At 52.6% G+C, this 65,300-nt stretch overlaps 8 protein-coding genes and 1 long non-coding RNA gene across 20 annotated transcripts in view; 4 read left to right on the top strand and 5 right to left on the bottom strand.

Annotated features, from left to right (window-relative positions):
* LOC126500421 (uncharacterized) overlaps window positions 1–4,528 on the top strand; it is a 24,081-nt gene extending 19,553 nt beyond the window's left edge. For 6 of the 8 annotated variants that reach the window (XR_007591339.1, XR_007591340.1, XR_007591341.1 and 3 more), the window contains one exon: window positions 1–1,752. This exon is cut by the window's left edge. This is a non-coding gene — a long non-coding RNA (uncharacterized lncRNA). Of the gene's footprint in view, window positions 1,753–2,994 lie in introns of those variants that run through there. The other 2 variants (XR_007591344.1, XR_007591343.1) reach the window with 2 other exon arrangements.
* Window positions 4,529–12,017: 7,489 nt separating this feature from the next.
* Slc25a10 (solute carrier family 25 member 10) lies at window positions 12,018–19,661 on the bottom strand. The gene is made up of 11 exons (XM_050140313.1): window positions 19,452–19,661; window positions 16,662–16,781; window positions 16,170–16,284; window positions 16,008–16,056; window positions 15,772–15,813; window positions 14,668–14,711; window positions 14,415–14,485; window positions 14,075–14,167; window positions 13,737–13,814; window positions 13,221–13,277; window positions 12,018–13,126 (listed from the first exon to the last, which is right to left on the bottom strand). The coding sequence occupies exons 1-11, from the start codon at window positions 19,539–19,541 to the stop codon at window positions 13,025–13,027; spliced, it is 861 nt and encodes a 286-aa protein (XP_049996270.1). The 5' UTR covers window positions 19,542–19,661; the 3' UTR covers window positions 12,018–13,024.
* Window positions 19,662–22,460: 2,799 nt separating this feature from the next.
* Mrpl12 (mitochondrial ribosomal protein L12) lies at window positions 22,461–27,503 on the bottom strand. The gene is made up of 6 exons (XM_050140443.1): window positions 27,272–27,503; window positions 26,497–26,869; window positions 25,814–26,000; window positions 25,495–25,584; window positions 22,957–23,094; window positions 22,461–22,831 (listed from the first exon to the last, which is right to left on the bottom strand). The coding sequence occupies exons 1-6, from the start codon at window positions 27,501–27,503 to the stop codon at window positions 22,715–22,717; spliced, it is 1,137 nt and encodes a 378-aa protein (XP_049996400.1). The 3' UTR covers window positions 22,461–22,714.
* Hgs (hepatocyte growth factor-regulated tyrosine kinase substrate) lies at window positions 27,351–41,784 on the bottom strand. 3 transcript variants are annotated; one of them, XM_050140307.1, is made up of 22 exons: window positions 41,653–41,784; window positions 40,323–40,407; window positions 39,562–39,637; window positions 38,913–39,005; window positions 37,161–37,284; window positions 36,178–36,230; window positions 35,391–35,459; window positions 34,635–34,759; window positions 32,533–32,611; window positions 32,355–32,453; window positions 32,169–32,264; window positions 31,514–31,552; window positions 31,080–31,223; window positions 30,927–30,986; window positions 30,332–30,542; window positions 29,945–30,117; window positions 29,731–29,871; window positions 29,478–29,652; window positions 28,553–28,686; window positions 28,354–28,473; window positions 28,150–28,236; window positions 27,351–27,899 (listed from the first exon to the last, which is right to left on the bottom strand). In XM_050140307.1, the coding sequence occupies exons 1-22, from the start codon at window positions 41,687–41,689 to the stop codon at window positions 27,789–27,791; spliced, it is 2,331 nt and encodes a 776-aa protein (XP_049996264.1). In that variant the 5' UTR covers window positions 41,690–41,784; the 3' UTR covers window positions 27,351–27,788. The 3 variants fall into 3 exon arrangements, with proteins under 3 accessions (XP_049996264.1, XP_049996265.1, XP_049996266.1); XM_050140308.1 differs by having other exon boundaries at window positions 30,332–30,539; XM_050140309.1 differs by lacking the exon at window positions 30,927–30,986.
* Window positions 41,785–41,924: 140 nt separating this feature from the next.
* Arl16 (ADP ribosylation factor like GTPase 16) lies at window positions 41,925–45,288 on the top strand. The gene is made up of 5 exons (XM_050140356.1): window positions 41,925–42,043; window positions 42,154–42,211; window positions 42,673–42,786; window positions 43,332–43,447; window positions 43,580–45,288. The coding sequence occupies exons 1-5, from the start codon at window positions 41,982–41,984 to the stop codon at window positions 43,740–43,742; spliced, it is 513 nt and encodes a 170-aa protein (XP_049996313.1). The 5' UTR covers window positions 41,925–41,981; the 3' UTR covers window positions 43,743–45,288.
* A 142-nt stretch (window positions 45,289–45,430) lies between these two features.
* Window positions 45,431–50,326, bottom strand: Ccdc137 (coiled-coil domain containing 137). The gene is made up of 6 exons (XM_050140351.1): window positions 50,138–50,326; window positions 49,705–49,838; window positions 48,968–49,193; window positions 47,662–47,744; window positions 47,367–47,446; window positions 45,431–47,138 (listed from the first exon to the last, which is right to left on the bottom strand). Exons 1-6 carry the CDS (start codon window positions 50,266–50,268, stop codon window positions 46,923–46,925), a joined length of 870 nt encoding a protein of 289 aa, XP_049996308.1. The 5' UTR covers window positions 50,269–50,326; the 3' UTR covers window positions 45,431–46,922.
* A 13-nt stretch (window positions 50,327–50,339) lies between these two features.
* On the top strand, window positions 50,340–51,569 carry Oxld1 (oxidoreductase like domain containing 1). Of its 3 annotated transcripts, none has more exons than XM_050140352.1 (2): window positions 50,340–50,562; window positions 50,995–51,568. In XM_050140352.1, the coding sequence occupies exons 1-2, from the start codon at window positions 50,392–50,394 to the stop codon at window positions 51,394–51,396; spliced, it is 573 nt and encodes a 190-aa protein (XP_049996309.1). In that variant the 5' UTR covers window positions 50,340–50,391; the 3' UTR covers window positions 51,397–51,568. The 3 variants fall into 3 exon arrangements, with proteins under 3 accessions (XP_049996309.1, XP_049996311.1, XP_049996310.1); XM_050140354.1 differs by having other exon boundaries at window positions 50,342–50,454; window positions 50,995–51,569; XM_050140353.1 differs by having other exon boundaries at window positions 50,342–50,532.
* A 3,764-nt stretch (window positions 51,570–55,333) lies between these two features.
* On the top strand, window positions 55,334–57,674 carry Pde6g (phosphodiesterase 6G). Its single transcript, XM_050140482.1, has 3 exons — window positions 55,334–55,607; window positions 56,799–56,839; window positions 57,270–57,674. Exons 1-3 carry the CDS (start codon window positions 55,462–55,464, stop codon window positions 57,344–57,346), a joined length of 264 nt encoding a protein of 87 aa, XP_049996439.1. The 5' UTR covers window positions 55,334–55,461; the 3' UTR covers window positions 57,347–57,674.
* Window positions 57,675–58,332: 658 nt separating this feature from the next.
* Tspan10 (tetraspanin 10) lies at window positions 58,333–63,596 on the bottom strand. Its single transcript, XM_050140456.1, has 3 exons — window positions 63,509–63,596; window positions 60,781–61,412; window positions 58,333–59,428 (listed from the first exon to the last, which is right to left on the bottom strand). Exons 1-3 carry the CDS (start codon window positions 63,542–63,544, stop codon window positions 59,086–59,088), a joined length of 1,011 nt encoding a protein of 336 aa, XP_049996413.1. The 5' UTR covers window positions 63,545–63,596; the 3' UTR covers window positions 58,333–59,085.
* Window positions 63,597–65,300: the final 1,704 nt, after the last annotated feature.

Here is a 65,300-nt window from a genome sequence, read left to right as displayed (position 1 = left end):
TTTGAAAAGCTGTCCTGCCTTTACTGGCAATTTGTCAGTCACTTTCTTCTGGCAGACTTTTTCATGGAAGCAGAAACCATGAAGGACTGTCTCACCTTCTTTAGACAAGTCCAGCAGTCATTTTTCTGCAGGTCCTGCATGTCCAGTTCATATAGGACAGTAATCAAACAGTCCAGGCAAGAGCAGTTTTTTTTTTTTTCCCCAAATGGCTAACAAACTCCATGAGGAGCCTCTTCAATGCCCATCTTCTTCTTGAAGTAGATTTGTGCTGCCAGGAGCAGATGTGTCTCTTTGTCATGAAAAGTGCTAAGTTAACAAAACATTTTTAATGCCATATTCTATAGGTCTTTGAAGTGTTGAAGATTAGCTATCTAACTGAAATATACCTCTATATATCTAGAAGACCTAACTAACATGACTACAAGTTTGACTATTATAAATTAATCTGTAATTTTAATTATACATTATGTTTTTTTTAAGATTTATTTATTTCTTATGTATATAACATTCTACCTCCATGTATGTCCACACACCAGAAGAGGGCGCCAGATCTCATTACAGATGGTTGTGAGCCACCATGTGGTTGCTGGGAATTGAACTCAGGACCTCTGGAAGAGCAGCCAGTGCTCTTAACCACTGAGCCATCTCTCCAGCCCCTACATTATGTTTTTAAATGAGCTGTATAAACACAATACCTTAAACAAGAGTAAAAATATACATATAAAATTGTCCTTAAATTTGTATCAATATAGCAAAGTCCATACCAATGTATTCATTTCTATATTATATCCCCTTTTAAATGAAAACAAACATTTATAAACAATACTTTGAGAATTTGAGCTTTGTTTTCTCCAAACTGCTTCCTACTGTTTGTTGGGTAAAGTATTTTTCGGGTTCACAGAGACCTTTCAGGGGATCTTGTTCTATCAAAACCACATTAGCCTGGAAGGAATCCACAGGTTCTCATCCTCTGTGGAAACAAAAGCAGAGCCTCTTTTCCAAAGTATCTTATCCTTACACCGTTCTTTTCTTTTTCAAGACAGGGTTTCTCTGTAGCTTTGGAGCCTGTCCTGGAACTCATTCTATAGACCAGGCTGGTCTCAAATTCAGAGAGATCCGCCTGCCAAAAAGGTGTGCGCCCCAACTGCTTGGCAAAACCTAAATTTTGATGTCAAGATACATTTATGTTGGTTTAACTTAGCAGCCCCCAGAATCCAATATCTCTCTACAGTCAAGAAGTTCAAAGAAAACACAATAATATACATAATCCAGACTCTCTGTGTATTTTCCCTATGACCCCTCCCCCATTGTATTCAGAACCAATACTGTGGGCCCTCGGGAGACAGTGGATCTCTGTGAGTTCAAGGCCACCTGGTCTAACATCGAGTTTCAGGCCAGCCAGAGCTGCATGGTAAGACTCTGGTACAGGATTTTATGTGATATAAATTTAAAGGTCTTTTTGTTATAGTATTTGCATGTTTCTGTTCTTGTTTAAAATAGTGTAGCCATACAATATATCATACATCTTGAGGGAAACCACAAGAAAGACTTCGGTAAGAGTTTTTATGTTGTCTAAAACAGCTATAAAAGGTCAAAGCATTAAAAATATTAATTAACTAATGGTTTAAAAATGTATTTCCTTGTTTAAGGTCTATTCAGGCTTAAAAATGCATGTTTAGCCTCCTTGTCTTTGCTAACTCTGTTGGGTTTAAGCTATTTGGATAAACTGAGTCATAAATTTTTGTATTGATACTGAGAGGTTTGGACCTCCTCTTCTGGGGAAGAATGTTGTTTCTATGTCAATCACTCCGGGGTAGAGATTCAGTGGCCTTGTTAATGATAGAGAACAGAACACTCACAGGAAAGTGGGTGAAAACTTGCTCAGCTGGTCTCCTTGTTAACAACCTTACTTCCAGCTCTAACAGCCCCTAATGATCTTGCTTCTTATCAACAGACTGACGGCTTTTGTTTGAGAATGGGTCAATACTGCTCAACTGATAGTATTGAGGTTCCAGTATCACCCCCTTGAGCTCCTGGACAGACAGGACCCAGGATTGAGTCCGGTCATCAGTATTTGTAAAGGGGGGAAAATGTAGGGTCCAGGGCAGCTTTCCCAGGGCAACTTGGTACACACCTGCCAAGATGGGTTTTATAGATCAGCAGGAAGGTAGACCTGAGTCTCAGTTTGCCCTGGGGCAATGCTGGCTCCTAGACTCCCTCCTGTTTCCATTTCACCCTGGGAACCTGTTCCTTGCCTTCCAGGGGACAGTATTTTTTGTTTGTTTGTTTGTTTTGTTTTTTTGAGGCAGGGTTTCTCTGTAGCTTTGGAGCCTGTCCTGGCACTAGCTCTTGTAGACCAGGCTGGTCTTGAACTCACAGAGATCCACCTGCCTCTGCCTCCCGAGTGCTGAGATTAAAGGTGTGAGCCACCACCGCCCGGCCCAGGGGACAGCATTAACAGCTAGGTATAAACTTGTTCTGTGTTTACCCTCGGAATGACTAATTCTGTTTCTTTATTAGCTTTAGTTCAAAATCATTGCAGAGTGTGGAGTTCTAGTCTTGGGAAAGCTGCTAACTTATTATAGACCGTTAGGAAATACAAGTTAGTCATCTTTAAAGTACTGATATAAGGGGCTGGAGAGATGGCTCAGAGGTTAAGAGCATTGTCTGCTCTTCCAAAGGTCCTGAGTTCAATTCCCAGCAACCACATGGTGGCTCACGAACATCTGTAATGGGGTCTGGTGCCCTCTTCTGGCCTGCAGGCATACACACAGACAGAACATTGTATACATAATAAATAAATATTTAAAAAGTACTGATATAATTAGTTACAGGAATAAGCCTTATTTAGTTCCCTGTATATGTTTTTGAAGTTAAATTTAAAACAAATAATGAGAAAGTTTCTCTAATCAGACATACCTAGGCAGCCCTCATACTGCAGAGATCTGCAGAATATGGCATTTGAGATAATGATTAAAAAGCTTATTATATTAGACAGAGACTCCGAGATCCTAGCAGTAACCCAAGGTCTCCAAAAAGATTATGAGACACCATGAGGTCTTCACCTGGATTGCGACGACGCTGACCACTGGACAAGATGCCCCATGCAACACCAGCTGCCAGGACCTGGTCCAGACTGTGGACAAACAGCCGGACCTTGGAGAATTGGTTTACCACTTTTGCCTAGACAAAATAAGTTTAAACTTATCTCAGTAGGCTTCCACTTGGCTGGCAGACACATCTAAGCATCTGTTGCTGACTACAACCTGCTCTGAATGGTGGCGAGCCCTGGACTTCCTGAAAGCTGATGTGGACCAGTCCAGCTGATAGGAACACTCCCTGGTCCTTCACTGGAGTCTGCTGAGTGCCCCATTGCCTGAATTTCCTCCCTACCTTTGGCTAGACTTTCAACCTACTTGGGCCCGGATAACAACGCCCCAATGTCAGCTTGAAGTTGTGGAAAGGAACATGTCGTCCCAGGCCCCATGCCCCTGCCCAAAATAGGTTGAAAGGCTGAGACAAGGGGGAACTCCCTGGCATGGGGGACAAGATAACTAACTACAGCGCCTGTTAATATACTAGGTCCAGAGTTGTCAATTAATAGATTTATTAATTTAAGTAGTTCCATGCCTCCTTAAAAGCAGGGGCAAGCAGGATCCAAGACTGGGTCCTGTCATCGGTGCTTGTGAAAGGGGAACTGTGGGGGGCAGCCATGATAAAGTAAGTATGGGCAGATCACCCCAAGGAAGCTCTTTAATTCCAACCATTATCACCTGCCAGAGTAGGACTCAGCCAGTTTAATGGAGGCCTGAGTCTCAGTAGTTTAACCTGAAGCAATACCTGGTTGCAGAAAGGACCATAAACTGAGATTACCCGAGCACCACCCAAGAACAGACCATCCAAAGGAAATGCCTCGTTCCAGCAGCTGTAGATAGGATCACCTGTCAGTGCACACTCACCAGGACATGCCTGGACAAATGTCAGCCAATCAGGGGTCCTGAACCTCAGAAACCCCTCACCCCCACCTTTACTACTATAAAACCCAACTCTAATCTAACTGAGCTCGGGGCTCTCCTTTTATTCCAATACTTTGGACATGCAGAGAGACCAAGTTTGCAAACTTGCATAAAATAAAGGCTCATTGCTTTTACATACGGGACTCAGTGTCCTTGTCAGCTTTTGGGGGACTTTGTGGATTTGGGCATAACAGGGAGCAGCTGAAACTTCACACCCCAAGAGGTCAGGAGAAGGCATTGGTGAAGGCATAGCCTCAGTTACAGGGAGACCCCAGCATTTCTCAGATGCCAGTACCATAGGCGGCAATTAAGACATCAGCCGCCTGAGCCTGGGGAACAAACTCTCTGTGTGCTTTGGAAACCCTGTTCACCATAATATCAGCTGTGGGTAAGCTTGTGGGGAATTTTTTAATTTAGTGATGGATGTGGGAGGGCACAGCCCACTGTGGGGGGTGGGGGGTGCCGCCCCTGAGTAACTGGGGTGTGTAAGAGAACAGGTTGAATAAATTGTAGCAACGCATTGCTCCACGGCCTCTGCCTCAGTCCCGCCTCCATGTTCCTCCCTTGAGTTTCTCTCCTGACTTTTCTTAGGGATGAAATGGGACCTGGGAGTTGTCATCTGAAATTAGCTCTTTCCTCCCCAAGTCGCTTTTGCTCCTAGTGTCTAGGAAGGCGGTAGACACCTTAAGGAAGACAGGTGCTGAGTCAGTGTGCTCACAGCACAAGCTGTCACCAGGCTGAGACTAACCATGAACGGGACCAGAGGAGTGACCGCCAGATCTGCCAGATCTCCGAGTAGCCCCTGGTACACAGGGCCTTAGGCCGTTATAGCCGAGGCTGGCTTCCAATTCACAGCTGAGTATTAGATTCCTAATCCTCCAATTTAGGGATTACAGGCTAGCACCACACCTAGCTGTGGGCCACTGCAGGGGGAGGAGGGCGTCCCCTCTGCCCTAATCCTCTTGCTGAGACCTCCAGGGAGTGATTGTTTTCCCGTGCTTTGCCTCCCTGGCTTCCCAACGTGGGCAGAACTGAAACCACTGCCACTTTCCCTGCTTTCCTTGTTCTTTTTCCACCAACAGAGCTTGGTGTTTCGTTTGGCAAAACCTTGCCTGCAGCTAGGGTCTAAATGGAACAAATGAAGGGCTGCGGGTTGTCCAGGTTTGACCTTTGACAGCAGCAAGCGAGGGGCAAAGGGCAGACTGAGCTGCTTCCCTCCACCTCCTGTCACCTGGGAGGGACAAAGCTGGTCGGGGTGAAAAGGGAAAAGGACCAGAAGGGGGCGTGCGCGTCTGAATCGACAGCCGCTGGAAGGTACGCGGAGGACCGCTGAGGACGGAACCAACTCGAGAGCGGGAGAAGTGAAGGGGCTCACAGAGACCGCTGAGGAAACAGACCAAGATAGGACCAGTCAGGGAGCAAAGACCCTCAGTGAAGATCAAAGACCCCCAAAAAGGGCTTTCTGCCAGGGAGATTCTTCACCGGAGGCAGGAAACGCAACCCCAGACATCTAAGGACAAAACAGAGACTGCCTCACAGATCAAAAGGGAAACCTGGGGGCACTTGCTGCTCTTCCAGAGGACCTGGGTTCAGTTCCTGGCTCACACTGTCTGTAATTCCAATCCCAGAGGATTCAACCCCTTTTCTGGCCTACACAGGCACCAGGCATGCCATGACACACGGACAGACAGACATGCAGGCAACAAGGAAAAAACAAGAGAGAAAAAAAAGAGAGAGAAGCTGGGCATAGTAGCACAAGCCTTTAATTCCAGTACTTGGGAGGCAGAGGCAGGGGGATCGCTGTAAATTCAAGGTCAGTCTGGTCTCCGTGGTGAGTTCCTGGACAGCCAGGAATACCCAGGAGAGGCCCCAAAAGCCAACCAAGACAGCTCCCTGTGGTAAAGGCTATCCCTAAAGCACATGCTGACACAGAAGCCATGCTGGCAGCCTGGCCATGCTCACTCTCCCCACCCTGCCCCCTACTCTAAGCTTCTCCAGGTCATGAACCTCTCTCCCCTTGCTTCTCATTCCTATATAACCCTGGTACTTGGGCTGGATGCTGTCTTGGCCCCCTCTCTCTTGGTCTCCTTTGCCCAAACCCTCTGACTTCCGTCTTGCGTCTACTACCTTCCCAGATGCCTCTAGCGGTATTCTAACATCCCAACCCTACCCTGGAGCGATCAAGGAGTTAAAAAAAAAAAAAGATAAACTCTTTTTGCCTTGTTGTTAGACAGGTTCTCTTGGAAAACCTTGTCCTTGAAAAGAACTACAAACCCCAGGACTGAAAAGATCCTGGTTAAGCCAAAGCAACAGGTTCGAGAGAATAGAATTCTTCAGCTTGTGCACAGTCTTCTCCCACTCCTCAAGGGAGGGGGACACTGGACCAGGGCTGGCCCAGTCAGGCTCCAGGGCCACAGGCTTCCAGGAGAAAACACCAGGCTTTTCCTAACACAACTTACCAAGAAAGAACAAGGCAATCCGGGCAGTAGTGGTGCATGGCTTTAATCCCAGCACTAGGGAGGCAAAGGCGGGCAGATCTTTCCGAGTTTGAGGCCAGCCTGATCTACAGAGCAAGTTCCAGGACAGCCACAGGGTCTCTACACAGAGAGACCCTGGGGGAAAAAAAGCACCCGAGTCATTTCTGTAATGGGCTCTCATACCTTAGCACAAGTGACTAACTCAGCCCATGAGAAGCACCACCTACAAAGCAAATCCTAATCCGTCAGAGTCACAGTTCTGGGAAAGTCTCTGAATGCACTAATCTTGCTTTTTGGCCTCTGTAGTTCTGTTTCTGGTTAACTGTTCTTGTGAACTGAAGTGTGTCGATTCAGTACATGGTTTTTGTACCTAAAAGCTCACCCTGAGAAAGGCTTGGGGCTACACTGGGAACCCGAACAAGAAGCTGTGTAGTTGCCTGCTGCCTGATAAAGACTAATAGAGACTTTCTATGGCTTAAACCCATGTCTGAAGAGTCTTCTTTGATGGATACCCCACAATAATTTCCAGGAGGCCATGCAGACCTCTTCCATTCTGCAAAACCTCAGAATCCAGACCAGGCTCCACCAGGAAAGCATCAGCTGGTGGCATGCCAGGGTGTCTATCTGCAAAGAACACAAACTCCTCTTACAGAGGACCTGAGTCTCAGCACCCACCTCAGGCAGCTTACAACCTGCGTATAACTTCACCTCCAGGGGATCAGCTTCCCCGAGGGCACCCGCACTCATGCACACACACACACACACACACGCACACGCACACGCACACGCATGCACACACAGGTACACTCGTATAGCTTACAAATAAGATTTAAGATAATCGTAAAACTAAATCTTTGACTGTGGAGATTGCTCAGCTGCTAAAATTTCTTCTCTGGGGGAGACATGAGCAATGTTCTTTCAACCACAAACCAGGGACAATTCTGTCAAAGTTCACTCTGAGGGACCAGTGAGTTTATTGGTCTTCCTTGTCAAGTTTATAGGCTAAGGGTCACTATTGGGAGTGTGGGCACCCTCCCTCTCGACAGGCCAATGCAGCAGGGGTGGGGGTTCCCCATAGCTACAGATGAGCTCTCCCTCCTCTAGTCTCCCCTGGTCTATATATTTTGCAGGGAGGGAGGTCTCAGGTAATCAAGGTATCATGGTATACAACAGATGCCAGGGAGCTGGCTGCTGGGATGAGGGTCTCATGACCCCCCTCCCCCGGCCCCCCTGTGGGTGTAAATGTCAATAAGCCCAGTTGGGATCTTTTCACACAGTGGAGACACAGCTGAATTCCCTAAGACAGTAGCTGTTTGGCTTGGAGGATCGTCGGTCACAACAGTTAACAGTACAGCTGCTCTTGCAGAGAACCCCAGTTCCATTATCAGGCAGCTCGCTCCGCAGGAACCTAATACTCTCCTTTTGCTTCTGCAGGAACTACATTCATGTATGCGCGCACACACAAAGATACACATGTACACATAAATAAAAACAAGTAAATTTTTTGAGGCAGGGTCGTACTGTGTAGCTCTGGCTGTCCTGGAACTCACTTTGTAGGCTGGCCTCAAACTCAAAGATCCACTTCCCTTTGTCCTCCAGTTCCTGGGATTAAAGGCACACACCATCAAGACTGGTTGAAAATAAATTAAAAAAAAAAAAAACAACTTTATTTTATATATTTGGGTGTTTTGCCTGCATGTTTGTCTATGTACCACATGCACATCTAGTACCCAAGGAAGCCAGAGTGGATGTTGGGTCTCTAGAGTTCTAGTTCCAAGTCATCGTGAGCTGTCCTGTAGGTGCTGAGAACTGAACCCAAGTCTTCTGCAAAAGCAGCAAGTGCTCTTAACCATTGATCTCTCTCTCCAACCCCAACAAAACAAATCTTTAAAAAAGATATTGGGGCTGGAGAGATGGCTCAGTGGTTAAGAGCATTGCCTGCTCTTCCAAAGGTCCTGAGTACAATTCCCAGCAACCACATGGTGGCTCACAACCATCTGTAAAGAGATCTGGCGCCCTCTTCTGGCCTTCAGGCATACACACAGACAGAATATTGTATACATAATAAATAAATATTTAAAAAAAAGAAAAGATATTAAAACGTTATTGATAACAACGGTCCGAGTGTTGGAGCATGCCTGTAATCCCAGGACACAGAGGGCTGAGGCAGGAGGATCTGGAGTTCAAGGGTCCTGTGGGCTGCATGGAGATACTGGGGGTCTATTTTTGTTTTATGTGCATTGGTGTTTTGCCTGAATGTGTGTCTATGTGGAGGTGTCAAATCCCCTGGAACTGGAGTTACAGATGCTTGTGATCATCTATGTGGGTGCTGGGAATGAACCCAAGTCCTCTGGAAGAGCAGTCAGTGCTCTTAACCACTGAGCCATCTCTCCAGCCTTCTGTTGGCTAATTTTTGCCAACTTGACACAGACTACAGTCATGAGAGGAGGGAACCCTGATTGAGAAAAATACCTTCATAATATTGGGCTGTATGACATTTTCTTAGTGATTTATGTGGGAGGGAGGGCCCAGCCCACTGTGGGCAGGGTCATCCTTGGGAAGGTGGTTCTGGCTTCCATAAAAAAGCAGGTTGAGCAGGATGATGGTGGCGCACGCCTTTAATCCTGGCACTCAGGAGGCAGAGGCAGGCGGATCTCTGTGAGTTCAAACCCAGCCTGGTCTACAAGAGCTAGTTCCAGGACAGGCTTCAAAGCTACAGAGAAACTGTGTTTCGAAAAATAAAAAAAAAAAGAAAGAAAAAAGAGAAGAAAGCAGGTTGAGCAAGTCATGGCTTCTACTGCCCCTACATCTGCTCCTCCCTCCAAGTACCTGCCCTGCTTGAGTTCCTATCCTGACTTGGGAAGTACAAGCCAAATTAAACCTAAATTGCTTTTGGTCATGGTGTTTCATCACAACAATACAAACCCTAACTAAGACAGATACCTTGTTTCAAAGAAAACAAAACCAAACTAGAAAAGTAACAGAACTGGGCTTGGCAGCCTGAAGCCTCAGAGCTTCGGAGGTTGGGACCAAAGACTTGATAGTTTTTTGAGGCCAGCCAGGGCTACAAACATAGCAAGCCCGGGTTTCAAAAACAAAAAAGAACACTAAAAACAATAATAAAATCTTTATTGATAAACAATTCCAGGAAGGCTGGAGCGTCAGAAGCTGGGGATCCTGGTGGCCCCACTCTTGCCCAGAATCAGCTGACAAGGGCTAATTTTTGTTTTTTGAGACAGTGTTTCTTTGTGAAACAGTTCTGGCTGTACTGGAACTCTGCCTGGAAGTCAAGGGAAACATTTTTTTTTTTTTTTTTTAACTTTTAGAGAATCAGTTAAAGCTGGGCTGTGGTGGTGCACATTTTAAATCCCAGCACCAAGAAGCAGAGACAAACTCTGTGAGTTCGAGCCAGCCTGGTCGACAGAGCAAGTTCCAGGACAGTCAGGGCTACACAGAGAAACCCTGTCTTGGGGGGAAAAAAATAGATAAATCTTAAAACAAAAGAGGACTGGAGTACAGCCTAGGGGTAGGCTGGGTTTGCCACACGTTAGGCTAGAGGTTCCACCCCCAGTATCAGGAGAGAGCAAGCCAGGACAGTGAGACACTGCCCCACAAGAAACCGCAGACCCCAACAGCAAAAACATTCATTTCAACTTCCTTAATTGTTGTTTCCACTCCAACTCCAAACCAACCAAAAACAAGAGTGACCACTGGTAAGAAGGGGGCGGACTCCTGCCTCCCCCAGTAGAATGCAATCTTTCTGTTTCTTCCTTTGAGTCGCGACCAACGGCAAAGTGTGACCAGCTATTTGCTGTGTCAGGCCCCAGGGGAGCAGGAGAGCTTTTCACCTGCTTCTGTTAGTGCTGATATACCTGACGTCAGTGTGAACAGTGTGAATGTGTTGTTTGTCACATGTGTGCTGCGAGACCAGAAGGTACCGGGTCCCCTGGAACCAGAGCCACCTGACGTGAGCCATCATCTCTCCAGCCCTGCATCTGACATCTTTCCTGTGGGTCTGTGAGCTGCTGTGTGTGGTGTGGGGTAAGCGGCCAACTTCATCCCTGAACATGGGAGCAGCTTTCATGGCGCCATTACTGAAGAGCCTTTTGCGTGTATGAGGGTGCACTTGCGCCCACGTGTGCGTGTTTAGACGTCAGAGGTCTTCCTCTCTCTACCCTCTGGAGACAGGTCTCTTTAGACCTACCTGGAGCTTGCCAATGCAATAGGATCGGCATCTGCACCCTGCCCTGCAGGGCCTATTGCCAGGCCTAACCCCACTAAACCAGACTGGGTACTTTCTTGCCTCCAGGGAGGCTTTGCTGAGCAAGGCTGATTGTGAGGAAGGGAGGTTAGGTGTGTATTGGCTTTCCCAGAGGCCTGGGTCCCACGGATATGACCTGTTCTGGGCTCCAAATCCAAAGAGCATGAACAGTCAGTGGTTTCTGGTTTAGGCGAGTTCTTGGCTGGGGTCTGGAGAAACAGCAACCCTTCTGGAGAACAAGAGCGGGCTTCTAAGCTAGTGTCCTGCTTATCTGTGACTCCTACCTCTCGCTTGAAGGCAGGATTGCCTAGCCTGTCCATGACGACGTAATGGCTTTGTGATCAACAGGTGGGACCGTAGTTTTCTCCCCTGGCTTTGGGGTTGGACCTTATGGTACCACTTACAAGCTCATCCCACCCCACCCTGAGTCAGGACCTCAGTCAGCAGCCAGCACCTGGAGCCCTTGGTGCAGGAACTGCAGGCATGAGCCACCACCCTGCACAAACCTAATTCTGACACTGAACCTGTCCACAATTGTCATCTTTGTAATTGGGAGGCTGAGGCAGGAGGATAATTTGTTGGAGACCAGCTGGGGCTGCAGCCCCTCCTGTTGGAGGCACCTAGGCAAGGCTGGGCATGCGGCTTAGTCAGTGTTTACTTAGTAGGTATAAAGCCCAGGGTCTGATCTCCAGCCCCCATAGAGACTGAAGCCCTCACAGTCAAGTTATCCGGTATCTGGAGTTCCAAGACTACTGTGTATCATTGTTTCCAGCTCATGTTACACTTTTCAGGGGTAACAACTTACAATTGTAGCTTTGGCAAACTTAGTGTTTTCAGGGGTGTCCACCTAAGCATTTATACCTGATACCACAGTACCTGGGCTATGGCTCCCACTGGATTTCTTCGAATGCAAGCACCTGCTTTACTGAGAGTGGCTTTGGGACATTCAGAACTGCGGCCCTGGCACTCCTAGCTGGCATCTTGCTCCTGCTTATACATCTAGAATACTACTGGCTCCAGTCTGTTTCCTCTCTGTGGACCCCAGGGCATCCCCAGTTCTCCTGGGCTTGCTGGCCAGTGACCCACAGCATGGGAACTGACTCCAGAGGCCCCTACTACTGTTGGTCAAGGCGACCCTTTCTCCCCTCCTACCGATCTCTAAGCTTTCTTCCCATGGGCTCTCCCCCTGGTAGGAGACCCTGATCTGGTAGATGCTTTGTGCTAAACAGCAAGAGAACTCAGAGAACAGCAGACACCCTGGAGTAGGCGAGGAGCATGTAGGGAAGACACGAAGGTCTCCCAGGCCACTTGGTTTATTAGATCCCAAAGAGGGGTGTCCCTGGGCCCACTGCCACCTCCTGGGTGAGGACCCAATGCCCAAGGGACTGAGAGGGGGAAATGGGCAAAGAGCACAACCTCGTGATGAACCCAACCCCATCTGGGGAAACCAGGCTGAAGCCTGGGGGGTGGTGAGAGGTGACTGCCATTTAATAGGAAGATAAATCCTGGAGGGAACGTACGAGCCGTCATGGCTCCTGCTCAACCAGCACAGTCCCCAGGCATGGGAGGGCACAGCGAGGGGCACAGCCAGTTCCTGACGAGGGTAGTAGCTGCTGAGTGGGAGAGTTCAACAAAACTGACCATCAAAGCAGCCAAGGCTGCAGGCAACAGGTGCCCATGGGAACCCCCGGCACCGTCTCTGGACTCTACTGTCATGGCATCTGTGGCGATTCTCGCTGCGGCTTCCTCTTCTGAAGGTACTGCCTTCAAGAACACTACATGACGGTCCCTCTAATGACCAAAGTGTCTGCGTGCTAAGCTGCCACGGTCCGCACCCTGCCACACCGCCTAGGTTCTGCTCAGTGTACAGAGGGCCAGCTGGGAGTGGGAAGCGGTCAGCTTCTTCCTGCTTGCTGGGCAGGGCAGGGCAGCAGAGCGGCCAGGGAGGCGGGGACAGCAATGCCAGCCTGAGCCAGACCTCTTCTCCTGAATGAATCATGGGGCGGATACAGGGCAAAAGCCCTGTACGGGGAGAGTCTGGGAGCAAGGAGGGCAGAGGTTCCACCCCAGTGGGCCTAAGGAAGGGACAAAGGCCGCTGAATTAAACCCTGGCCTAGGCAGGGTTGGAGGCCAGCCAGCCCAAGGGTGGGAGGAACAGAAGCCTGCTGGGGATACAGCACGGGCCCAGGCCAGGAAGGGGCGTCCACCCCCCCCCTCTTCCAAGGAGCTCAGCACAGTGACCGAGCATGGCCCAGGTGTCTCTGGTGATGTCAGGTTGGCACCCTGATACCAAAGTGCTTCCGGAGCTGCTCCAGGAACAGGAAGGTGAGCACGGTGTGAGGGATGAGGCGGATGCCCGCAGGAAAGAGGCCCTGGGTGAGGAGGACAGCGGCGGTGGCAACATCAGGTCCAGGGAGACCCGGCCCAGTTGCTCCCCGACGGCTCAGCCCCACTGCCCCAGCCCACCTTGAAAAAGGCCTGCGGTCCGAGCTTTGCGGTCTCCACGGCGCAGTGGAAGACACCCTACAGAGACAGGGAAGGTCACTCAAATGCACAGGTTAACTCTCCAGGCAGGAGGAGGGCATGGTGGCTCTGAGCGCTCCCGGGAGAAATGAGAGCAGCTCAGGCTGTGACATCAATGGGACAGAAGAGTAAAAGTCACATAGGCCAAGCTGATGGGCCGCCAAAGAGAGTCAGCCAGATGGCTCTGAAGGCGCCGGCCACACACAGGCCAGATTCTACCTACCCCGTGAAAAGCTTCCCTGTCAACTGGTGAAGAAATCTAAAGGAGACACCTCGGGAAAGTACAGCCCCACCCCGAGGCAAGTGCTACCCAGAGTTGAGCATCTAGAAGGGAACAGGGGACAACAGCCTTGTCCCTGGGCCCCCATGACGGCTGTAGCTGAGAGGGTCCTGGCTCCAGAGAATGGAGGTGGACGGCAGGAGCTCCGGCCAGCCCCGGCTCCCGCCGCCAGTCTTTACCTGATATTCGCCCTTAGAGTTCATCAAGCGTGTCTTTAGCACATCCAGGGGCTGGCACAGAAATGTGGCACACCCGCCCTGCGGGAGGGAACTTGTCACCAACGGGCCTCCAGGCACCCTCGAGCCCTCACTGCCTACAGGATACCTTTAAAAAAGCCCTTTGCCCCATCCCCGAGTGACCCAGTGCTGCCAAGACCTGAGTCCCCAGGAGAGGGGAACAGGAATTATCCCGGCCTGGGCTAACCTGTGAACTTGGTTCCCAAACACGGCTTCAGAGAGGCTGCACCAGGCTCGCTCCACCCACCTTCAGCCTCCTCCGATCACGCTGGGGCACTTACCGCAATGAAGCTGGAGATGAAGTGGGTGAAAATGTTGTCAGATAGGTACCCAGTGCTGAGGACCAGCTGCTTGGCCTGGTCATAGCAGGAGAGCTGCAGGGAGGAACAGGGACAGTTATGGCTAAAGACGAGCTCCCAGACCCAGGGAGAGCAGACAGGGTCCCCAGGGACTCCATCCCCACACCTGGACACGCAGGTGAGGGGCAGATGCAGGCTGCCCACCCCTCCCCAGGATAGTGGGCATCTCCCCAAGGTCCCCAATGCCCGCTGCTGTTCTATGATCCCTGACGACAGATGTCAGAGATATTGTCCGCAAGCCCTGTTCTGCACAGGAACCCACCTGGCCCACAGTGACGAGGGCCCCGCGGCTGGATGCCATGGTTGCTCCGGAAAAGAGCTTCCTCAGGCCTTCTGCAGGAGGAATCGAGGGGCGACATCAACCCCTATATGACACCTCATTCCCCACCCTGCCTGCCCCCCCGCAGGCTGCTTTTCCACCCCAAGCCCACCAGCTCAGGCACAGTGAGTACACACGTAAACATGTATTCAAATCTATACACATTTACAACAATGTAAACTTCCTCTCCTCTCACCTTCGCGGGCCACACGGTACAGACCATCCAGGGCATGAGAGTAGCTGCGGTGGCAAAGACAGGTCAGTGAGATTTACCGCATGTTCTGCAGGGTTAGACGCCAGAAAAGCCACTGTGGGCCACAGGACTGTGGCATGGCATCATACTCAATGGGGGTATTTCACAGGCCTGCAAGCCTCTCCCAGGGAAAGCTCAGGAAGTGACCCCTATGGGCTCAAGCTCGATCTGCCTGTGGGCAAAGCTTTGGTGGTCTGCTCTGCTGTTCCTCGGATGGAGGTTCCACTTCCCCACAGGATCCCAGGCTTGCTGTGGCTTCCAGCACAGATTAACATCCACCTTCTGGGCTGGAGAACCCAAGGGGGAACCAACAAGAAGCCAGAGACTAGCCAGGCCCGGCAGCTCACGCCTGTAATCCCAGCACTCAGTCTGCACTACAGAACGAGACCCTATCCCAAAATGAAAATAAGAAACTGGATCAGCTTTGTGGGAGGCCAAGCTAGGAGGAGCTGGGGCTCAAGGAGAACCTGGGCAAAAGTGGGGGAGGTGGGACGAGAAACAGCCTGGCTCCCCAAGGATGAAGGAAACTGAGATAATGACGAGAACGGACGGATACCCCAGGAAGGACAAAGGGCCGCCACAGAAGACCCCAACCCCAAAGCTCCCCGTTCCTGGGGCTGACTGACCTGGGGTGGGAGAGGAGGGCCACTTCTACCCAGGCCTCCTGGCTGTAAGCCATTCTCTCGTGTGCCTTACTCCATGGGCCTTGAGGCTTGGGTGGCCCTGCACTTAGATATCTGATTTGGGCTATCCTCAGCTACAAAGAGGCCCAGCCCTAGACAAACAGTCCTGGTGTCAGCAAATTCCAGAAGGCAGGTATGGGGACTGGCCCTCAGCCTAGTGAGAGTCTTCCATAAGAAAGAACCTAAAGGCCTTAGGGGGACCAAGGGACACCCCTTAGTGACTCCAGGGTAGCATGTTATCTAAAGTCACCAGCTCCCCTTTTCATAAAACCCTCGTGCAGTACGGGAGTCCTGGTTAAGTCAGAGCAGAGCTACGCAGGGGTCCTACCCTCCCCGACTGGGACAAAGCCGGTCTCCCACTCACTTGCGCCGCTGGTTCAGGGGCAGCTTCATGTCATTCTGCATCCTGAAACAACAGAACAGGCGGGGACGGGTGAGCCCCTAGGCCCTAGGTCAGCTCACTGACCGGGGTCAACAGTGCAGGACCACCTACCCGAGCTCTGGGTAGGATCACGGGACTTGGCTCCGCCATAAACCCAGGCTCAGGGACTGCGTGAGGGACAAGGGAGCCCATGACCCTGGGGGACGAGAGGCACAAACCTGACGTTGACCAAATCTGCTGGGGTCCCCACGAAGCCTCCGGTTAAACCTGTGGTGACAGAAACACCAAGGCCACTATGTTATGGTTCCCGGCGTCCTGGGCCTCTGCCCGGCCCTTGCCCTGCCTCTGCCCGGCCCTCGCCCCGACTACCCAGTGCTTACCACTGATGCCGCCCAGCAACACCTTGCTGTAGAAGGGGAGAGGCCCCTGGCTGTCCTTGGTCATGTAGTCCCGCATGGTCTCGTAGATGGCGAACCGAGTCAGGGAGTAGGTCATCTGGGGAGGGGGCCTGACTCAGAGGACTGGGCACTCCCCCCAGCCCAGCCATCGCCCAATGGGCCCTGGACACCGAGTGACCGTTCTAAGGACACTCAGCTTGCAAGCAGCCAAGCCAGTTCACAAGCCAGAGGTGCTGTCCCTAGCTGTCTTTAGCTTCAGTTTTCCCATCTGAAAGTGGAAGGCAGACCCCTGCCCCATACCCACCCTTGTCTCTTCTGTAATAAACCTGAAGGGGAAGAGAAAGCAGCTGGAGCTCCCTAAGGCTCCTTTACAGGACTGGGCCCAGAAGCAGGACCTGAGAGGCTGGTGCCAAGGCCTAGGAAGCTGATGTCAACAAGAGAGCCCTGACAGCGAGCCAAGACCTGTGCACACACCTGCCTACACAGCGAGGCGCTCAGGCCGTTGTAGAGCGCCAGGACGCCGTCGGTTCGGATCACCTGCAGCGCCATACCCGTCATGCGTAGCTTCACCTCCTGCTGCGTCTGTAGGTGCACCTGCGGACAGGCAGGGAGGGTACAGTCATGTTCCCACAGAGCGGAGCTCCGACCCGGCCACAAATTGGTAGAAACAAAGTTGTAATGAGACGGCTGCCTACGCCTCCATAGGCAATTTCAAGGATTAGTCATTTCCAGGTCCACAAGCTGTGGTCTGGGCTGTCAGTACGCAGGCCTAGACGGGAGGAAACTTTCTGTTTGTTTTGGTTTTTCCAGACAGGGTTTCTCTGTAGCTTTGGAGCCTGTCCTGGAACTAGCTCTTGTAGACTGAACTCACAGAGATCCGCCTGCCTCCGCCTCCCGAGTGCTGGGATTAAAGGCGTGCGCCACCATCGCCCGGCTGAGGTGAGGAAACGAAGACAAGGGCAATAGAGAGGTTCCAAAGGGTCTAAGGCTGGTCCCAGGCCTGCAATGGTTCCCTTTCAATGTGTAGTGACGATAGCGACAACAGTTAACTGTTCTCAGGGCCTTGCCTCACTCCCACCCCTTATTGGTGGCCTATGTTCAGGCTCAGGAGACCCGGTCCTGAGCATTTGTGTGTCAGTTCCCAAAGAAGCCTGGTCACAGCCAAGTGTGGCTCAGGCATGGGCACACTCATGCAGGAAAACAGCTAAGATGGTGCGGACAGAGGGGGCTTGGTTCTCAGCAACAGGAGTGTCACCTTGCAGTATGTAGGTCAAGAGGGACAGAGGATTTAAGCCACCTATCCAGGGAATGGTGGCTCTGAGGGCAATTGCCCCTGTGTATGAGGGGACCAAGTCAGGGCAAAGGGCACACACGAAGGAACTCCAAAACAAGTTTTAAAGTTGGCATGGTAACTCAGGCACGTGACTCTAACTATTCAAGTGACTGAGGCAGGAGGATGCTGAGTTTGAGGACAGTCTCAAGTCAGTAAGATCCTGTCTTTGCACACAAGTTTTCCAATGGTCTCTGTGAGCAATCCTTGTTGGAACAGCCTGACCACTGCCTCCTCTGTGGCTGGGCACCGCCTGTCTACTGGCGTGGGTCCAGCAACGGTGTCCCGGCTTCCATGGCAGCCTTTCTTGATCCTCCAGGCACCATTCTTCCCAGGGAACACCTGAGTGGGGGCGGGGCTGAGAAGCAGCGGAGCTGGTCAACACACAAGAGGACAGGCCAGGAGTGGGGTGCTTGAGAGGCCTTCAGGGCCCAGGCCTAGGGTAGCCACCGAGCCTGGAGCCTGATCCCCATGATGGAGAGGGCTGCAGGTACAGGCACAGCCAGGAAAGGAAAATATCCTCAAGAAGTCGCTCCCACAGTAATCAGTACTCTTGCTATTACACCACCTGCAGGGGCAGTGCCCAGGGGCTGGACCTGCGTGCGCCACTCCCAGGACAAGTGAGGTTCCAATCCTCCCTTGTACCCAGTGGCCAGCATTCTTACTAATCAGAAAAGCTGAGGGTGATAATGCATGTTTGAAATCCCTGCACTTGGAAGGAAGAGGAAGGAGGAACGGAAATCCAGAGCCAGTTTTAGCTGTATAACAAGTTCAAGGCAAGCCTGGGCTACAAGAAAGGAAGAAAGAAAGAAAGAAAGAGAAAAAGAAAGAAAGAAAGAAAGAAAGAAAGAAAGAAAGAAAGACAAAGCGATAGCCTTTCTTAGGAAGCAGGGTCCCAGGCAGAGACAGAAACTAGCGGGGAAGTCTCAAGTGGTAGACACAGAGACTAGATCACCAGCTCAGACATCAGAGGCCAGTCCAACGTGGGGCTTCAGGAAAACGGCAGTCAGAGCCCCCCGGGAAGAGGGGTCCAAATCTTTGTTCTCTGAATAAACAAACAGGAAAAAAAAAATCCCCCGGGGCCTTCCCTGGCCCTAGGGAACAGGAAGAGTGCTGTCTTAGTTCGCTCTATAATCGTCTATTTTTAAACGGGGGAAAAAAAAGACAAAAATCCCACAAACCCACGTGTCTCATTTGTTTTTTTTTTTTTCCCCCTTTGAAAGGTGTAAGGTTCGAGACAAGATCTCTCTGTGTAGCCCTGGCCAGTCCTGGAAGTCGCTCTGTAGACCAGGCTAGCCTGGAACTCTGCCTGTTGTTTCTTGTGCTGAGCCCGATGAATGCCGGGTCTCCTCGCTCACCCGGGGGCGTGCTGATCCTAGTGTAGCACCCGTTCAGGCGGAAGCAGATGACCGAGGTCACAGCACCACCACCTTCGTCCTCCCTTTCGCCCCGCACCGTAGAGGGTGCTAAGCAGGCAGGGGAGCTCTGCTGCTGGGACCAGACTGGTCTTTAAGTTCCAACACCTGTGTCCCCTGCATCTCTACCCTCAACTTTTTACCAGAGTTGTCGAATGTTTGCCGCCGAGGAACGGCTCGGAGCGCAGAGGCGGGACAGACAGCCATCTGTTAAAGATGGGGGAGAACCAGCTGGTAAGCTGAGGAGCGGGGATGTCCCCGTCGCCTGTCCCCCGAGAGACCCATCTGCTGCAGAGGGTCCCCGGGGACTTTTCCACCGCTGCCTACTGGGAAACGAGCGTAGTGGCGCCCGCAGGCCCGAGCCCGACGGCGCAGAGCAGGGCTCAGGCCAGCGTGGCGGTAATTACCGGGTGCGCAGTCAAGCGGCGGCCGCAGTAGGAGTCCTGTGGGCGCCAGGCCGGGGACGGTCCCCGGCGCCTTGGGCTCACGCGCACGCTCGGCCTTGAGACTCTGGCTCACCTTGAGGAGGTCCAGCGGGTGCGTGCAGCAGGCGGCCCCGCAGGAGGCCAATCCCCCAAAGTACCAGCGAGATGCCCGTGCTTCGACCATGGCCAGAGCAGCAGCGACCTGGCCCGACCCGGGTCAGCACCACAACTCCGGTTCCAGCCTCCTGACACCCGGTTCAAAGTGCCACCGAGCGCCCGCGCCTGGTGCAACCAATGCGCCCGCGCGGCCCCAGGGGCGGGGTCTGGCGGACTCCACCCATGGCAGGACTCGGGCCTTGGGAGGCTCCGCCCACCCTCTTAAAGCGGAGGCTGCAAGGGGCCGAGGTAGGGGGTCCGCCGCAGACGACCGTGAAACCCCTGGAGTTAGACCATAGCCACCTCTATTTTCTAGATTATGGCTTGGGTCGCGGATCCGAAGGTCGTCTGCCATCCTCCACCCATCGGGAGGGTGGTTTCCTACCAGCCCCCCTAGCCCTAGTCTGAACTTGCACCCTGGCGCTGACTCGTGTGTTACCCAGGCAAAGGACACGTGCTGCAGCAATGGACCTCTGTCCCCATCCCCCTGACCACAGAGTCCAGCCCCCGCCCAGATGTAGGGGGATGGAAACTTTCTTGGGGCCGGCTTGCAAATTAAATAGAAACCACGGACAAAAGACTCTCAGTGAAGGATAGCGGTGCTCCTCCCCCATGCCACACACCCAGTGAGTCCCTGCCAAGAGCAACTCGGCTCAAGTCTTGCTGTGGACATAGCCCTAGCGGCCGCCATGGAGAAGGTTCTGAGCTGTGAAGTCTTCATGGTTGGCTAATGGCTCAGGCTCCTAGGAGGCAGCTCCAATCTACCGGCCAGAAGTCCATCCCCACCTCCCAACAATTGGCAAAGAAATCCGTGTATGCTCCTAGCCCAAGGGTGCACCTGCTAGGCAAGGTGAATTCCAAGTCCCAAAAGTCCCAAGGCTGCTTTAAGTCTGGCTATATGAGTTAACAAAGACCTCCCCTGCAGGTTCGACTTGGTCTCTATTTGATGCAGACAAACACCTGGCAATCAGCTCCTGACCTGCTGTATCTAGCCCTGCCACCCAGTGCCCAGCTTCACAGCAGGGAGGGAGCAAACCCCAGGCGGCCTCCCATGCTAAGATGCTCATTGTCAGGGCACCAAGGTAACAGGATGTGGGAGCTCCTGGCATCTCACTTGTCCTGGCGTTCCTTCCCATGCCCAGGGCACACTACACTCAGAGATGGAATCTATAGCAAGGTGCTTAGGGTCACTTCGCACTGGATCCATTCCTCTCCTGCAGCTGGTAGGGGACCATGCGTACCTTGGGGATAGGCAGGTCCCCAGGTCAGCTCTATGGGTTGCTCAGAGACCAGAAGCAGCACCTGGTCTTGATACAGACCAGACCAGCCCTGCCCAGGAACCAAGAGGAACTGGGTGAGACACTTTGAGCCACAGGACCGAGGGTTGGGTAGGCTCAGGCCTGACTGATCTTCCCAGAAACTTAAACAGTGGAATGGTCTTGTTCAAGGCTAACTCAGTGCAGAAACAAAGCTATGCCCACAGCTGTCTAGTCTCACCTGGTTACCAGACTACAGATATGTATACATCTACCCTTCTCTGAGAGCTGGAATCTATTCCTGACCAGAGGACCCCAATCCATGGTACAGAGCAAGAACAAGCCCTGAAAGGGAAACGGAGGCCAGGAGCTAAGGACTAAGTTTTATCTTTGAAACAGGTTCTTACTGGGCAGCTAAGACTGGCCTCAACACACACACACACACACACACACACACACACACACACACACACACACACAGTGACTTGGGGAGGGACCTCACCTGTCAAGTTAGGGCCCAACTTTTTTTTTGTTGCAGTGCTTGGGAAAGGGCTCAGCTCACACAGTTGAGTATTTACCACCATCTGCATCACCCACACCCTCGGGTCTGCCTTCAGATTCCAGAGTCACAGGAGCAGGGTCAGCAGTGGTCACTCTACCCCCTGATCAGAGACGCTGGTTCCGGCTGAGGATACTCAGAGCCGAGGTGAACTTTCCAGGCCCCAGGACAGGACCAACCTGGGGTTCTTGAGATCTCTCACTACTGCCCCAGGTGTTAGCAGGATCAAGCAGGTCATGCCTAGGTCACCTGGTAGCCACCTTTGTGGAGACAGCCCCAAAGTGCTGCTGGGGAATCATTAACCCGGGCAGTGTGGCAATGCTAGTAGCCGAGGCCAGGAGTTCACTGGGAAATCAGTTCCTTGATATGTGAAGTGGACTGGCCCACAGCTGGGTGGGGCTGCCGGGATTCCGGAGGCCTCACAGAGCAACACTGCGGATAACACTGCCCTCTCCTGGTCTCTCTAAGAAACTGCAAACGTTCTTCCAACAGGAAGCCCAAGGCCAGGGTGCACCTTCTCAAACACCTCTGAGGATCTGGGCTCAGGTCTAAGACCAACTAAAGAAACTTCTGTTCCTCTCCCAGGCTCTGCTGAGGTCTAGGAACAAAAATAGCTACACATGGGGTGACCCACCTCAGGCTTAGGTCTTCCAAGACTTGCAAATACAAGACCCTTCTGCCACCTTGCTCCAGTCTGGTGAGTCAGCCAGAACTTTTATCCCCCATGTACAACCCCCCCTTGCCTTGGGCATTAGTGGTAACAGCTCAGCCTCCATCCACCATGACTGGGGTGATGTTGGACCCGGACTGTCTTGGTAGGTTGGGTCACTATTACACTTTGTTGCTTTTCAAACTCCAAGCATCTAAATGTAAATTTCACATCCAAATCTCAGATCACCCCCAACCCCAACTCGAGCTGCACACCAGCCCCTGCTAAGCCTGTGTGGACACAAATCTGCCAACCGTGGGGATCAGAGGATGGGTCCTTGCACAACAGAAGTGATGGATGACTGTAGGCCCTCAACATCGCCAACAGGGAGGAGAGGCAGGGGCAGACAGCCTGACACACACGCCTCTAGATGACCCTTTGCGCCACCAACCCCGGGCACATACACCACTCACCACACACACCCAGCCTCAACAGTGTATTTTCTCGGTAGCCACAGGGGCATGTTCACTCTGTAAGTTGTCAAGGCAACCTGGAGAGCTCTGCACAGCTGTGGCGGCCTCCCCCTCACAGCAGGTCCGTCCTGTCTCTCTCCCAGAACTCGGTCTCCAGTGTCAGTAGCTGTTGCTCCCAACACCCCACCTGGGAGTGAAGCAGGGGTGAGCGGGCCTTGCCCAAGTCCCAGGGACCCCAGTCCAAAAGTCCTCAGAATGGGGGTGTCACTCCAGAACTACAGTGCCACCCACGGCTTCCAAGGCTGCCTTGATCTTCTCAGCCTCGGCTTTGGCCACATTTGCTTTGATTTCCTGGGGCAGGGACTCCACTAGCTTCTTGGCCTAAAAAGAGACAGCAGTAAGGAGCTTGTAGCACTTATAGTCATAACGAAGCCTATCCTAAAAGGGTCTAGAGCCCGAGAACTTTCACCCCCTAGCATATGCGAAGGCTCAGAATGGGGTCGCACCTGCACAAGGTTTATGCCCTGGACATAGTTCTTGATCTCCTTGATGAGTTTCACTTTGTCCACGGGCTTTGCTTCTGTCAGGCGGACAGTGAAGTGTGTCCGTTCTTTCTGTTTGGGGATGTCTTCTGCCTCAGCCACCTTAGGGAGTGGAAAGAGGTAGGGTGAGGAAGGATGAGGAAAGGCTGCCCCACCAGGACCTGCAGCAAGATCAACAGATCCTGAGCTCTGCCCTCTACAAAGCTGTACCAGACCCCTTTCAATCAGCTCTGCTTCTACCTCCCACAGGGCAAGGCCCTGAAACAAGCTGCTCACTCCTTTTATCTCCTGACATTTTACCCCAGCCCTCTCTAGAACTGAGGTCACCTGCCTCAGCCTCCTGAGTGCTGGGATTAAAGGTTATGTGCCACCACCGCCCGGCTCACTTTACCTCTCTTTAAATTGTAATTTGCAGGTTGAGTAGATGGCTCAGTTGGTGAAGGGTTTGCCTTGCAACTGTGAGGACCTGAGCCCGACCCCTGGAGCCCCTGCATGGCAGCTTGTGCCTGTAACCCCAGCACTGCCTAGGTAAATGGGAGGGTGCTAATGGCCCACTGCTAGCCAGCCTAGCGTTGTCGTAGGATATATGAACAGTGTGTGAGGATGCACTGCTGTGATTGGAGCAATAAAAAGCTGATTGGCCAACAGCTAGGCAGGAGGTATAAGCGGGATTTCTAGGGACAGAAACAAAGAGGAGAAATAGAGGCACACAGGAAATGTGAAGAGGAAACAGGAAATGAAGGATGAAAGAGAGGTAACGCCATGCGACAAAATGCAGATTAATATAAATGGGATAATTTAGTTAAAAGAACTAGGCTGACAAGCCTAATCTAAGGCTGAACTTTCTCCGTGTCATTGTTTGGGAGCTGACTGGCAGAACAGAAAAAGTCTCATTACTCCAGGCCAACTGAGACCATGTTTCAAAAATAAAGTGAGTGGCGCCTGAGGCTCCGATGGGAACGCACGCAAGCACGCACAGGTGAGGCTCCCACGGGAACACACGCAAGCACGCATGGGTGAGGCTCCCACGGGAACGCATGCAAGCACGCACAGGTAACAAGCAATTGTACTTATGAGGTAGGGAGAATAAACGCTTTGGAGATAGAGAAAAATCAGGACTATCTCAGTCTTCAGCCAACAAAACCTATGTGTCAATAATGACAACTTTTTTCTTTTGTCTTTCTCTTTGTGTGTGTGTTTCAAGACAGGGTTTCTCTGTAGATCTGAAACCTGTCCTGGAACTAGCTCTTGTAGACCAGGCTCTCCTTGAACTCACAGAGATTCGCCTGCCTGCCTGCCTCCCGAGTGCTGGGATTAAAGGTGTGCGACACCACTGCCAAGCTAAATGACAACCATTTTAAGCCCCACTCTTCCAAGCTAGCTCACAGTGGGACAGGAGAGTCCATGGTACTCCTGATCTGATGCACAGAGACCTCACAGCCCCAGCTCAGTCCTACCATCCAGGGCATGCCTGGATTGGGTTGGCTAACTGATATAGGACCAAATGGCAACAGTACTCCAGTCTAGACAATGAATCCAACCCTCGCTTCAGAAGTTCAGGGGTTAGAGGTGTATGCTGTTCTCTCAAATGAACATGAGTTTAGTTCCCAGCACCCATGTGACATGAGGCTGGTCACAGGGCCTTTAACTCCACCTTGAAGGGATCCAACATCCTCTTCTAGCTTCCTTAGGTGCCCACATAAATGTGGCACACGGACATACACACACACACACACACACACACACACACACACACGAATAAAAATAAATCCTTATGACAAAACAAAACATTAGGCTTGAACCTAGTCCTAGGTGGCTTAGAATTCACAGACATGCACCTGCCTCTCTCTATCTCCAAGTGCTGGGATTAGGGGTGTAGGCTACCATGCCCGGACCCTACTCAGATTTTACAGACTGCTTGGAAACCCGTCAGCTGGAGCTGTGAGGAATGCCTCGCTTTCTCTTTGTCAGCTTGTGGAGGCCTTCCTTGAAATTCCAGCCTGCTACCCAACTTCAGCGGCCTGCCTGTTGGTCTCCAAGCCAAAGTGCACCTCACACGGGTAGCAGGTACGCTAGGACTGCATCTTCCCTGCGCTTTGCCTACTTCCCTCAACAGCACTCACGGCATTGCTGTTTGACGAACTAGTCACACGGCCGCGTCTTCTTTATGAGGTAAGGTCTACCCACCAGCCTAGCGCAGCGCGCGGGGGAAACTTGTGGACATGAGTTTTACCTTCAGGACCCAGTGTGGAGGAGAGAATTCCTGAAAGGTGTCCCCCTTTACCCCTCCCCACGAGCTGTAACGTGTACACCCACCCACATACATACAGCAATAAGTAAAACAAGACCTCGAGTGCCTCTGGCAGAGTGGCGTTCCCAGAGGCGTTGTGGGGGAGCGCACAAGGGGACACACTAATGACAGCCGCAGACCCAAGCAGGAGCTAGAGAAATGTGTCACACGCTAAGGTCACGGAAATGGCTCTTTCTGTTGCCTAGGCTCACCTCAGGGGCTGCTGCTGCTGCGGCAGGGACGGCACCAGGCGTCACACCACCCATTGGCATGAGGCCAACATCCTGGATCTTCAACGTTTTCTGTGGGACACAAGAGAAGTTTCAGTGGCTGGTTGTTCTTCATAATGAAGGCACAAGACTGGTTGGCCCTGGCATCTAGAAAAAGCACATCTGACAATTTGCCAAACTCCCAGGACACATCTAGAAGAGACACGGACCTCTGACCCTGGTTTGGCAAAATACCAAACTCCCAAAATACAAACAGAAGACAGGGACCTTAGTCCCGGTCTGTGGAGAGCTCTCCCAATACCTTCAGGAGTTCATTGAGGTCTGAGATCTCCAGGAGGGTGAGGCTGGCGATGTCTTGGACCAGTTGCTGGATCTTGGGAGGGTATTCCTTGGGAGCATTATCGAGAGGGGCACCCGCGAGGGCTTCACTCCTTCTGTGGCTGCTGCTCCTCAACTGTCGCGCTGCGCAGACGCCGGGGACCTGTTGCCTAGCCCCCCATGCAAACAGACATCAGACCCGCGAAAAGGAGAGACGCGGAGACCAGAGAGCGCAAAGGGTCCATGTGCTCAGTCCTCCACCAATGGGGCCAGAATTCACCAGCCGAGGCTAAAAGGGACCTTCCAAGCTTTCCAATGTTTCCCAAAGCGTCTCAGAACCCCACAAGATTATGCCGGCAATCCCGCCGGAAACTGCAAGCTTCTGCTTGGATGAAACACATCTATCTGCCTAGCGGGTGCATTCTGCTGCACCAAGCATTCCAAGGCTCCGGGCTCGAGCTACGCCGCCGTGCACGACCGGGGTCGCAGGGGCGGGAAGCTTGGGACGAAAGTTACCCGTGCCCAAGGTCGCCCAGGCAGAGCCGTCCTCTCTGTACGCCCCACCAGCAGGGCCGCGGAAGGTGGCCATGCGCCCGCCACCCGCGCCCTCCGGACCTGCTCCGGCCCGCCGCCCCGGCCACAGCGCTCCAGAGCCCCCCACTCTACCTGGCAAGGCGGAGCGCTGCTCCCCGCAGCCCAAGCCGCGACCCCCACACGCGGCCAGCCGCCGCCGGCAGCATCGCTCCGCAGGCGGGAAGGTCACACGCGGATCTGTGCGGAAGCGGCGCTCTAGCCGGGAGCAGGCGAGCTGACCGGGCCGCTCTAGCCGCGAGGCCTCCAAGCATTAGAGCCGAAGCCCGCTGCTCTAGGCTGGGTCGGCGCCTGATATTACGCACTAGGCGACGCGACGCGCAGACGCAGTCTTGGCCCGGAAGTAGTGCTGGGCTAGCGGTGTCTCTGAAAGCCCTGTAGGGCAGCCCTTTGTGTTGCCAGCGGAATGCGCCAGCGACCCCTACGTAAGGAGACCGTCGCGTAGACCCTTGAATTCAGCTCAGACGTCCAAGAGATTAACGCTATAATCCAGGGGTCCAGTGCCCCAAGCATAAACGAAGGGCCAATCATTGTTCTAGAAGCCTGTCACCCTTTCCCCAACGTGCAGAGTGCATGCCTGTATCCCCAGGTTTGAATGCACACCCAAAGCAGACGTTTAGCTGGGAAGGAAAGCACGACATTTACGGCTTGGCTATCCTCACCAAACACCAGGCTGAAATGTGTTTTCCAGGGTGAGATACTGAGAACTGAAAACGTAAGCAGTGGTTTGACTCCACTGAGGCTGTAAAAGCCCATCTTTGCGCCCTTTTTCAACTGCTGGGAGTTTTCAACTGCCACGGGAGTCAATACAGAGTGCCCACCAGCAAGAAGACCATCCAAGGCTTCTCACCCCGCACCTCCCAAGCTCCAGGATTGATGCAGATTATTGCAATGAAGAGACCCTCACACTGCCGCACCAAACACTCACAACAGCTTCTGAAATACACTTTATTAGCACTGTTCTGCACTGGAGATGACAACGGAGGAGTAGGGAAACTAGACGTGCCTGACGCCTCCACCGCGCTGTGCAGGAGCCATGCCTGGACACCACAGTTCACATCAGACTCTGGGACAGCAGTCATCTGTGGCAGGCCCCACACAGCAGCACTCCCCAGAGGAGGTCCTACCTGCCCTGCAGAGTCCCAGCCCTGGGGAAGGCAGACTGCATCAGGATCAAAGCAGGGAGCCAGTGACAAGGAGCCAGACCACTGAGGACAGGGACGAGGGCCAAGGGGGAAGGCCCACCCCTTGCTCACGGGAGAAGGGACACTACAGGGCAGTCACAGGGAGGAAATGGCTAGTTAGACACATGGGTGGTTCCTGGTGAACCATAGTGTTACTCTGGGTGGTGAGTGCCGGACTCAAGGTCAGTCGAATGAGATGAGCTGGGCTTCACTGCCCGGGGCTGGCGGTCCCTGTGCAGGCGGTGGCTGGGCCACAGGGGGCTGCTGCTGGGGAGGGCCAGTGGCAGGTGGCATCTGGAGAGGAAGAGCAGACAAGCCCCATCACCCTTCTGTCCACACACAAGAGCTTCTGTTTAGAGCAAGCTTCATTGCAGCACAGAGTAACCCACAGTGCTGGTGTAAGTCTGTCTTTGCTATGCAAGCACATGCACATAGGTGTTTGCATTGACTTGCATGTCCTCATTCTGATGACTGAGAAAAGCCCCTGAGTATAAACCTAGTGCAAGGGTTCGAGGGTCAGGGAAGTGGCCTGAAGACGGCTCACCTGCTGGTACATGGGCTGTTGCCCTGCGATGTAGGCCTGCTGGGCTGGCAGAGATGCGTCCTGGCCTGGAAGGGTGGTCATAAGATTCTGTGGAGAGTAAAATTGAGCCCAACACTTAGTAGTCTGTGACCAGAAGGGCCCAGGAGGGGAGAACCTGTCCTCTGCTAACCCATCTTATGCCCAGCAGAGACTAGGCCTCTTTACCTGCATGTTGTATGGCTGGTAGCCCATGGACATTGGCTGGCTCCCCATGTAGCCTATGGTGCTGGTCTGTGGAGGCTGGGAGATGGCTGGGAGGCTCTGCGGGGCCTGAGAAGCCACAGTCTATGGAAGGAAGGGGGGGGGGGTGAGGGAACAGACAAGGGCTGGGAGTAGAGGAGGGGGGGTGACCTTGCCCACATACCTGGTAGCCTGGGGTTGGAGTGGGTTGGTAGGAGGAGTAGGCAGGGCTGGTGGTGGGCCCAGCCTGGGCCTGTGGGGCTGCCTGTGCCGCAGGAGCGCCTGCCGGGTACATGTAGGCACTGACCATGCCGGGATCTGTAACAGGAAAGATGAGCTGCTCAGGTCAGGAAGGACAGAGGGAGGAGACAATGCCCTTCCCTGGGGTTTTCCTTTTGTTGTGACTTTCAGAACCAAGTACATGCTTCACTTATAAAAGGCAGGTAAAGCCAACAAGGGGAAGTAGATCCTAAAAAGAAAATGAAAGCAGAAAAAAAAAATGACCCTAATTTCTTTTGTTTTTGTAGCACTGAGGGCTGAAGCCAGGGGTTTGAACATGATAGGCAGGTGCTCTTCCTGAGCCACACCCCCACCCTTCAAACTGCACTGAAACACGGGGCAGTCGCAGTAAAGGGAAGGGGCCAGGGAGAGCTGACATGAGATTCCTGGCGCTCATAACTGGGAGTTTCACAATCCAGATGAGAGGAACAAAGACAAACACGCTAATATTCCAGGAAAGACTCCGTGGGACAGAAATGAACCAATACACAGGGGAAACGAAGGGCACCCCAAGCTGTCAGGACGAGAAGAACTAGCGTGAACTAGTGTGCTCTGTGACCGAGAAACTGTCAACACATCCTAGGAACCCATGCCTTCACTGTTTGTGTGGAACACAGGTCTTAAACTAGAGTCTTCCCTGGGCAGTGTGTGATCCAATGTCTCCTGTCTGTGAAATGCACTGTGGGTGAAGAAGGAGCTTCACCTGCCCCTCACTCTAGAACAGATCAGGAAAGGAGTTGTGTGTGTATATGAACACGTGTTTCCATATGGACAGGAAAAAAAACTATAGAAAAATATTGTCACGACCTTCTGTAAGCTGGCAAGGTTACCTGCTGTGCTGCCAGGCATGCTGGGGTATGGGCCAGTGGCTGGGGCTGGCTGGCTCATGTACACACCATGCATTGGGGAGCCCTCTACTGAGCCTGCTGGGCTGAAGGTGCCAGGAAAGCTGGTTGGGCCTGAGGGCTGGTAGAGCACACCCCCAGCTGTGGGCATAGCCTGGAGCTAGAAACAAAGAAGAGCCAACAGTCAGAGGGGTTGTACTTGGCCCAGAAGGGGCAAAGCGGGGTGGGCAGCACATGCCTGGGCATAAGGCAAGGGGAAGGCAGGCATCTGGGCGCGCATCTGGACAGTCTGCTTCTGTTGCTCCAGGCGCATCTGCCGCTCCTTCTCCTGCTCCTGCAGGCGCTGGATAGCCAACTGCCTCTGCACCTCCAGGTACTCCTGCAGCAACAGACAGGAGGCGGTCAGGCCAGCCTGGGCCTCCCCTACCCATATGCCAGGTCGGGTGCCACACCTGCTTCTTCTGCCTCATGATCTCCAGCTTCTGTGCCAGTTGGATCTGACGCTGGCGCTCAGCCTCCTCGGCTGCCCGGCGCAGTTTCTCCCGGTGTTCCTCACGCAGGGCACTCAGGGCTCCCCGAGCATCACGGATCTGTGCCAGCTTGTCCTGAAGCCCCTCGTAGTACACTGTGTGCAGAGAACAGGGCAGCTCAGCCCTCTCACAGCTTGCAGGCCTAGCTGGTATGGGTTTCTGTTCTGCTTGGTCAGGGCTGTAGATAGAAAGGAGCAGAGCAGGCCCCAGCAATGGGACCACCTCCCAAGAGCTTCAGTGGAGCCCAGGGTCTCACAAGCCTACTGCCTTGGGAGCTGAAGCAGCCCTTGCAGGGCACCTGACACCTACGCCTGCGCTCGTCCAGCTGGTTGAGCAGCTCCAGCAGCTGCGGGTGCATGCTGTTGATGGACTGGAAGAGTGAGAGCACGGCCGAGTCATTGGTGATGCTGCGGCCCCGCATGTGGTTGCTCTTCATGCGGTTGACGAAAGTGGTGACAGCGTTCTGCAGGGCCTTGAGGAACTGCTCGTGGCTCTCCTCTGACTCCCCGTTCTGGTACTGCTGGAGAGGCAAAGTAGGGGCTGAGCAACACCACATCAGGGTGCACACCACGCCCGCTAACAGGCGTGGCCCACTGTGCTTAGGGCCTGGCACGGACAAATGATCCAGTCCTTAACCTGCTTGACAAGTGAGCGTCGTCGGCATCCTGCTCTACACACAAAGCAACAAAGACAACCTGAGGTTCCTGTCCACCAGGACACTGCTCACCAGCGCAGAGCTGGGGAAAAACCTCTGCCTGGGTATGGCTGGCACCAGCTCAGAAGTTGGGGGATAGGGAGGCCCTCCTCTGAGCTGCTCTGGAACACTAGGGACTGCAGAACAGCTGGAGCCTGAGACTCCTTGCTCTGACATAGCCCTCCAACCAGGACAGGAGGCAGAGCTTACCTCACTAAAGGGGCCACTGGAGGGAGCTATGGACTGAGAGTCTGTCTCTGGAAGAGGAGCCTGGAAGAGATCAGAGTTAAGTAAGGGCATCTTTGGCCAGCTTCATACCTGGCTCTAAGAACTGGCAGTCAAGAGTACAGAGGAGCCTCTTACCTCCACCATGCTGTTGGGGGCTGTATGCCCCTCCCCAGGCTGGGCAGCTGGCTCCGTCAAGGGCACAGGGGCAGAGGGTGTGGGGCTCTTCCGCGCCTCCTCCTGTTTCTTTTCCCAGTAGTTCCGGTTGAGGTACCGTGCAAGCTGCAAAGCAATAAGGAAAGGAGAGGGAGTTATGGCTGTGGTCGGGAACAGGAGAGGGAGTTATGGCTGTGGTCGGGAACAGGAGAGGGAGTTATGGCTGTGGTCGGGAACAGGATAGGGTTTTATGGCTGTGGTCGGGAACAGGAGAGGGAGTTATGGCTGTGGTCGGGAACAGGATAGGGTTTTAAGGCTGTGGTCGGGAACAGGAGAGGGAGTTATGGCTGTGGTCGGGAACAGGACAGGGTGTCAAGGCTGTGGTCGGGAACAGGAGAGGGAGTTATGCCACTCACTTCAGGGTCGATGTCCTCAGCCAGAGGTGCTGATGAGTTCTGGGGAGACAAACAGAGTCTGAGGAGCAACAGGCTGAAGGGGTGATGTGATCCCCAAGCAGTCAATCCCACAGGGACCCAGATGGCACCAAAGGATGGCAGCTCTCAGGGCTGGCCAGTGTTCTAACCCCGTCTGGCACCTGCCAGCCCTTTCCTTCTCAGGGTCTTTGGGCCTAGCATTCACTCTCCTTCTGGCAGTACAGTGTTAAGATCTTGAATCATGAAACGGTCACGTTTCGCATCAATCTTTAACTTTACTAAGGTACAGGGCAGCACCCAGGCCTTACTGACTTCCTAGGGCAGGTGCCGGCACTTTACGCGGAAGTGAAGCCCTAGTGTGTGGGCTGTGCTCACAATCTGAGGAGGAGGAAGTGTCCTCGGCTAGCAGGTACCGGGGCTGTTTCCATTCGTGGCTGGCTACTGGGAAGAGCTCCACAGAGCCTCCAGGAGAGTTCAGTTCCAGGACTGAGGGAGGGAGGGAGGCGGGTCTCCAGAAGGTCAGATCTGTAATACTCCCTGGCAGGGGGCCTCTCTCGGTGTCCTCTGTACCCCTACAACAAAGCCCCAAACCAGCAGAACCCCCCTGGTGATCCCTGGAAAGTGAGAAACAACTCACCACAGGGGACGAATACAGGCTGCCGGCTGGGGGTGCAGATGAGGCCAGGGGTGTGGGCTCTGCCTTTGGGTGCCCTGTGTGTGTTGACTTCTGTCTCTGAGGCAGAATCAGGAAGGAGCAGTCATCATTAAGGGAGCGTGTGGCTGTGGAAACTCAAGGTGACCTTCATGGCGCCCCGTGGCTTACCATCCTCTCTTTCTCCTCAGCCTCAGACTGAGAGAGGGCCAGCGCCAGCTGCAGCTCCTCCTCTTCCTGCAAGGCTGTCTCATCCCGCTTTGGGGGCAGCTGAAGACAGACAGGGCGAAGTGAGAAGGGCCCCGGGAAGAGGTGAGAAAGTGTTGTAGGGATGGGAGGGGCCTCGCACCTGAGACTGCTGGGACAAAGGGCTGGTCAGGTACTCTGGGGGCAGCTCTGTGGTCGAGGCAGCCTTTCCTTCCGCTTTCCTGCGGCAAGACGAGACGCTGTAAGTGACCAGACACTGACACCAGCCTCCCAGGGACTCCTCACAACCATCTCCAAAGACCGACAATGCAGGTCTGACAGGGACATGTGGCTCCCTGCCCACATCCGAGGAATGGCCTAGGTGGGGCCTCTCCTGGCTGAGCTGAGCAAGGGCTCCCTATAGCACGTAGACATTGCTGACTGCACCTGCCATGACCAGCAACGGGCCTTCCCTCAGAAGATGCCAGAAAGGGCATCAAGGTCCAGGAGGCCAGGAATTTTCTGGAGTGTGATATAGAGCAGAGATTTCTCCACAAGTGTGGCTGAGGGCCACACATATATAGCACACTCAGGATTTCTAAAGGAAAAACCACACTAAAGCATGTCCACACACACAGCGGAGGAGGGAAGCCGAGCAGCCAGAAGATAGGACATGGTTAGGAATGGACCTCTGTGGAACAAGGGCTGGGTTTCACGGATGGAAAGAGCTGTGCAAAGCCGAGGCCCAGCCTCATGTGCGATCAAGGCACTTCCCATTTCAAGACAAAAGAGCTCCTTTCAGCAAGACCTGTGTCCTGTACGAGTGATGTGCGGCCACGTTCAGTGTGACTAACTGGACTCAAGCAGTCCACTGCACTGGGGGAGAGACGGCTCAGGGGTTACGGGCATGTTCCCTCTTCCAGAGGATCAGGTTCCTGGCACCCATATGGGGCAGCTCACAACTACCTGCCACTCCAACTGCAGAGGGATCGGATGAATCTGACCTACTTAGGCACCTTCACACACCTGCACGTCTATACATAGATACACACATATAATTAAAAATAAAGAAATTTATCTAAAAAAAAAAGAAACAAAAAAAAAGGATCCCGCTATAAACTATGATTGGGAGCACATTCTCTTATCTGCTTCTATGATGTTGGCTCTGACTAGATGTGAAGCTTCTCAAAACTGTAGATCTCACTGGAAAGCAAACTATCAATTTAATGTCAGTGTATTCTGAAACAGAAAGGGGGAGGGGACAAAAAACCAGGGTGTCCTTGGGAGCAGCCTCCTCACCCAACTGGTCAAAGGTTATCAGTGACAGATGGGGGACGGACACAGCCTCACGCCTGGGGCTCTCGAGCTAAGCACCAAGTAGTCTTAGATTCCAATGGAGGGACGGACCCTGGAACAGGTGCATCACAACTAACAGGCTAAAAACACTGTCCTGGTTAAGGAGACTGGCAAGGTACGATAATACAGAAAATATACTCTGAAACCCTGGCATATCCCAACAGGGACCAAGAAGCCACAAAGGACCTTCCTAGGGCAGTGGTCAAACTGGAATACCCAAAGGACAGGTGCTGGCAACACAATGTCCCATGTCCTGTGACAATACAGCACCGACTTCTCAGACCATCTGCCTTTTTGGAATGGACACTAGGCATGTTCAAGCATAGAAGACCATGAAGTTCACACAACTCACTTTAGGGCCATCAAAACCACTCAGTGGGAATGAAGTTCCTTTGAAAGCAAGCATGGCAGACCTAAGCATGGCCCCCAGAGGAAGAGAATCGACTGCACAGTTTCCCTTGAGCTCCACAGGCACACACAGCATCAGCACTCACGCCCACCTATGTCTCCTTCCCAACCCCAACAGATTCTAAAAATTAGAATAAAACAGAAACATCCGGGGACACGAGGATGAGGGGGGAGGGGAACCATAACTGAGAAATCCAAGTGAGGGGCTTGCACGTGTTCCCCTGTGCACACGCATACATGCATACACACGTCTCTATCACCTGCGTCCCTCTTCTGCAAGCGTTCTTTCCTTTGCTTTTGGTTCTTCTAAGACAGGGTCTCACATAGACCTAGCTGGTCTGGAACCTGCTATGTGGATTAGGCCACTGTGGGGTCATGTTATTCTATCCACCACCTGTCCCAGAATTTGGGGTGGTGGGGCTGCCTGAGAAAGCTACACAGGCTGGCCTTAACACTTGTGACGGCTTCAGGAGCCTGAGAGGCCCAGGAGTCTACACTCACTTGTTCAGCTGCTCGTAGCAGGGCTCACACACGCGCACCTCCTTCTCAATGCCGAACTTGGGGATGGTGGAGTATTTGGAAGAGCACTTGCCGCAGAAGATCTGCCCGCATGCCCGGCAGTGGTGCTGTGAGATAAAGCGGGACAGGTGCAGTGACGCTGGCTACGGCCACGCTGACGGCCTACCAGCCAGAACGCCCTATGTGAGTGGGAGCTGGGACAGGGACAAGTAGAGCCAAAGAGATGGGAGGCTTACAGGACACTCAATTTCAGCCACCATTTGAAGGAATTAAAAATAAAATAAAATAAAGCACACCCCTTTAGTCCCAGTACTTGGGAGGCAGAGACAGGCGGATCTCTGTGAGTTTGAGGCCAGCCTGGTCTACAGATCTGAGTTCTAGGACAGATAGAGCTCACAGAGAAACCCTGTCTCAAAAAAAAAAAAAAAAAGGATCTTTGCCCAACCCAGGAGAAACACTAAAATGACCCTGACTCAGACCTTAGTCTAAGCTTGGGATGTTTAGATCCCCAAGGTGAAGCTGGACCCTGCCCACCAGGCAAACTTTAGATGAAGGTACTCATTCATCATCATGGAGGTCAAACACCAAACTCCTGCCTCAAGCACCTCAGGTCTGAGCTGGATTTACTCCAAAACCATCAGGCTGGAGCAGAAGAGACAGGAGCACATGAAAGGAGCGTGGCTTTTGTGAAGAGGGCAGGGGCATGAACTGAACACTCAAGTCCCTGGCGATACTCACTTTGCGGGTCACCACCCCAAACTGTACTCTGCAGCGGTGGCATTCCTCGGCATCCACCCAGTCAGGGGCCTGGGGACAATAGTCACAATCACATAACATTCTCCGTCCCAAGTGCCCAGAGATGGCACAACTCACCCCACATCCCAGACAGGAAAGGCACCTAGAGAGGGTCCCAAATTAGTGATATCCAAACCAACCACATGACCCAGGATTAAGTTGCTTCAGAAAAAAAAAAAAAAAAGGAACCTGCTCCTAACAGGCTTCCTGACACTTCCCAAGTTTGTGGATGTGGATTCTCTTGTTGTATTTTTGAGACAGGGTCTCTCTATGTAGCCTTGGCTGTCCTGCAACTCACTGTGTAGACCAGGCTAGCTTTAAACTCAGAGATCTGCCTGCCTCAGCCTCTGAAGCTCTGAGATTACAGGTATGGGCCACTGCAATTAGCCTAGCTTTAGGGTGCGTAAAGAAATTCAGTCTCTTGTTTTTCTTTCTTTCCTTCCTTTTTTTAAACAGTGCTGAGTGCTGAACCCTGAACCTCGGGTCATGACAGGCAAGGGCTTTACAATCAGCGAAATCCCCAAGGCTTGACATTTTCTTTCTTTTGAGTCAGGGTCTTGTTATATACTTAGCACAGGATGTCCTGGAGTTCACAGCAATCCTCCTCTGGAAAGCTGGGATTAAAGGCATGAGCCTTACCAAACCCCAGACAAGAAAGAGCCCCAGGACCTCCCTCTTCCGTCCTCCCAAAAGCTCCTGGACTGATCAGCAGAGCTGAGCCAGGACTTACTCTTTCCGCAGCAAACATAGCGTCACTCTCCTTGAATTCCGGGAAGACGTGTCCTAGGAAGAAAAGGTTTTAGCTACCACTGGCTCCTTCTCTGGTCACCACTTCCTAACTCCTGAAGTCTGCCTCATCAGATAAAACTAACAGGATTAGGACAGAACACTAGAGTTCTCCAAGTCCCAAAGCCAAAGTATCACCAAATATCCTAATTCACTGCCCACTCTCTGGAAACCCCACAGCTCTCTAGGGCTGCTGCATCTCAGGAATGCAGACAGGGGACTTGAGAAAAGACCTTCAGACATCATGCCCTGGCCAAAAATCTGAGAATCACTTCCTGCCACACACACAGCAATAGCACATTCTGGCCTTGCTCTCCTCTGGCATGAACCACCCTTCTGTCCCCTCCAGCAGGTACAGTGTACTCTGACCCCAGGGTCTGAACCAGAGTCCTCTGCAAAAAGTGCCAGGGCAAAGCTAGAGACGGGTCAGTGGTTTAGCACTGGCTGTTTCTTCCAAAGGACCCCAGTTTGATTCCCAACACACAAATCGTGGCTCACAACCATCTGTAAGCCTAGCCCCCAGGAGATCCCGCACCCTCTCCTGGCCTCCAGGGACACCAGGCAGCATGTGGTCCACACATACTGCAGGCAAAGCACCCATAAACATAAAAGTGAAACAAAATAAAAAAGGTGCCAAGGTCCTGCGGTTGCTCTTGGTATTCAGAACGCCTAGAATCCATCTCACTTGAGTGGTCTTCCTAGACTGTTCATCCGTGCTACCCCAGGAAGCACAATGGGTGTGCCTGTCCACAGACTTTACTGTTTCCTGACTGAATATAGCCTGCTGCCTCCCTGTGGGTGGAAGTGTAGAAAGCAGGACCTTGTCAGAGCCTCACTGCCAGTCACTCAGGAGGATCAGTCTACCCCGAGCCCCTCATCACTAGGACAATCAATCTCCCAGCCTGGAGCTGGGCAGTTCTAACTTACCTTCGACCTTCATGATCTGGTACGTGTCCTGGACCACCTTATACTTGGGCTCATTCCGGAAGGCGTGTGCCCAGGCCTGGATCAGGTACAGGATCTTGTTCCGAACATTAACTTCCACCTGCCTCTGCAGAGCAAGAAGAAAGTGGGAAGGGCTGCGGGAGACTCGAGGTGTCTGAGGTCTCAAAGGGAAGAGCCAGCTTGCAAGACCAAGTGCCCTGAGTAGAGACAATTGGCACAAAGACCAGAGAGAGTCCCTGGGTGGCTACCAGGCACCCATCTAATCTCAGGAGCGAGCAGGGTCAGGGTCACAATCCTTTTTTTTTTTTTTTTTTAAGATTTATGTATTTAAACCGGGCGGTGGTGGTGCACGCCTTTAATCCTAGCACTGGGGAGGCAGGCGGATCTCTGGGAGTTCGAGGCCAGCCGGGTCTAAAAGAGCTAGTTCCAGGACTGGCACCAAAACCACAGAGAAACCCTGTATCAAAAACAAAACAAAACAAAAAAGAGTTATTTATTTATTATGTACCGTGTTCTGCCTGCACGTGTGCCTGGAGGTCAGAAGAGGACACCAAATCTCATTACAAATGGTTGTGAGCCACTGTGTGGTTGCCGGTAATTGAACTCAGGACCTCTAGAAGAGCAGCCAGTGCTCTTAACCTCTGAGCCACCTCTCCAGCCTGGAGTCACAATTCTTAATCCTCAGAGAAATCAGAGAATCCCCAGAAGCTACATTGCTTGACCTACAGCCATGACTCCTTCTCCATCTCTGCATGGCACCTCGTCCGCACCATCACTAAAGCCTGGCGCTCCGAGTGCCTCTAAGAGGCACCAGGCGGGACGTGAAGCATTGCCTTAGGTCTCAGGACACAGACACCACAGAGTCAGATCTCCCTCCAGCCATTGTCTGAAAGAGGCAGGGATGTCCTCTCCAGATGTTTCTCCACAAGGCTCAGGCCCTGAGAGCCACAGCACAGCCTCGCGCTTGGCACCCTCTTAGGGAGGTCACAACACTTTCTGTTGATGACACAGACCAAGCAGCTTCAAGGAGACACAACAGCTCTTACACTGGGATCCGGGCTTCTCTCCAAGCAGACCAGCCTGGTGCAGAGCAGGGAGGTCGCCTGACGCTTTGCCCTCCTCCAGCTATGCAACAAAAGTCTGGTTTAGGCCCCAAGTTAGAAGGGTCAGCTAACAGCTCAGTGCCCGAGACAGGTTCTCGGCAGCATGGGTTGAGGGTGAAGCTTCCCATGAGACCAAAGCCTGGAGCTGTGTCACATGAAACAGCGTCATTTGCCCAGCCCACCAACCAACCCAGCTGCATCACCATCCACATGACAACGCCTCAGGTCCTCGTGGGGACGATCTCACACGGCTCCAGCAAGCTCTCATCCACCCTCCCTGGAGCAGCTCCTGCTCTATCATTTTGCCCTCTTGGCCCTGCCAAGGATAGACCTAAACTCTAACTTCTGCACCTTCACGACTCAGACTTCTCCCACTCTTGAATGTGCTACTCCAAACCTCTTCCCCAAGCTCCTACGATACTCCATGACCACCTCTGCCCACAGCCCTGAGGACTCAGCCACATGCCCTACTTTGGAAGCCTTCTCTGGCCCAACAGTGTCTCTCCCTGGGCCTGGTCTGGACTCACAGACCACTCACAGGGACCTCTACTCTTACCCTCACCTCCCCCTTCTGTAAAAGAGCTGGCACTCAACCTAACTCTGTCTTCCCTCAAGACTCTAGGAAACCTACCTTCAGCAGCTCCTTTAGCTCTTCCATGGTCTGTTTGTTGGCTACTTCATCGTGGACTGTCTGGCCACAGTTCTTTACCACAGACTCCATCACCTGAAAACCACAAGGAAGATAAAGACCTAGCTTGCCGGGTGGTGGTGGCACACGTCTTTTATCCCAGCACTCGGGAAGCAGAAACAGGCTGATCTCTGTGAGTTCAAGATCAGCCTGGTCTACAGAGTGAGTTTCAGGACAGCCAAAGTTGTTACACAGAGAAACCTTGTCTCAAAAAGCAAACAAACAAAAAAGGCCTAGCTGTGTCCAGGGCAGGGCCTTCTTCCTGCTGGAAGACAGGCTGTAACAGGCCTCTGAGTCCACTCAACCTGTTAGAAACCCCAAACAGCACTCAAAGACAGGCTCCAGGCCCTGACAACATCTTGTGGTCAAAGATGACAGCCATCCCATCCTTCATGTGTGTATGTTCGGACTGCAGATAGAGAAGCATTTTTGATACTTCCCCTATTCCCATAGGAGGGCTCCAACTGTACTCAGTGCCAGAGGGATCCACTAGTTGATCTGTGCCCAGCAAAGTGGGCATGGCTGCTGCACAGCAGGAGGAAGAGAATCTGAGTATGGGAACCAAAAGACACTGCAGCAGGGCTCTAGTTACCTCCAGAGCATACAAAGCCACGTGTGGGTTCTTATCATTGACCTTCTTCTTGATGGAATTTACAGCATATTTTGCTCTGAAAGAAAAGAAAAATAAAAGCAGTAAAGACAGCAGTAAGAGGGATGGAGGGGAAACGTCTCCATAAGGTGAGGAGAGCAATCTGCCATCCTTGTTTTCTGAGACACGGTTTCATGTAGCCCGGGCTGGCCTCCAGTCCAGTGTGTAACTAAAAAAGACCCTGTCTTCACCTCCCAAGTGCTGTGACTACAGGCAGTGCCATCATGTCTGGTTTATGCTGTTTTGGGGATGAACCCAAGATTTTACACACACTAGGCAAATACTCTACCAACTGAACTCTACACCCAGACTTCCACACACCATCTTGGTCCTTCAGACCTCTAAATATCTCCAAACTGTACAGTTTTAATTGTCCCAACATAACAAAATATCCAGACATAGATAAGGCAATTGCCTACATAAAGAACCCTTGGGGTGACAGACGGTGGTGCCGCATGTCTTTAATCCCAGTACTCAGGAGGCAGAGGCAGGAGGATCTCTGTGAGTTTGAGGCCAGCCTGGTCTACAGATTGAGTTCTAGGACAGCTCCAAAGCTACGCAGAGAAACTCTGTCTCAAAAACAAAAACAAACATACAAAAAAGCCCTGTGGTCAACTTAATCTTTGAAGTGGAATGGGAACGAAAAGATGTCAGCATCATAAGTGACCACCCCTTGCTTTATAGGACAGGCCCTGCCCACTTACTGTGTGTCCCCCTGACGGATCAGGTCGCAGATCTGCAGAATGGACTCCCAGTCTGTCTCCAATAGAAGCTGGCTGGTGGCTTTGTCTAAAGGAGAGAGATGTCACTCAGGGGACCCACTGTGCTGTTTCCTAGATGGCTCCCAGGTTAGCAATTTCCCCTTTTTAAACAGCTGAACCGAACAGACAATCCTCTTGAAGCAGTGACAATCCTGGAAATGGCACACACACACATACACCCCGTGCAAAACGCAAATAATGTGAAAATTACAGACTCATGGCTGCTGTGCTTGCTCCGGATCAGCTGTCATTTCAAACTCTGAATCACTCAGTTCCCACAGACCCTCAGGAGACAGGCACTGCCTCCATCCCCTTTCAACGTAAAACAGAGGGACATGAATGCCCTATATCACAGCTTGCTGGGCACTTCGAAACAGCACGCACAACAACAGGGTCACCTGGCCCTCAGAGCCCCATCACTGAGATGGTTTGTCCTTTATATTATTAGCTCTTAGCAGGGCAGGCACTGGAGAGATCTCTGGATTCCCCAGCTAACACTCTTCACATCCTCATCCCCCCTCTTCTACAAGGATGAACTATCCCAAGACACACCAACTTTGTCACCGACTCGGCAAATTACTGGATTGGTACCTGAAGTGCTGAACTTCCCCAGAGGGGAGAATAAGAAAAATGTTTCCACGATCCCCTTTGAAAACCTTAGTTCGGAAAGCAAACGAGCAGACTATGGAGGCACTCTGGCGCCTGTTCGGGGACACACTATATTTTTATTGAGAGAATGCGGCATGCAAGGCAAACCCATTTTCCCTCCTAAAATTTACACTTCCCAGGAGGTTCAAATAGGATCAACAAGCTCCTTCAACAGGGAGAGAAAATGTCTTCCAAAACCCAGGGACACTTCCAGAACCCAAGGAATAAACAGGGTCCTAGGAAGCAGTCCCCAAGGGGCTCGCAAAGGTTTAAGGAGGGCAGTATCGGTTCCACAGCCTTCGAACAAGCATCAGGGTCAAACGACCCGCATGAAGCTAGGACCTGAGTCATACACTTCATGACTCAGGACTTTGGCCCAATCGGTTCCGGCCCATCGGACCGGAGGGGGCGAGGTCCTCGCGGACTCCCAAAGAGCATCCCTCACTGGACCCCCGGGCCGCGGTGCACAGCCCCGGAGGCCACACCCGAGGCCCGGGGATGTGTCGTGCTCCCGGGAGGCCGGCGGCCGAGCAGGGCGACCGGCCCACTCCCCGGAGACCTATGGAGGCAGCGTCTGGCGGGTGCGCGAGAGAGCTGACGGCGAGCTGGCTGGTGGACGCGTTACCTAGGAGACGCTCGAAGGTGCCGCTACCTCGCCCCATGGCGACCCCGCTCCGGACCGACGCCGCGGGCGCTCCCTCTTTCGGAGCTGACGCGCCCCCCAACTTCCGCTTCCGCCTTTCTGGGTCCGCGTGCGCAGGCGCACGTCGCCGCGCCGCCCCGAGACCGGCCCCCAAGGCGAGGCCCTGCGCATGCTCACTGACTCTGAGCGGCCATTGGTCGGCGCGACTAACCAATGAACCGGTCGGACGAGGGGTCTAGCCAATGAGAGCTCGCCGGAGGCGGGCCTCCCGGCGTCGCAGCTCCAAGGGACCGGGGCCCGGAGGACCGGGGATGTGTCTCTTACTGGGGGCTGCGGGGGTCGGGAAGACCCTGCTGGTGAAACGCCTGCAGAATATCCTTCCGCACTGTGGGGGTAGGGCAGGGTAGGGCGGGGGACGCACCAGGGTTCCTCGGGCCGGGAAACCCGTCCTCTGCCGCACTCAGGACCTTGACCGCCCGAACAGCTGAGCTCGGGAGATGGCAAGGGCGACCTGGGGGACCCTCCGCCGACGCGGCCCACGGTATGTGTCCGCCTCTCTCGGGTCTGACTCACACGGGTTACCTTGGCGACTTGACGTGGCCTCCTCGGGCTTTTCCAGGTGGAACCCGCGGTGCCGGTGGTCAGTGGGTTGGGTAGTGTGGGTACTGCCTTCCCGGCACGGAACCGCTGAGCCTGCAGGGAACCCGAAGCCCGCCTTCCCGTGGGCACTTTTCGCTCCTCTCTCTTGGGACTTATTTCACTGTCACCCTCAGGGCCCAGCTCTGACGTTGACCATGGCCTGGAGCCCCCAGAGAGCTGCTTTTCTTGGTGGCGAGCTCTGCTTGAACAGTTGTCACTAACCATCGAGGTTTAGCCACCATCTATCTCCCCCCCCCCCCACACGCACACACAATACACATCGCGGAGCTGCTACCCAGGACTTCACAATGGCACAGCGCTTACATTGATCTCATGCGTCGTGTTTCCTTCCCACATGCACAGGTTGGCACCAACCTCACTGACATCGTGGCCCACAGGAAAATCACCATCCGAGAGCTCGGGGGTTGCATGAGCCCCATCTGGTCCAGTTACTATGGAAACTGTCATTCGCTCCTGGTGAGTCAGTACTTCGAGCTTCTTTTGGGAGCAGTGTGTGGGTCACCCCGAGCCATCTATCCCGATCCTGCTATGGGATAGGGTTTTGGTGATTGCACGAAGAAACAGTACTTGGGCTGCGTTGCTTGCTCTTAGGCATTGGTCTGAGCTCCTCAATAGGGTTCATCCTCCACGAGGTCTATGCTTTGGTACCCGAGTATCCAACCTGTCTACATCTTCATGGTCGGTCCCATCCCCACAAGGAAGGAGTTCCAAATTCTGAGATGGAGAATTAATGGCCACAAGAGTAGATTTTATGCATTTAAAGACACCACGGACCCCCAAGTCATCCTCATACAACTTCCCTTTGCTGCCTGTTTCCAAAACCTTTGGCTTAAAAGCCACTCTGGGGCCACTTGCCTAGCTCACTCGAAGCCCTAGGTTTGACTTCAAGCATCATAGATGATCATTTTAGAAAAGTTGTGTGTGCTCTTCCTGAGTCACGTGTGTGGTGCCTAAGTGGAGGGTTGGCCAGGAAAACCTTAGCTTATGTTTCCTCTTCCTAGTTCGTGATGGACGCCTCCAACCCCACCCAACTCTCTGCATCCTGTGTGCAGCTCTTGGGTCTCCTTTCTGCAGAAGAACTTGCAAAAGCCTCGGTCCTGATACTCTTCAATAAAATGTATGTGTCTAGGGGATGATGATGATGTTCCAAGAGGTTATCTCCTTGAGTGCAGCCTAGAACATGGGATCCAGAGTGGGGAGGTGCAGCTGCAGGTGGGGCAAATTTGATGAAGTGCTTCTTTAACCACAGCGACCTTCCCTGTTACATGACCGTGGAGGAAATGAAGTCAATAATCAGGCTTCCAGACATCATTGCTTGTGCCAAGCAGAACATCGCCGCTGCAGAAATAAGTGCCAGGGACGGCACTGGCTTGGCAGCAGTACTGCTCTGGCTCCAGGAGCAGCACAGATGAGCAGCTGACGGCTGGACGGAGCATTCTGGCTGACCCGGTGCCTGGGGACAAAGACTGGCGTGATTGCCTCTGAAGATGCGTTCTCTGAAGCAGACCCGCCCAGTGTGTGTCTGACTGACAAGCCTGTGTACAGACACTACTGTCATCCGGAGTATGTCATCTCTGGAGAATGTCCCCAAGACTGGGAGAGGACAGAACTACAGGTGGCTGGATGTCTTCCTGCTATCCAGATGAAAGTGCTGCTGGGACTGCACCAGGAAACTCTGGACCTGTGCCTGAGGGCTGTGGACTCTATTGCCCCACTGAGCCCAGATAGTTTTTGCTAGTACAAGCTCGGCCCTTCTGAGTTTCTGATATCCTAACCATGTTCCCCAGAAAAAAATATATAAAGTTAGTGAGTATAAGAACTGTCTGAAGAGGGCTGGAGAGGTAGCTCAGCAGTTTAGAACACTGGCTGCTCTTCCAGAGGACCTGAGTTCAATTCCCAGCACCCATATGACAGCTCACACTGTCCGTACCTCCTGTCGAGGAATCTGACGCTCTCACACAGACATACATGCAGGCAAAACACCATGAAAAAAAAGTCTCAATGAGAAACAAAAACCAGGCAGGATGTGGTGGTACAGGGCCATGGCTTGAGCTACTCAAGAGACCAGAGTGGAAGGATCATTTTGAGCTCAGGGATTGAAGAACCCAGGCAACACTGGGGTCAGAAGAGCCTCTCAAAAAGATAGGGGTGAGGGACCAGGTGTGGTAGAGCATTTCTTGGGAGACAGAGGCAGGAGGACTTCTGAGTTCTGGGCTAGTCTGGTCTACACAAACACTGTCTAAAAAACAAAAAGATGAAGCCAGCAGTGGTGGCATATGTCCTAAATCCCAGCACTCAGGAGGCAGAGGCACTCTTGAGTTCAAGGCCAGCCTGGTCTACAGAGCAAGTTCCAGGACAGACAGGGCCACACAGAGAAACTGTCTAAGGAAAACAACAGCAGCAACAACAAAAAGATGAGGAGGTTTGACATCACCAGAGATAAGAGTGTTTCCATTGCTTCATTTGTTCTTTTAAATATATAGTTTGTTGGGGGCTAGAGAGATGGCTCAGAGGTTAAGAGCACTAGCTATTCTTCCAGAGGTCTTGAGTTCAATTCCCAGCAACCACATGGTGGCTCACAGCCGTATGGAATGCTGAATGTGATAAATCTCTTTTAAAAAATTAATAATACCTAAAAGCATGGATGAGGGCATCTTTAACAAAAGTTGAAAGTAAGACATACCCAAAGCAATATGGGTATGGGCTCTTTCTCAAGACAAGGTTTTGAGAAATCTTGTGTAAAAGTCCAAACTGTCATGGAACTCACTATGTAGACCAGGCTGGCCTCAAAAATCACAGAAATCTGCCTGCCTCTGCCTCCTAGTGCTGGGATTGAAGGCGCATGGTATCACCACCCAACTGGGTATGGGCTCTTTAAATGAGAGTTATCCAGAGTTCTTCGATACACTTCAGTTGGCTACAGAACTAGCCAGTTGTGCTTTAACTGGATGGTTACATGGCTTCTGAAAAGAACACAAAAACTTACAATTCTAATAATAGTAGCCTTGGGCCCTGGCTCTAGTTCTGATGCTTAGTGGGAAACAAAATGGCCAAGGCATCCAACTTATTGGCCCCTGCTAATGTTGGGTGCATGTCTAAGCACTCATCCCCGGTCACACCCACATGCACGGACTTGGGCTGTGACCAAGTGTGTCAGAGAGCAAGGAGCCAGACTTCAAAGAGAGTAAAACTTTAATGTCAGTAAACTTCACTCTGGAAAATGCAAACTTGGAAGAGTCAAGGCACTCCGTGTGGGCTCCTTCACCAGCTCTTCTGGATGGTGCGGGCCGTCCCATATATGGTCATATATGTGTTGCTTTATTGGGTGATGAATAAAGCTGTTTCGGCCAATGGCTTAGCAGAGTAAAGCCAGACAGGAAATTCAAACAGAGAGAGAAAGAGAAGACAGAGTCAAGGAGATGCCATGTAGCTGCCGAAGGAGAAAGACACCTCCAGAACCTTACCAGCCTCGTGGTAATACACAGATTAACAGAAATGGGTTAATTTGTGAGAACTAGCTAGAAATATGCATGAGCCATTGGCCAGTGTTATAGTTAATATAGCTTCTGTGTGATTATTTGGGTCTGGGCAGCTGGGAAACGAACGAGCAGTCTCCTTTTACAACTATGAGAGAAGCCCCTAGGTCTGCCAGAAGCAAGGCCCAAGCCTAGCTCTTTTGATGTCAACATGAGGGTGGTTTTTGTTTTTTGAAACACGGTCTCATGTAGTCATGACTGGCTTTGAATACCCAATTCCTTTGCTTCTACCTCCTAGGTGCCAGGATTCTAGGGCGGGACCGCACTCCCGAGGTTTGGAAAGTTTCAAGGTTTCACTATTGGGAGCCAGCATCAGGTCCTCCCTCCTTTAATACTATGGGAGACACATTCAAACAGATTCCATCCCTGGTCCTCTCTGAAGGCCTGCCCCTATTTCCCAGAGGCCTGCTACGCAGGACATGGACCTTTTCCTACTCTCTCGGTATAACCACTCTGCCCTTCCTATCTCTGAAGTCTGGTTCAGCCTCAAGGCGTTCAGCCAGTACTGACACCCCATCTCTATCCAAACCAAACCTAGATGGGTACTCTGGCGTCTGTACACACCCCTGCAGGCAAATAAGGTGCTGACTGCCAGCCACCTGAGAGATTGATACACCTGCACTGGGTACATCTGTTCCCACTGTACTGTTACCCTGCCTTGCATGGCACTGAACCCATAGGAGCCTCCTAAAACAGCAGGCTGACCTACAACAGCAGCTTCAGTAATCAGCTGGATTAAGGGATTGAGTCCTTTGTACAGTAGTCCTGACTTGTCTTCACTGAGATTTGTTTCAGAATGAAGCCAAGCTCAGGAAAACACCAGCCCCCTCCATCTGTGTTTCAGGCAAGTGCTGGGGGAACTTGCCCTTTATGAGGTGGGATTCACTGGTGGTCACTTTTAAAAGGATAACCTTCAGGGGACAGGGAAAGAAAAGCACCCCCACCCCCATACTGTTCAAGCCCCTATCCAGAGACAAGCATCTGCTGTCTTTCCCTCTGCCAGGTCTAGCAGCTAACGGGCCAGTTTCCAGCGCATTGGTCCCCTGGGTCTCTGAGTCACAGACAAGTCTGCAGCTTCCTCTGAGAAGAGCAGCCAAGCGGGCGTGCAGATGTCACTTCCTGCCGCTGCAGCTTCTTCAGGGCTCTGTAAGCCTGCACAGCCCGTTCCCGCTCTTCCCCCAGTATCCGCTGGCGGGCCAGTGAGGTAGCTGGAGTCAGGGACCCACCACCAGCGCCCAAAAGCATCTTTAACATTAGAGACTTCTTGCCAGGCTGAGGAAAGAGAGAGAAGGTTTTAGCACACGTTCACTAGGAAAGAAGATGGCAAAGGGCTTTGATTGGTTCAGCAGTCCATAGTCAAGGAGACTTGCTCCCCAGCAGACTCAGCAATGACCTAACCATCCCCACTCCCTGCAGCCCATAGTCCAGGACACTTGCCCCCCAGCAGACTCAGCAATGACCTAACCATCCCCACTCCCTGCATGCTTGGTCCCCACATACCGCATCTCTGCCAATGCTCCGTCTAGGCTGGACCGTCAGCTCCGGGGGCTGTAGCACAACCTCGCCAAACTCCACAGTATCTGGAGAGTCAGTGAACAGAAGCTGCTGTTCAGAGCCAGTGGCATTTCTGACTCACTGCCTGTCCGTCCTTTCTTGAGGGCTTCAGGACTCACTCATCCTCAGGCCTACGAGTGGTGAACCCGGAAGAGTCCAGAGGTACCAGCAAGGAGGTCTAGGGGAAAACAGGTAGCCCTGTGCGGACTACAGTTTCTGTCCCTGCTGTGGGAAGACCTACCTTTCAGCAGCTCCTGCTCCAGCCTGTCCACTGCTCTTTCCTCCCTTTTCTTCTGGGCTTTTTCAAGTCGCCGCTTCTGGAACCTGGGGGGAAAAGCATGTTTTTCAGACTCTTAAGTGCTGGTTCCATCTTAGGGGCAGCAGAGGTCAACCTGACCTCAAAGGATGCAAGATATGGAAGTGGGAGGCAAACCCATGCTCTGCACCCAACAGGCTCCCCGAGGGTCAGTAGTTGTCAGCCCCAGGGAACAATGACAAAGTCTAGAAGTTCTGAATTGCCCACACAGCCTGGACCTATAGGTATCTACTGGAACAATGCCCTCCCATACTGAATGTCAGTTATAAGATTGGATCCACAGGCCTTGCAAAGTACTGTATGTGTGACACACCACACCTCTTTGTGAGCATTTGCAGACCGCAATGGCTCTGGCTCTTCTGACTGTAGTATTAGCAGGAAGTAGAAAGCAATCTTTTTACATCTTTGAAAGAACAGAAAGGACACATGTCTGCAGTACTAGTGAGGAGGAAAAGAAGACAATGTAGCCATTCTTGTTGGTCATCTTTTTGTTTGAGACACTGTCTGGCCTGAACTCACAGCAGGCCCCCAACCTCAGCCTCTGGATCGTGGAATTGTAGCCACAAACGACCATACAGGATTGGAATGTTTCTTCAACTTCAGTGAAAGCCCAGACTGAGCCATGCAGGTCTCCGTGAGCTCGAGCCTACCCTGGTCTACAGAATGAGTTTCAGGACAGCCAGGGCTACAGTGAAACCCTGTCTCTAAAAAACTAAAAAGAAAAAAGAGCCGGGTGGTGGTGGTGCACGCCTTTAATCCCAGCACTCAGGAGACAGAGGCAGGCAGATCTCTTCAAGGCCAGCCTGGTCTATAGAACTAGTTCCAGGATAGGCTCCAAAAGTACAGAGAAATCCTGTCTCGAAAAAGAAAAAAGAAGAAAGAAAGAAAGAAAGAAAGAAAGAAAGAAAGAAAGCAAGCAAGCTCAGGCCGATTCTTCCTGAAAGTTGAGGTTAGTACATCTAAATAAATAATTTTTTTTATTTATCCCAGTCAGGGATGAAGGTATAGAACTTGCACAAACAAGACAGGCTAGAGAGAAACCCCACTACAGGACAGGTGACAGCCGATGCCAGCCTCCCAGGGGCCACTCCACAAGGGTGATTCCTTTGGGGATAATGTCTTAGCAGACACCAAGCTACAGGAGCTTTTCCTACAGCAGTGTGTGCAAGGCAGATAACCGTCCCTTCTTGTCACCAGGACCCACAGCCCTGGGCCTCCCGGCTCAACTCACGCTTTCTTCCGTTCAGACTTCTCCTTCTTGGGAGCTGCCTGCACCTCTGGCTGCCGAGGGGCCTGGTTCTTGCTAAGGAACAGCACATGCTGGGCCTCCTGTTCCATGCGTTGGACGTAGGCCACTTCAGACTCCCCCTTCCTCTGCTTGAACTTGGGGACAACGATGTCTGTCTCTTCTTCCCCCTTTGCTTCCTTTTCCAGTGTCTCCTTGAAAGCCGCCTGGGCTGAGGACAAAGGACACAGGACAGAGTGGTTGGTGACCAGCAAGCAGCCCGTGACCATTTCCCCTCCTACAGCCACAAGAAGCAAAGACCAGGCTTAAGGACGAGCACCGATCTACAACATTCAGTTCAGGGCAGCCCTACAGATGTGATCTCACGACCCACTGGCTCCAGCCAACACAGGTGAGCAAAGAAGCCGGAGCATCCAGCATGGTGACACACACCTGTAATCCTAGCACTTGGGAGGCAGAGGCAGCAACCACACTGGGCAGCAAAGACCTGTAACTCCAGCTCCAGGGGATCCAACACCCATGCACATTTCTGGTGACCACTCACGCTTGCACGTACATAATTAATAATAAGATCTCAAAAGTCCAAGCATGGTGAGTTACAAAAGAGCACGACTGTAAAATCAGTACGACGCTGTCCTCCCCGCCTCAAACACCTTGAAGGATTTGGGCAACTGGACGGATTCAGACAAGGCTACGCTGGCCCAGCAAGGGCTGCTGCATACCCTCCTTCTTTCTCTTCTTGTTGCTGAGCTGTTTTTTCATCTCCTGTCGGCTCCTCATAATCTCTCGGAGCCGGAAAGGGATTTCTTGCTCATCTTGATTCTTGGGCTTGCAATTCACTTTCTTCTTTTCTTTGCTGGAAAGATAACCCGGGAGTGAGACCCTTCCCTAGGACAACATAAGCAGAAACAAGATAAGGAAGAAGTGGTGCCGGATCCATGAACATACAGACGGTCCTCTCCTCACCCTTGACCCAGGCTGCCTTGAACTGGATTTTTCTCCGCATGCTAAGGCAAAAGTCCGTGGCCTCGTACCGGGAACGTGCCTCACGAGAAACTTGAAGCACTCACCTACGTTCATTCAACACATGGCTGAGCGTGGGCCCAGGCTGAGTTAGGTATCCCAACTGGGTCCTCTCCCGGGGATGACACCCACCTGCGCTGTCCCGGCCGTGAGGCTAAGCGCTGCTGTCCCTTCGCCTGCTTCTGCTGCCGTCGCGCGTGCGGCTGTCCCGAGCCTCCAGGACCCGCCGGACGGGAGCCTCTTGCACGCCCGGGCCCTGCCATTACTACTCCTGGAGCTCCCTGCGCGAAGCCATTTCCGCCCTCTTGCGAGACCCCGCCCCGTGAGCATCACTTCCTCTTCCCGTGCTCCTGCGCAAGCCATAGGCCTCGGAGTCTGCACCGGCTATGGGAATACTGCTGCGGAGCCTGTCCGGGGGAGGCCGGGTGGGAGCTGCGCTCTGCTACCGGGCCAGTTCTCGCGGGCCGAGTGGGCCGCACTGCCCCCGCTGGGTTGCGGGAGGCCAGCCAGCCCTTGGAAGAGTCACGGTCAGCGCGCTCCCTGAAAGCTTTCTTCAGGTTTGGGCCCCAGACCAAGTACCAGTTAGTGACCGGGGTCACGGGTGAACACCAGAGGCGTTAGAGGCGGAGATTGGGGTGACCCGATGTCCTCTGAGCTTCTCTTGTGAAGTCGGAAGGCCGACAGGACCGAGGACCACGCGGATAGTCCGCGTGGTCAGCGGAGGAGTGTTTAGTGGCTGGAGATGGTCAGCCAGTTCTGTGCAATCATTCAGAACTCAGACCCAGTTCCTGGCACTGAACCAGGCCCTTAACACGTTTCTTCTCATACCAACCAATGTGTCCGTTTCACAGACAGGGAAACAGTGTACGGAGTGAAATATAATCATTTGTCTATGGTCCTGCAGGAAGTGAGGAGGCCGAGAAGGGTGAACATTCCCCAGTGCCTTACCAGCTTCCTGGGGATTCATACTGCTTATCCCGTGTTCGCAGGGCTCACAACAATTCTCCAGCTGGAGCAGCTGCCAGAGTCTTCCCCGAGGAAGACACAGTGTTCTTCACAGACACCATGCTCCAGTGCGAGCCACTGATAGCCACAGAGAGTTGGGGATGGACCACAGGGAAGAAGGTGCGGAGGATGACGGGGAGCCAAAGGCCACCCAGCCCCGGGAGAAGCCCCCAGACCCTCTGTCACTTGAGCCTCCCACAAACTGCTGCATGAGCGGCTGTCCTAACTGTGTGTGGGTAGACTATGCAGAAGCCTTGCTCAAACACTACCAGGATGGGGGGGAACAGGCCCTGGCCATTCTAGAGGAACACGTGAAGGATGAGAACCTCAAGGCCTTCCTCAGGATGGAGATCCGGCTCCGGCTCAGCACCCAGAGTGCAGGCTGAGCCAGTGTATGTGGGACTCCAGGCCGTGGAGGGATGCCACCCTTTAGAAGCACAGGACCACTTTTATCCTTGAGCCTGGAAGATTCGACGTGTCTGCCAGGAATAGGAAGTAATGTGTAAGAACTTCACCTCTGAATAAATTCTCTGCGCCAACCAAACTGTGTGGTCCCTCTGCCTGCGTTGTCAAAGGAAGCATACATACCCAAGGCTGGTTGTGTGTTCCGGTGAGCAGCCACAGGTTTCCTCACCGGTGAAGATGAACTAAAGCCCTCAGTCAAAGAACATCCTACGACAGGATCACCCCAGGCCCCATTGTACCTGGGGTGTCCTGCTGACTGTCAGCTCTGGTTCCCAACTGTGCAGTAAATGAGAACCATCATGTGGGAGGGGCCTAGCTGCTCCCAGTCTCCTGCTGGGTCCTGATGGGAGGGGATTTCTTTCTACCGTGTAGTAGCCTAGGGTCATCCCTTAAGAGTTCTGAATCCTGTTAGACGCAGCTAGGGTATCAAGCTCCAGAATCAACTGCATGGCACTAGCAAGGGCTGAACTTAAATGTGTTTGTGCCCACCTACTTTATTAAATGGGAAAGCTAGGATTATAGAGTGACTTCTGTTGGGTTTGAGCTGATAAATAGGACTTTTTCCGTGTTTGGTGATTTACACAGACCTGTGACAAAATTAAGACCAGAAAGTCGGGGCACTTGGCTAGTGGGGGACAGAACACGGTTCAGGCTGGCATCTTGGAAAGATGACTCATGCTATCCAAAGTACATAGCCAGCGGGGGCTGGGCCCAGATAAACGTGATAATGGTGACCACACCTATGAGGTCCCAGACTTTTGTATAGCTGTTTCCTGTAAACCTGTAAAGCATCTCCTCCTTAAAAGAGGTTCTAAAGATGGTTGGTTTCTCTGTATAGCCTTGGCTGCCCTGGAACTTTTCTAAAGCACCGAGATCCGCCTGCCTCTGCCTCTCGAGTTAGGATTAAAGGAGTCACCATACCTATTGTAAGTAGACATCTGTTTGCATCTCCAGGAAATGTTAACACCAGTGGTCAGCATCTCCAGCATTGGACAATTGTGGCTAAGGCCAGTAAGGCTGTGCAGTATAAGATGCCCTCGAAGAAAAGTCATTGGCCAGCCCTTCGCAGTGGGCCCAGGTCTGCTTCTGGGTAGTGACACTCAAGTTCTCAGACTCTGCCATGCTGGCCTGTATCTTACCGTGCCTCCATCAATTTAATCCCCAGGTGCTTACCACCATGCATCTGTGAAGTGCCCCACAGTGGCCCAGACACCAGTAGTATAATGTGCCGCCTCCCAGCACTTCCGTGCGGAAGACCAAGGTTAACACAGAATCATGCGGAGCTGCCTGTGTGGCACATGCTTGTAACTCCAGCACTTGAAGGGCATCCTTAGCTCCATGACAGTTTGAGGCTAGCATGGAACTACATAAGACCACGTCTTTAAAAAGAAAAACAAGCTGGGCGGTGGTGGCGCAGGCCTTTAATCCCAGCACTGGGGAGGCAGAGGCAGGTGGATCTCTGTGAGTTCGAGGCCAGCCTGGTCTACAAGAGCTAGTTCCAGGACAGGCTTCAAAGCCACAGAGAAAACCAAAAAAAAAAAAAAAAAAAGAAAAAAAAAAGAAAAAAAGAAAGAAATACAAGAAAACCAATTCTATCCAAAGTTAGAGGAAACAGGCACAGGAAATGGAATATACAAGAGTCGCAGATGCAAAGACCTTGGGGTTGAAATGCAAGAGGCAGGACTGAATGGCAAGGGGGGGAAAGGGGCTGTCACATAAAGCATCAAAGTCCACAGTTTCCTCAGTGGATGGGAGAGAAAGGGAATGGATAAGCCCAAGCAAGAACTCCGGAAAATGGCCCTGTTTCTGGAGGCATCGTCCCACAACTGGTGAAGATAAAACTTCCCTTCCCTTCTTGACCATCTGCTGGAAGGGAATGTCCTTCCTTCAGGCCCTTGACTGCTCCTGAATTTCTTCTGCCCACCCCAGCATCCCAGGCAGTGGTGACTCCCCTAAGGCCCAGCAATCTCATTAGTGTAGCATCCCAGCAGAGTCATAATCCACTCACCAGGAGAAGAATAAATCCCTAGGCCACTGCTCTGCTGACCCAGTCCAGCCGACTGGCACCTGTGGCTCCCTGAGATCTGTCCAGTGCTTGGTGAGTCGCGACCCATCATCCCGTTGCCTTTTCTGACAGCCAGGTCTCTGCTCATTCAGAGTTGGGACTGGGGGAAAACAACATATTTTTACCACCTCTGCCAAGCTTTGGGTCTTTAAGAGTTCGTCCCTTTTCCCTGTCCTTTGGAGAGGACATCCTGCCAACCACCTCCTCTGCTTCTCCACAATGTCAAATGGTAGTGCCTGTTACCAAGGCCAGCCACCTGACCATACAGCTAAGTGGTACCAGCTTCAGGTCAGTCCGGGGTTAGGCATCTCAGGCGTGGTTTCCATAGAGACAGCGCTGATCATTGGAGCTCTGTCAGGGGTTCATGGCCTTTGGCTAGAGAAGTGTTTTACTGCTGGGAAGTAAGGATGGGTGCCTCAGAACCGAGCATCCTGGTTTCCTAAGCTCTTGAGTCCTGGTTCGCAGGCTGGTGCTGGCTTCAGGGACAGAGGCTGAACTAGGAAGGGCAGGGGGAGCTGCTGAGGTTGAAGTCAGCATCGCCTACTCTGCTTGCTGATCGGTTTCAGCCTTGCTGATCCTGCAGACCACTGACAGTAACTTAAGACTGTTCAGTACTATACCACATAGGACTTAGAGCAGGAAAGGGGACTCAAAGACGCAGTTGGTCTCTTGGACAGCTAAGGGTTGGAGCAACGCCTCCTGTCTGGGTCACCTGTTTTCAGCAGCAGGTGAGGTTTATTTAGTCAGCTTCCTAGAACTCTGGGAGATTAGGAGTCTCCTTCGGCGCTAATAGGATTACAGAAGCTGTACTGTCCTTGGCTAAGGTCGCTGGGGCTTGGAGCTCTTAGTTGAGAGGAGGGCCGCAGAGGCCAGCTCAGCCTCTCCAGAGCCCTGATACAACGTCTGACTGAGAACAATCTCAAGTCAGCGAGCCAGGGAGAAGCCTAAGGGAAGAATCCTAGTGTAACTGCTCTCCCTGAGACCTGCTTCTGGCTTGGCCCTCCGAAATGGAGCCATGAAGTGAGGAGTTCCCAGTTCAGCTGCTTCTGGTTCAAGGACAGGCCCCTTCCTTAGGGCATCGCTGTGGAGCGTTATTTATCAGCATCAAGTCCAACCCCCAGGGACAGATAATAAACCAAAACCAACAAGTACATAAATATGAACAAACATACTTTAAAAACACGCGTGTAAATTAACTAGTTTAGCCCTAGAATGTGGTATGAAGAAATAAATTAGGACCTGGAAATACAGAATGCCATGAGGTAGAGTCAGAAGAGGCCCCTAGAGTCAGAGAAGGGGCCAATGAAAGCAACCTGGGGCTGATCATCTGGAAGGGAAGGGAAGATGCTGTGGGGCTCATGTACAGGATCAGGAAGGGGTGTCCTTTGTTTACCCTCCTAGGCGTCCTCAGAAGGGTTTCCACGGAGTGACAGGCTCGAGATCAGATTCCAGTGGATGAGAGGGAGGGAGGGAGGGAGGGAGGGAGGGAGGGAGGGAGGGAGGGAGGGAGGGAAGGTGCAGGCACCAGTGTGGGGGCCAACATCAAGGTGTTCAAGGGGAGGTAATAAAAAGCCCTGGTTTGGGACATGGGGGCGGTCAAAAGGGTGTGTTTGATAGGAGTATGGGATGGGCACAAGGTAGTTCATGAGTTGTGTGTGGCTGCTAGCAGTGGGAGGTGCCTCGTGGTATCAGGAGAATGCTGGAGAGCCCTGGTGGAGCTGGAAGGTGGTTCTCTGGAGGGGAGACAATGTCTCAGGGTGGCTCGTGGGTGCCAGGCCCTCTGTTCTTAAGGTTGGAAAGGAGGAGTAAGGGCTAATAGGGATCCATCTGTCTGGTCTGCCCCAGTCTGCATGAGGAATATAGACCAGCCTGACAGAGCCCAGAAGCTAAGGGTCACTGCAGTGTCTCTGCCAGCCTCACCATGAACCTGGAGCCACCCAAGGCTGAAATTCGGTCAGCCACACGGGTTATAGGAGGACCAGTTACACCCAGGAAAGGACCACCTAAGTTTAAACAACGGCAAACCAGGCAGTTCAAGAGCAAGCCCCCCAAGAAAGGCGTCCAAGGGTAAGCAGAACGACAGAGCGGAACCTTTCACAGAAGGAACACTCTTCCCAGGCTGCATGGGAGGACAAGGCAGGGGCTGGAGTGGAGCTCGGGCCATGGTACTTTGTGGTACATCTTCATCCCGATGACCAGGGCCTCGGGAGTTTTGGGGGAACCAAGGGCCTGTCATTTACTCCAGGTGCTGCAGCCAGGCAGGTCTGGAAAGCAGGCTGCCCGAATCTCCTCAGGGATGTGTGTACACCCCGCCACATTCCCCTGTGCACACACAGACACCTGCGTGTGAACACCTACAAGCATGGCTTTAGCCAATTTTCTGTTGCTCTGACGAAACAATAGGAACTAAATGCTTTACGTAGAGATTTGTGTGCCCTTGGGTTTGGAGACGGAAAGCTCCAGGAAGGGTGGTCTCAACGTTTGGCCTCTGGTAAAGACCTGACGGCTATACCACAACCTGGAGGATGGTATCGTGGCGGGAATGCTGGGGAAAGAGGCTGATCATAAGTAGACAGAGAACGCGAGAAAGCAGAGAGGAACGAGTCTCTCCGTTCTGGCCACCTCCTCTGTAGAGTCATAACCTTGTCCTGTGAGGATGGCATCAATCCATAGTAACGATTCCCCACGTGTGATTCAGTCACTCTCTCTGCTTAAAGACCCACACTTCTCAGTACCGCTGCACCCTGGAGACCAGTGTCCAGCACGTGTGCCTTCCTTATTCATTCATTTTTTATTGTTTTTTTTCGAGGCAGGGTTTCTCTGTAGCTTTGAAGCTATCCTGGAACTAGCTCTTGTAGACCAGGCTGGCCTTGAACTCACAGAGACCCGCCTGCCTCTGCCTCCCAAGTGCTGGGATTAAAGGCGTGTGCCACCACCATCCGGCTCACGTGTGCCTTTCAGGGACAAGTCACAGCCAACACACTGAGACACACACAGCACCCTCTAGCACACTCCTGAAGAGGCCTACAGACCATATTCACGTAACGTTGTTGCATGGGTTCCTGCCCATGTGTACCTGGGCTCACTCTTCCCTTCCTGGTCCTCGGCCTGTGAATCTCTGGGAAGCACCTGGCCCCATGATGGTGAAAGGGAGCCCCCAGTCCCTGCCCAGTAGCAGATGTTGGGGGGACATCTGGCACCCAGGGGTGGCTCCATCTAGACCTGGAGACATCATCCTTGACCACTCTGTCTTTGCAGGTTTGGGGATGACATCCCTGGAATGGAAGGCTTGGGCACAGGTATGACAACCCAGGATTGTTGCAGCTGGACAGTCCTCCTAAGTCCCCTACATCCCCCAGATATACTCCCACAGGCCCCAGGTTCCCCTCTATTGCTTAGCCTGCCTCCCATCCTGTCCATATTTCTCTCCTAACATCAAGTTTTAGATTCCCCTGAGAGGGGTTGTTCCCATGAGGCAGGTTCACCAGACACAGAAGGAACTTTTGCTGGTCCTTCCAACTTCAGCAAGGGTCCCTATCAGGACCTCACTACTGGAGCCAGGACCCAGAAGATAGAGTTGGTGCTTCCTGCCTAGGAGGATTTGCAGCCAGATCTTAGCCTCTCGTCCAAGGCAGATGTGTCTTTTACTTGGGGAGTAGAAAGCAAGGCGACAGGGAATGGGGTGGTCGTGGGGCCACGGACTCCCCGTTAATGACACCTTTCCTGCAGACATCACTGTCATCTGTCCGTGGGAGGCCTTCAACCACCTGGAGCTGCATGAACTGGCCCAGTACGGCATCATTTAGTCAATCCCGGCTGTGAGAGTCCTGTGAAGGAGACCTGATGAAGACCCACGCTGCCCCCCCCCACCTTCTGCAAACCCTGCCCAGGATCCCTGCCCGAGCCTGAGCCTAAATCCCAGCCTGAGTCCCTAGCCAGGTTGCTCCCGGCCTCCAGGGGGACAACTTCATGCCCTGACACCAGTTACCAAGAGCCTACAGCCTCCCCACAGGACACTCTGGTGACCTGAATTCACAGGTAGAAGGAAGGAAGGGAGGGGGACCCAGCCCTGCCTCCTGTTCTTATGTCTGAGCTCCCCAGAAGTGTTTCCCTACACTGCCTCCTGTGGACAGGAGTTCCTCTGCCCCACAACCCTTCCAGATGGACGTCTGGAGGTGGGACACTGTCCTGGGGTCTCTGGTGAGAGAGGCTGAGGCTGCACTCTTTATACCAGCCTTCCCAACACACTCTGTCCTTTCCCCATTTCTAAATAAAATAGCATCTCCTTGCTTCTCCGAGGTGCACTGATGGAGTATGGTCCCTACAGTAGGGTTGCTTTAACTGCACCATGGAGGAGGGTTCAGAGTGTGTGAAAGTGGGAGAGACTGGCAAGAAAGAGAAACAGAAAACTCCCACTAACCAATACTCCTCAGAGGCTTGGCCTAGAGGTGCTGGGTATATGAGCCTGGCCCTGCCCCTCACTCCTGGTGGCCGTAGTCAGTGAAGCAGACTCCCCAAGAAGATAGGAAAGGACAAAAACTAGAACCCTAAACACAGACACCCAGTGAGCAGCCCCATGACCCAGCCAGTCTATCCTAAGACCGAGCTGAGACCCACTGCACACCCCAGTAACCTGAGGATTCCACACGTAGAGGTAAGGCATATAGGCGCACACCTGGGCAAACACTTCCAAACACGCACAATATTTAGAGTAAATATATGATTATTTCTTTCGATGTTCAGAAAATGGCTTTCAGAAGGGCTCTATGTGTCAGGCATTGTGGTGCACGCTTGTAATCCCCAGTGTGAGCAGAAGGCAGAAGGGTAACGGTCATCCTCAGCTACGCTACGTAGGGAGTTCAAGGCCAGCCTGCAATACATGAAAAAGAAATAGAATAGGCAAGAAAAAGACTCCACTTTTGAGACAGCCACGGACTGACCGTGCTGACTCTACAGATGAAATCAGAGCTGGGCCGCCCTCCGCCTGCGTCTGCCCTAGCTGGGAAATGAGGAATTGTCTCCATCTTGACTCGAAGAAGTCCCAGTCATTGTGAGACCTGTAGTTTGCTATGCAAATATGAATGCACACAGCAATACACAAATCTTCCTCCTCCAAAACAGCTTTCTACAGAGCAAGGCCTAGGCTGCATCCTTCAGCTCACCGAAGGCCAGAAAGTAGGAGTAGACCTGAGAGAAGCCATTTCTGCAGAAATGGGGACCTAGAGCCAGTCAGGGTGAGTCAGATCAGGGCAGGGGGCTGAGGTTGGAAGCAGGGGCCCTCAGCCCTTGATCTTCCTGACATCCTAGTGGGAAGCAGGTGTGCTCAGGAACAGACCATGGTAGCCTTTGGGCTTAGATGGGTCTTGAGAACTCAGGAGTGAAATTGTGAGATTGGGGCAGGACAGGTGGGCCTTGGGGGACTGACAGATGTGGCAAAGAGGCAATGGGCCAGGAGTGGAGCCCAGGGGTCTGTTCCATGCGAGTTACTCTGACTTTCCTTGGAAGATGAGGAAAGGCTTGGAACTTGGCCTGTATCAGGGTCTTCTCAGCTCTTCTCACTCCACGGAGGTTGGGGTTCTGTATCCTCTGCTGTCTTTAGTACAGCTAGAGCCCTTAGCAGGCAGGCGGCCAACAGGAGTTCAGCCCCTTGGATGGCGACCACAGTGATGACACAGCCGCCTATGGTCTGCATGTTCCCTTGCAGCCACTGCTGCAGCACAGGCCAGCAGCCTTGCAGGTACACCACTTGTCCAGCCGCATTCTGGTCCAGGTGCAAAACCCCAAAGCCGCACTGAGTGTTCACCAAAGCTCCCCCTTCCTGGGGGTTGATGCAGCAGGAGGCAGGAAGGCTGCAGGCTTGTACCCCAGGAGAGCTGCAGTTAAAGTACCTGCAGGGCACAAGGTTAGTCCTGGAGAGGAGGCCTTCAAACTTCAATCCCCCCCCCCCTCTCTCTCACACACACACACACACAGAGAGTTGCATGCATATGAAGGGTATATGTATACACATGCAAGCGCACATAGAGGACCCTCAGTTTCTTGTACAGTGCTTATACACTCTGTGGACAGGGGATGGGGTGGGGTGGGGTGTTGTGCCTTTCTTGGCCGGCAAGGAAATGTTTAGTGAGGTAGTTGAAGGAGAGGTGTTGGGAAGACCTGGCTTGCAGACTTTCTCTCCGACACTGCCTGTGAGTTTATTTGAGCAGGCAGTGTCAGAGAGAAAGCCGACTGACTTCCCAGAGAAACTTCTAGATTGGGCTGCAATTAGAAGAGGGGTCAGAAGTCAGCAGCAAAAGGCTCAGAGCTATGAGGAGCCCCCTGGTGGCTAACGAGCCTCAGCTGGGCTGCAGCTTTCTATGGGTCTAGACCTCACTCGTGGGGCTCTGACAACCACCCACAGAGTGTGCTTGCTCTCTGTGACCAGGTTTTCCCAGGAGCCCTGGGGGGACTTTCCGGGAGCGTGGTAAGCACCACATATTGAAACTATGAGTTTAGAGTCTCTTCTGTCTCCATCCCTTGATATTAATTGGCTTCAGAGGCTCCAGGGAGGGAGCCTAGTGTTTGTCCTGCTTGTCATAGGGAGGGCAGGCATGGCTCAGGGTGTCTGTGCAGTGGAGGATGTAGGCAAAACAGGGACCCTCAAACAAGAACATAAAATACTGTGTCAGCCTAAATTGGAAGTTTAATCATACTCTCAGGAACACATGCATGCAGACCTGTGGAGTCACCGACTGATGGCCTGAGCTAACCTAAAGTATTTTTCTTTACACTGAGATATCCTGAGATTAAAAAAAAAAGTACTTTTCTGGTGTCTTCTGCCTTGGCCTCTTCATTGGAACCCCGTAATGGAGGGGACATCATGGGGAAGCTGAGTCTGGGCTCTAGAGTTGGCCAGAAGTTGGGGCTCATTCAGGTTCAAGGCCCATGGCCTAGGCAAAGGGTAAGTGCACACGTTTGCATGTATGTTTGCATGTATGTGATGTATGTGTGTGCCCCAGTATGGGACTTCATTTTGTGTTTACATCAAAGGAGGTGATTGTGAAAGTGAATTTGCACGCACACAAGGAAACTTGTGTACAGGCACGTGGAAGTAGGAGTGCAAGGCACATATGTGGCTGTGTGTGTACGCCAGAACACGCACACAAGAACACACACATGCCTATGCATCCATGCTCAAGCGGGTGAGTGAAGCATCCAGACCACCCTTCTCTTGCCCGTGAGGGGTAAGGGGGACACTCACGGGTTCTGTTGCCAGTCCTGGTAGGAAACCACCCCACAGCACTGCAGCCCCAGCTGGACTTGGTCGAGGAGAAAGCACAGGTCTGGGTCATCGCGGTAGTGGATGATGGCTGCATGCAGGGTGTGCTTCAGGCCCTCCTGCAGTGGGCCCCAGAGGGCCACCACCAGCGTCCCTGCCAGGGCCTCCAGCGCTAGGCAGCCGAGGACAGCTCCACGGTAGAAGCGTAGTAGGCAGCTGTTCTCACAGAGAGCACCCAGACATCCAGACAGGCTCACCACACTGACCACCAGGCCTCCCAGCACCAGCACCAGCATGGGGTCCGCTGGCAGGGCTCCACCCCAGCTGTTCTCTGGAGACCTTTTGACAGCCAGCCCCCAGAGCCCTGCTGCCAGGGCCACCAGGGCCAGCAGGGAGAAGAAGAAGTTAGAGAGGAAAGTCAGATACTTGACACAGTTACTTCCCGTGGAGAGTGGGAGGGAGGAGGCCTGGCCTTCCTTCCAGGCCTGGTGCTTTGCCCCGGGACAGCATCTGCAGCCCCAGGCCCCTACCTGATCCTTCCAGAGTTCTGGGCCTAGGATGTTTGAAGTAGGTGGACTGTTCCTGGTGAGCGACCGCTCTTGGCTAGCAGTACCCTGCAGAAGGAGAGGAAACTTAGAGGATGCATTGCTCCTCGGCCATTTAGTCTGTGACTTCCAGCAATGGGTGAGGCCTCGTTAGAGGGGAGCTGAGAGGATGGGGTGGGCTTGGAAGAAGCTTGTGGAAGGAAGCAAAGAGTTGAAGAATTGGATAGCTAGGGGCCTGGGAACCTGCAACCTCATCCTGCTTAGGCAGAGAGCAGAAGGGCAGTGAAGAGTCCTGGCTCACTGCCTGTCCAGGTGGCTATGAGGCCAACCTTCTTTATAGCAGTGGAATGACAGTGCCCTGGAAGGTCCATGGTAAAAACTGGGTAGGACAGCACTTAAAAGGCTAGAGAGACGATGACTCAGATGTTGAGAGTACCGGCTGCTAGTCCAGAGGTCGTGAGTTTAATTCCTAGCAACCACATGGTGGCTCACAACCATCTGTAATGAGATCTGGTGCCCTCTTTCCGCTGTGCACCCGTTAGCAGAACATTGTATGCATAATAAATAAATATTTTTAAAAAATTTTCCCGTGCTAGGTGGTGGCAGCACACGCCTTCAATCCCAGCACTCGGGAGGCAGAGGCAGGTGGATCTCCGTGAGTTCAAGGCCAGCCTGGTCTACAAGAGCTAGTTCCAGGACAGGAACCAAAGCTACAGAGAAACCCTGTCTCAAAAAAAAAAAAAAAGTACCCTCTTCCTTTCTTCCACACCCTCTGTGGTCTTGCCCAGGCGTGGTATTCCCTGGACAGGATTTCACTCCTCCCACAGGGCAGAATAGTGGCAGTTGAGTCCACTTCCCCTGCATCTAGAATGGTCTCTCTGTTTGACGCAGTCTCTAGTGCCCCAGCGGCAACTTTGTGCAGTCCCAGGAGGGACTTTCCCACCCCAGCTGAAAGTGCAGGCTGCCTGGGACAGAGAAGCTGATCCTTGGAGCACCCTTGGTTCTCTGCATCACCTCGCACCGCTACCTGAACTGAGGTCTTTGGACAATGTGCCTGACCTAGTGTGGAGGATGCAGGGAGGGACCGAGTCCTGCTTGCCTAGCTTCCTGGACAGGGAGAGGGGCAACCAACAGACTAGGGCAACAATCTAGAGAAGGCAAGAAAACAGGCCCTCCGGCAGGCAGCCCAGCTGAACAGTAGATAGAGAGAGGCCCTTTACAAGGAGGTGGGGGAGAGTCCACTCATGACCTGATTTTTCTTTCTTTTTATTTTGCGGGTGGGGTTTGAGAGAGGCTTTCTCCTTGTATCCTTGGCTGTCCTGGAACTCACTCTGTAGACCAGAATGGCATTGAACTCACAGAGCTCTGCCCTGCCTCTGCCTCTCAAGTGCTGGGTTTAAAGGTGTGCACCACTGCCCAGCCACCACCTGGTTTGACTTGGAAGAGACTCCAACCAGGTGTCTAGGCAAGGGTCCCACCAGGAAGAAGCTGTTCTTCAGTCCTTCCACCCATGCGAGTTCAGCTGCAAGGATGGCTCTTTAACCCCACATCTGGAGTGGAATATGTGAAGGTTATTAGTCAGACGGAGTCTGTCAGAGCAAAAGGACAGCCTGTGGAGCTCACTTGCAGCGTGAAGACTGTCTGAGGCCGTCGAGTCTCCATTCAACTTCAAAGAAAATTTGAGGACATCAGTCTTTCCCTGCTCTTGAGCCCATCGTTAGAGTTTCTTGTTTCTTTCTTCTTTCTTTTCTTTTTTTGGTTTCTTGAGACAGGGTTTCTCTGTGGCTTTGGTTCCTGTCCTGGAACTTGCTCTGTAGACCAGGCTGGCCTCGAACTCAGAGATCCGCCCGCCTCTGCCTCCCGAGTGCTGGGATTAAAGGTGTGTGCCACCACCGCCCAGCCAGAGTTTCTTTCAGACCACGGGAGACCCTGTGAGGCTAGCACCTGAGTTTAACCGTCGGCAAGGGGAGACATCTGATAGTGAAGCCCCACCCCAACCTGAGAGAATCACCCACTGTCATCACTTAACGACAAATCCTAGCATACAACCAGACTGGGAATGGGGCCAGGAGTCGGGTGGAACATAACCTGGCCGGGGGCCTCCTGGAGGACCTTAGGGCCAAGAAACATCTCTAACCTGAACTAGGCCATTAGAGCTGGCTCACCTGAGACAGCAAGGGGCTGCTCTCCTCCTCTTCCATCCTCCACGAAGACAGGTGGCCCGGGGCCTCTCTGGACGGGTTGTAGTCCCGGTGTAATGGTATCCTTGACTGTTCTGTAAACTGTCCACCTCGGAGCTGGAGAGCTGCAGACTCCGCCCACCCAGCCATCACAGTGAGATCATGTGAGGAGTCACATTTTAGGGCTTAAGGCAGGGCCTCTGCTTCTGTAGAGCAGTTGGTTTTTCTTCTTAGACCCTAACTCTTGGCTTTGGCTCTAGGATGCCCAACTGTGACTTTGATAAGGTGGCTCTGGTGCTGGCCTCGTGGCCGTCACTGGTGAGTCCCATCTGTCCTCAGCCCGGTTGGCTCACAGGCTGCTCTATCAGCGACCGCAAGGGAACAGATCTCTGCCAATCGGCTCATAGTGCAGTCTCCCAGGAACCCACTGGACAACGCAAATGCCAGTTTATCCCCCTAGTTTATCCAGTGCAGAAACAAACCAGTATTCATGTTCCAGATGGCCCCCTCCGAGCTTCTCAAAAGCAGGGTTTTGTTATGGTCACCACACAGTCCCTGTGTAAGGACTTGAGATACACAGCAGGTTATGGAGACAGAAAGCATGTTCAATGGCTGTCAACACTGGACCCTACCAGACACCATCTGTGTGGCCCTGTGTCCCTCCACAGGTCTCCCTGCTTCCGATTGGGATCCAGATGAAAGGTGAGTGTGTCTGTTAGCGTCGCTGTAGATACCATCCATATGTTTAGGGCAAGAGAAAGATCCTGCTGGACCTGCCAGAAGCCCTGTGCTGTTTCCACTCCAGACCCCCTAGGGTTCAGCCTCTACTTTTAGCTTTATATTCCATTGTTCTGGCTTCTGATTTTATAATCCAGACCAATTTGCTGGTTTCCAATGGCCAACACCTGTGTGTCCTGGCCTTTGCCACCCCCCACCGCACCATCCCCGTTGCCTGGAGCCCCCAAGGTCTTCCATCTTCAACAACCCTTCTTTTTCTTTTCTTCTTCCCAGCCCATGCTGAGGATGGAATCCAGGACCTCACAGAGCTCTATCCTTACCCGTCTCTGGCAGTTCAGACTGCCTCTTCCATCCAGTCTCCCGCCACGGCTCAGGGCACAGCCGCCTGCCACTGTATAAATCCACTCAAACAAAATGTTCTCGGTTGGGCTAGGTTTGTAGCTCAGTGGGAGAGCATTAGCCTACTACTCTTGCTTGAAGCTCTGGATCCTGATTCTGTTCCCCACATTGAAGAAAAAGGAGGAAGAGGAAGAAGGGGAAGAATACCAGAGACAGAGTTCTGACACGTGCCACAACATGAGTGCACCTTGAAAACATGCAAAGCGATACCAGCCAGATATAGAAGTCACATTTCCTTGTTGTTGTTTTTCAAGAAAGGGTTTCTCTGTGTAGCCCTGACTGTCCTGGAACTTGCTCTATAGACCAAGCTGGGCTTGAACTCAGAGATCCGTCTGCCTCTGCCTCCGCCTCCTGAGTGCTGGGATTAAAGGGGTGCTCCACCCTTTAAACATCATGCCTTATTCAATTCTTCCTGCGTGTGACATTCAGGCAGGGCATTTAGTTTTTATTTATTTATTTTTATTTTTTATTTATTTATTATGTATACAATATTCTGTCTGTATGCCTAAAGGCCAGAAGAGGGCGCCAGACCTCTTTACAGATGGTTGTGAGCCACCGTGTGGTTGCTGGGAATTGAACTCAGGACCTTTGGAAGAGCAGGCAATGCTCTTAACCACTGAGCCATTTCTCCAGCCCCAGG

Source organism: Alexandromys fortis, unplaced genomic scaffold (assembly GCF_014885135.2).
Source record: "Alexandromys fortis isolate MF-2015 unplaced genomic scaffold, M_Fortis_MF-2015_v1.1 scaffold_39, whole genome shotgun sequence".
NCBI lineage: Eukaryota > Metazoa > Chordata > Mammalia > Rodentia > Cricetidae > Alexandromys > Alexandromys fortis.
Note: the sequence above shows the minus strand (reverse complement) of the source record. Positions and strands in the feature narration are given on the sequence as shown.

What these genes read in the sequence shown, in the direction of transcription:
- Mrpl12 (XM_050140443.1), bottom strand. Translation starts at nt 27,503, where the DNA reads ATGACTGCTGTCCCAGAGTCTGATGTGAACTGTGGTGTCCAGGCATGG. An exon ending in TGGAGCTTGGGAGGTGCGGG is followed by an intron (nt 26,870 to 27,271) that starts GTGAGAAGCCTT and finishes GCTGAATTCAAG; the next exon opens with GGTCTACGCGACGGTCTCCT. An exon ending in GCAGCGCTCCGCCTTGCCAG is followed by an intron (nt 26,001 to 26,496) that starts GTAGAGTGGGGG and finishes ATGGGGGGCTAG; the next exon opens with GCAACAGGTCCCCGGCGTCT.
- Arl16 (XM_050140356.1), top strand. Translation starts at nt 41,982, where the DNA reads ATGTGTCTCTTACTGGGGGCTGCGGGGGTCGGGAAGACCCTGCTGGTG. An exon ending in CTGGTGAAACGCCTGCAGAA is followed by an intron (nt 42,044 to 42,153) that starts TATCCTTCCGCA and finishes ACCGCCCGAACA; the next exon opens with GCTGAGCTCGGGAGATGGCA. An exon ending in GAAACTGTCATTCGCTCCTG is followed by an intron (nt 42,787 to 43,331) that starts GTGAGTCAGTAC and finishes TCCTCTTCCTAG; the next exon opens with TTCGTGATGGACGCCTCCAA.
- Pde6g (XM_050140482.1), top strand. Translation starts at nt 55,462, where the DNA reads ATGAACCTGGAGCCACCCAAGGCTGAAATTCGGTCAGCCACACGGGTT. An exon ending in CCCAAGAAAGGCGTCCAAGG is followed by an intron (nt 55,608 to 56,798) that starts GTAAGCAGAACG and finishes CTGTCTTTGCAG; the next exon opens with GTTTGGGGATGACATCCCTG. An exon ending in AATGGAAGGCTTGGGCACAG is followed by an intron (nt 56,840 to 57,269) that starts GTATGACAACCC and finishes CCTTTCCTGCAG; the next exon opens with ACATCACTGTCATCTGTCCG.
- Ccdc137 (XM_050140351.1), bottom strand. Translation starts at nt 50,268, where the DNA reads ATGGCAGGGCCCGGGCGTGCAAGAGGCTCCCGTCCGGCGGGTCCTGGA. An exon ending in TCACGGCCGGGACAGCGCAG is followed by an intron (nt 49,839 to 50,137) that starts GTGGGTGTCATC and finishes TTATCTTTCCAG; the next exon opens with CAAAGAAAAGAAGAAAGTGA. An exon ending in CAAGAAGAGAAAGAAGGAGG is followed by an intron (nt 49,194 to 49,704) that starts GTATGCAGCAGC and finishes CTTTGTCCTCAG; the next exon opens with CCCAGGCGGCTTTCAAGGAG.
- Slc25a10 (XM_050140313.1), bottom strand. Translation starts at nt 19,541, where the DNA reads ATGGTCGAAGCACGGGCATCTCGCTGGTACTTTGGGGGATTGGCCTCC. An exon ending in GTTGCTGGGCGGCATCAGTG is followed by an intron (nt 16,057 to 16,169) that starts GTAAGCACTGGG and finishes CTGTCACCACAG; the next exon opens with GTTTAACCGGAGGCTTCGTG. An exon ending in GCAGATTTGGTCAACGTCAG is followed by an intron (nt 15,814 to 16,007) that starts GTTTGTGCCTCT and finishes CTGTTGTTTCAG; the next exon opens with GATGCAGAATGACATGAAGC.
- Hgs (XM_050140307.1), bottom strand. Translation starts at nt 41,689, where the DNA reads ATGGGGCGAGGTAGCGGCACCTTCGAGCGTCTCCTAG. An exon ending in TTGGGGTGGTGACCCGCAAA is followed by an intron (nt 34,760 to 35,390) that starts GTGAGTATCGCC and finishes TTTATCTCACAG; the next exon opens with CACCACTGCCGGGCATGCGG. An exon ending in CCCCCAACAGCATGGTGGAG is followed by an intron (nt 30,987 to 31,079) that starts GTAAGAGGCTCC and finishes GATCTCTTCCAG; the next exon opens with GCTCCTCTTCCAGAGACAGA.
- Tspan10 (XM_050140456.1), bottom strand. Translation starts at nt 63,544, where the DNA reads ATGGAAGAGGAGGAGAGCAGCCCCTTGCTGTCTCAG. An exon ending in GCAGCCCCTTGCTGTCTCAG is followed by an intron (nt 61,413 to 63,508) that starts GTGAGCCAGCTC and finishes CTCCTTCTGCAG; the next exon opens with GGTACTGCTAGCCAAGAGCG. An exon ending in CAGGACTGGCAACAGAACCC is followed by an intron (nt 59,429 to 60,780) that starts GTGAGTGTCCCC and finishes TGTGCCCTGCAG; the next exon opens with GTACTTTAACTGCAGCTCTC.
- Oxld1 (XM_050140352.1), top strand. Translation starts at nt 50,392, where the DNA reads ATGGGAATACTGCTGCGGAGCCTGTCCGGGGGAGGCCGGGTGGGAGCT. An exon ending in TCCCTGAAAGCTTTCTTCAG is followed by an intron (nt 50,563 to 50,994) that starts GTTTGGGCCCCA and finishes CCGTGTTCGCAG; the next exon opens with GGCTCACAACAATTCTCCAG.